Here is a 72,089-nt window from a genome sequence, read left to right on the forward strand (position 1 = left end):
TTTGTTTTCCATTGTATTCCTCAATGTTCTGATCATCTGCAGTTTCATTTTGTACCACTGTCAGCATTTTCCACAACACTGCACATGTTTGTTCTCTACCTAATAATCCTTGACTTCATTGTAATTCATGAATCTACATGTTGGAGCCTCAAAAATCTTCAATTTCTCTGCCTGCAATGTTTTCTAGGGAAGAGACTTCCAAAGATATTCAACATTCTGAGAAAAGAAAATAACCCTCATCTTTGTAATAAAGAGAAGATTTTTTAGAAAGTAAAAAAGGTCATAAAATCTGATTTCCAATCATATTTGTAGGAAGGGTGTGTGGCTGCAGTGGTACCCAGTCTGACTGGGAACACATCCGGAGAAATGTGTGTAAAGTTGTTGTTCTTGATATTTGTGGTATTCGCGTAGATACATCTTTTTAACTTAATAAAGATCCATTAATCCTGACTGCCTTTTGCATGTTACTGTGTCATCCAATGGTCGTAGGAGTTTTGTGATCAGTGCAGACGTGTTCCTGATGTAAGGTAGCGTGATGAGTGTGTCGGGGAGTGCAGGACCTTCCTGGTATTTTCTGACCCGGTTTTTCAGGTATCCGATGTCCTTGAAAACGTGGTGGGTGTCAGGGTGGTGGATTTCCCGTGTATCTTTGTTAGTAATTTCCCATTGGTCTTGTGTTCCACCATGTCATCAAAGTAGTGAGTGGGTAATGGATACTCACTACGTATTTTACCGTTAAGGGCCAAATAACCGAACAGATCAATGGAATACCCATGGGATCACATATCTATGGACTAATAGATGAAGCAGTGATGCAGAGCCTCGAAAACATGGCCCTCCCACTAATCGAACAGAAAGTATTGATACGTGGATGACATCTCTGTTATTCTCAAATGGACCAATCTAGAGGAGACACAAGAATTAAAAAAAAAGTCCCACCGGGATGATGTTCACGAAAGAAGAGGAAAACAACAGACAGCTCCCATTCCTTGACGTCTTGCTGGAATGCAGGAGCAACCGGGAATTCCTAACACAGTACACAGGGAAGCCACACACACTGACCACGTACTCAATTTCAATGAAAGCCATCTGAACAACCAGAAACAAAGTTGCATGAGAACTCTCTAAATGGGCAACAACACACAACAGCAACACAGAGCTAAGCAAAAGGAAGCACACTTAATCCCAGTACGCATACCTGCAAAACAGGGGCAAAGATGTCTATTGCACAAACAACACAAGGAAGATACTGCTCGCCCTGTCACATACATCATGCTACCTTACATCAGGTACACATCTGAACTGACCCTGAGGCTCCTACAGCCACTGAGTTTCAGAGTAGCACACAAATTCACATCGACCCTACGCCACCTGCTAACCAGAACCAAAGACCTATAACTCACTGCGAACAGGACCAATGTACCATACAAGATCCCCTGCAAAGACTGTGACAGACTTTACTTTGGACAGACAGCAAGAAAACTAGTCAAAGAAGTACATGAACATCAACTAGCAACATAAATACATGACAAATACTAACTCATTTCCATCCACATGGATAAGGAAAACCATCAGTTTTATTGGGACAACACCAGGAACCTGGCATAGGCCAAGCAAAGACACGTATGGGAGTTCCTGGATGCCTGGTTCTCCATGAAGAAGTTCATCAACAAAAAACATCGAACTGGACCCGATACATACTCCACTGCAAAGAAAGATCGGAAGTGATGTAATCCAACTCAACCTCCACCAGGGTTTAAAACACAAGCCCCAGAAAATCTTGAAGAATGTTAAGAGCCATTCCCCTCACATTTAATTTTAACCCCCACAGTTAACCAAAACTAAACAGATTTTTCTCACTAAGTTCTATTTTGTGGTCGAGCACACAAATCTCCCATCCTGTTTAAATCTGTCTAAGAACATTCATATCCATTCAGATCCCATACATGAACTGGCTAGATCCCGGACTTGAGCTCCCAGTCTCTTAGAGAGGGAAGAAAGACATCTCTCTGATATTTAAACCAAAACCGAAGCCCCAGTCTATTACGGAGGGAGTAGAGATCCCCTTCTCATGATTAAACCTGCGTCACCTATAAAGACGCACCTCCCGTGTATGATGTGTTGAAAAGAGAGATTTAATGAAATAAAATGCCTGATATCAACTTTGCAGTCGTAAGTAATAATTTATTTATTTAACCCTAACAGTGAACAAATAAAGTGAATTACTAAAAAAATCAAACAATATCTCCTTCACATCCCATCCCTCCCCTAACTCCCATCCGCCTTCCTCCCCACCCACATTTTTCCCCCACCCAGCATTACCCCTGATATTAAACCCAGAGAAAGGGGCACACGAAGGTGTCTCATATTGCCTCAGAACTGCACCAATGTTTCTGTTTGAAGGGTAGGACAGAAGAGTTATTTACTCCCGGGGCTTGGATTCATCCCTACTTCCAGAGCTTGTGTGTCTCCCTCTCCCTGTGTAAAAGCTTCAATCTCTCAGAGATTCTCCAAGAGCGAAGGAGAGAGATGGAAATTGATTGAATCAAAGTTAAGATGGTTTGAAACAAAAATAAGCAGAAACAAATGAGATCCCATTACTGACTGACTTCGAAAACCTCACCCAATTATTGACTCTTTCCCCTGATTTCAAATCCAGAGAATAGGAGCAGATTTCAACTGGAATTAAAGGACAACTACTTCCTGATTTCCCCCAGGGTTTTGTTTCTGAGAGGCTTGGCAATGAGTTTATGGTGAGGAGTCAGTCTCTAGACCCCGTGTCTCTCCCTCCCTTAGAGGGAGGTGATGTATGGTAATCTACTTGATGCATGTGGAGATTTCAGGATGTAGGAGGGAGAGGTTGAAGATGTTGGTGAATACATCGCACCAGTTGGTCTGCACAGGATCTGAGTGCTCGGCTGGGGACACAGTCAGAGCCCCGTGCTTTCCTTGGGTTCAGTGCCAGGAAGAGAGTTTAGGCATCTATAGTGTGCCAGTGGACACAGGCACATCCATGGCCGTCCGGGCAGGCACCAGCCCCCAATTAGAGACAGGTGCACAGTCATTCATAAGAGGCATCCCTCCCCATCTTCACCTCCCTCAGTCATCATCAACACGTGGCAATACTGGTTGGTGTGAGCACCGCACAGTTTGTGTCGAGACAGAGAGACATCAATAGACCAGGACCATGTTCTATCAAATTGTGCATCACCATAATAGGGGAAATTCACAAAAAAGCATGTACAGGATGTGTTCCTACTGAATGCCATTGGGGCAGAGAGTGACTATTTTGCAGTTGTGATTCCAGTCAAGCCATTGCTTTAACTTGAATGGCATCAAACACCCAGGGTGTTGTGCCTTGTGAATGGTAGACAGTACTTACGGACTTCTGAGCTACCATATACATGAACAATTTGAAAGAAGAACCTGACTATATTTTTGCTAAGTTTGCAGATGCTATAATGGTAGTTGGGTGGGCAGGAGATGTTGAGGAAGTGGAGAGGCTGCAGAAAGTCTTGGACAGGCTCAGACAGTGGGCAAACAAGTAGCAGATGGAACACAATATGGGAACGTGTGAGATTATGCACTTTGGTAAGCAGAATTATGCGCATACACTATATTCTGAAAGGCTTTGTGAAATCAAAGGGATTTTGGAGTCCTCATCCTCTCTTACGTTTAATCTGCAGGTTCAGTTTGCAGTGGGAAGAGTAGATGCAGCATTTGCATTCATTTCAACAAGGCTAGAATGGAAGAGCAGAGATGTACTGCTGAGGCTTTATAAAGGCTTTGGTCAACTGTATTTGGAATATTGTGAGCTGTTTTGGGCACTGCATCTATGGAAGGATTTGCTGATATTGGATGATGTCCAGAATGACCTGGGAATTACAGCATGTCATATGAGCACCAGTTGAGGACTCTGTGTTTGTACCCAGTGGAAATTAGATAGATAAGGGGAGGGATCTGATTGAAACTGGCAGAATACTGAAAAGCTGGGATACAGTGATCATGTAGAAGATATTTCCACTAGCCAGATAGACTGTGGTGCAAGGGCACAACCTCGGAGTGAAGGGATGACCCTTTAGAACTGAGATGGGAAGGAATTTCTTCAATTAGACAGTGATGAATCTGTGGAATATTTTGCCACAGAAGGTTGTGCAGGCCACATTATTTAAGACAGAGATAATTAGGTTCTTGAGTAAAAACAGATCATGTTTTTCAGGATCAAGCAGGATAATGGGGAATAGAAACATATCAGCAATGATTGAATGTTGGAGGTGATTGAATGGGCTCGATGTCCGAAATATATTGCTTTCTCTCATGTCTTAATGAGCATTTGGTCTATTATTCACTGCAGATTTGCTAGCTTCTGACCTGCTCTTGTATCCTTGTATATTCATTTCAATTCGACTTCATATTCTGGTCGATGGTAAGCCCTATGATACAGATAGTGGGAAGATTCGGTGTTGGCCAGCAGTCCAATTATGTGTTGAATGCATGGTGCCGTCAGTGCATCTCATCTGCCGAGAGCACATTGTCTCTACAAAGATTGTTATTTTCAGTCTCATTTTCAAAGGATCAATCCTGTGATGCCAGTGCCGTTGAATTCAACTCTGTTGTAGAAATTTATCACAGCCTTCAGCAAGAATAAATTATGCAATATTTGAAACCTATCTAATTATAGGAAAGCCGAAACTGAAGATGTTGAATCTTTCCTTGCATTGTGTCCGGAATCAGAATCACTGCTTTTCTGTTTATGTTCAAATCAGGCAACTTCTCACATCAAGGTGTTGAACTTGTAATGACTTGCAATGATAAGTTCTATTCTGTTCTCATTTCTTGTACTGCTCTGTTCTTGTTTTATTATTTATATTATTCTGTAATCTCAGTCTTCATTAAGACCCGATTGAAATGTTCTCTGGTGAACATCCTCCACCCGACTTAAATTACATTTAATCTATTTGAACAGACATTTTGAGGCAGCTGCACATCAGAGAAGAACGGGAAGAGATAATGGATGATTGGACACTGTGTTCATCATTCGGCCAACTTTTCTCTCCAGCCATCTAAAGTGTTTATTGTAGGTCAGAGAACCTCAGAATTATTACAGCACAGTTAGAGGCCATTCAGCCCATTGCGGTCCATGAGCTATACAAATGCACAATTTGGAGACAGAGAGAGTGTGTGGAGATGGGCTGAAAGAGAGATAAACTGAGAGAAAGAAAGTTAAGGGTGATAAACTGAGCGAGAAGAGAAATGGGAGCAACAGACAGAGTGAGAGTGAAATGGGTGCTAGAAGAGGTGGAAGTAAAATAAATCAGACGACAGAATGAGGGGAGAGAGACAGGGACAGAAAAGGGATCGAAATTTTATTTAGAAATTCCCATGATCTGCAAATACTGTGTCTGATGCTATATCCTGTGAGTAATAGGCAAATATTGGTTGTCATCCCAGATCATTGATCTCAAGTAATACTACAGAGCTGAGTGGCTAACAGCTAAGTAGATTCCAGCCAGCCAAGTAGTTTTATTCCAGGGAGAATGTTGATTTATTTAAATAGACTGGGCCAACAGCTGCAAGAACTGATAACATAACTGTGTGAGAGACTGGGGCAGAGAATCTCAATGAGATTGATTACTGGCAAAGGGAAATCAGTACCAGATTGATAAATTTTGCAAACCACTTGCAAGATATTGTAATCCACATTTCAATTCATATCGCTCTATATCATGAGTGCATGATAATAATCATACCTCTTTGTACATTCCATATTTTGGTATGTATGGAAAGTCATTTTGTCCTGTATTTTGTTTTGAATAAATATATTTCATTAATATTGTTTCGCCACATTTCTCATTGCACATGTATCATTGAGTCAGCTCTTCATATGAGTTATAAAGAGTAATATTGCAAGACTGATGACTGGGAAATATCATTGTCCTCTCTTCCAATCTCAACAGCTGTGTCGTCCGATTCTCTGTACTGTGTGTCTTCTCCAAATTCACACTCATTTTGGTCAACCCACAGCAGGAGAAACACAACGTTTCAAGAAGGCAACTCACCACCACCTTCTCAAGGGCATCTAGGGATGGGTAAGAAATGCTGGCTATCCAGCGAGGCTCACATCCCACAAATAAATAGAAAAAAAAAATCACATTTTGATGTAGTATCATTTATTGGAATTCACATGCAGTCGATTGACATCGATAACATCAATGGCACTGCCCACATCTGCCCTCTCTGATCCTGGAATAACAATCTGAACTGTGTTTGTCAGGTTAAATCCTCTGTTAACATATCCATACTATTTGTCTGTTGTTTTATGCACATTTTCCCTATCAGATTATGGACTATAAATATTTCTTTCCATGTTTTACAAATAGTGTCACACAAGATCAGTAGTTACAGGATGGATGTATCCATTTATGAACAGATAAGCACGTTTATGTTCTTACATTCCTTTGGCATTACTCTCATATCCAAAGCAGATTGAATGATTGCACACAATTGGTTGGCCATCTCTTACATTCCGTCCCCCAGTAATTCTCACATGTCCCATCCAAAATGTACAAAAATTAAATGTTATTTTGAGTTTTAATAAATTATTATTGAATTGAAATGGGTTAATTGAAGCTGTTTGTTCAGTGTTTGCGATTAATGTCAGTCTCTGTGGATCCTAAATATGTCACTGGAGGGTTTGCCTGTTCTATGAATAAGGGACTCCTTTCAGTGTGTTCTTCCATAGTATGCATGGGGACATCATCTACAGCACTGACAGGGATCAGCAGCTGCAGAGAGAGGGGGAGGAGAGACCAGAATCTGAGAACAATAGACTGGAATGTTACAACAATGGACAGGAGTTTATCCGATGGTCTTTACTGGCTTTCTCAGCCTTGGATATCATTAGCATCGCGAATTCATGATGTACTGATGGTTATTCAAGGTGGTTACTATCCCATCCTTGCTATAGTTGGTGTTCCCGGTAAGTCTCTGTGTCTGTTAAACCGGGTTGAACCAATTTGCTGCGCATTATGTGTAAATTTTGGAAAGGTGGAATTCAACATTTTCAGTTCCAAACAAAAGTTCCACTCTTTACAAATTACAACCAGCAGGTTACTATTTAAAGGTTACTCACCAACATGCGAGAAGGAAGCAGGCTGTTCTCAAGTCCCATGACCATGTTATTGTCCTGCAAAGATTTACGTCTTCATATCCTCCCCACTCACCAATCTTTTCCATTACCGCCATCATGATACCCCATTCACTGCCTCAGCCTCGGTGCAACTTCTGAAAAAGCCATCATTTGTGCCTTTGTTAAAACGGATACAGCTTTCAAGTCCCTTCTAACTACACTTCTGTTACAAAATAATTACACCTGAGATGTTTAACTTGTTCTCTCCGCAGAATGTCAGACGGGAAGACAGTGCCTTGTGCTCAAGTCATTGACTCAATCTAGAGGCACAGAATAATAGTCTGTTGGAACCTCATAAAAGAAATTGGCAACATTTAAATGAAACCATCATCTTTGTTATTTAAAAAAAAAGCCCAAACAAATGTCCTTTGGAGACAGTAATGCGTCATCCTTCCCTGGTCATGTGACTTCCATGTGACTGCACACCCATAGCAAACTGTTTTATCCTTTCTTGTTATGTGGAACAGCTGAACCAGCCACTCAGTTCAGGATAGGTATAACATGCTGGCATGACCAGGGCTGCAAACATCACATGACAGTAGAACAAAAGTAAAGATAGCTCCCTTCCTCTGCCTATTTACCATATTCCTTCAACTCAGTTCCATTCAGGTATGTGGCAACTCCCTATTTCAGGTGCATTCTCTCTCCCTGAGTCTCTCCCTGAGAGTGATGCTCATCTCCATAGGCACCTCTGGTGCTGGCTTTCTTGATGCTGACCTACATACACAAGGAGCTTTTACATTCTGTGTCAGTCGTAATGCATAGAGAAGGAACGGCCTTAACCACCACAGGAAATAAACAGAGAGGCCTAAGTTTTGGCAAAGATCCGTAGCTTGGGTTGTGGATGAGGTTGTTGACTTGCTCGCCAAGCTGGCTTGTATTTGTTCGGGTGTTTTGTCACTGTGCTAGGTAACATCGCCAGTGGAGCCTCCAGTGAAACAATGTTATTCTACTCTGCTTGGAATTTATACTGTCTGGTCCGTTATGGTGAGAGCTGTCATTTCCGGTTTTGATTTGCATGCGGTGATTGTATATGGATGTCCAACTCTTTTTGTTTGTTGATTGAAGTATGGGTGGAAAAGCCATACCTCCAGAAACTCCCGGGCGTGTCTGTGCTCAGCTTGCGCTCCTATGGTGACCTTGCCCAAGTTAAATCGATAGCCTTCATTGTCTGAATGTACAGTTATTAAGGACAGGTCATCGTGCCGTTTTGCTGCCAGCTGATGTTCATATATTGTGATGGTTAGTTTCTTTCCTGTCTGTCTGATGCAATATTTGTGACATTTATTGCCTGGTATTGTCTAAACCACATTGGTTCTACATGTTGTGGGAATAGGGTCTTTAATATTTGTAAGCGTTTCTCGTAGATTGGCTTTGGGTTTGTGGGCTATCATGATTCGTCATGGTCTTCAGAGTGATATTGTCAATTCTGATATGCTCTTGATATAGGGCAGTGTGGACAGAATGTAAGGTCACATTGTTGCCTCCTGTTCTTGTGTGCTTAGTAGATGGATAAGTAGGAAAACAAACCATTGTGATCAACCTGAGAGTGTTACGGAGGCAGTAGTTTGGTAATTTCGGACAGATTTGCTCTCTTTTATCAGGAATTATATCCTTGCTGCAGAGAGAATGCAAAGGATCTTCACCAGGCTAATCTCTGGGGTGATGGTACCATGAGAAGTGAGTGAAGATTAGAGAAAATAAAAGGTGATAGCATTGAAACTTGAGGGTTGTGGGCTATCATTATGTCAGAGAGAGAGACCGCACGAGAGAGACAGCACGTGAGAGAGAGAGCGCGCGAGAAAAGCCAAGGCTTTGAATTGAGTCTCACCACATTAATGTGCAGCTGGTGTGTGATCCTGCAGTGAAAGCTACGGTATCTGCAATCCCAGCAGTAGCCACAATACGTTCGTTCGACATCAGTTAACAATTCACACCAGCTTCTGACCTCCATGGAGAATACGGATTATATGTAATGATTCTGATCAGCAGGATGGAGTGGTCCTGTACTCTGTAACAGCCGTGAGGGGTGATTTGAGAGAACAGTGCATCAGTTAGGGGCAGCAGTTGGTTGCTATTGGCTGATCAGATTGTGTCTGACCATTTGAATGTGTCTGACCATCCTTTCCTACCTTTTTCCTCAATGAACATCGACTGTCCAGTCGAGTAAAGAACAGCCGAGATCAGCCATGAATATAAGACCATAAGACATAGGAGTGGAAGTAAGGCCATTCAGCCCATCAAGTCCACTCTGCCTTTTAAATCATGGCTGATGGGCATTTCAACTCCACTTCCCTGCACTCTCCCAGTAGCCCTTGATTCCTTGTGAGATCAAGAATTTGTCGATCTCTGCCTTGAAGGCATTCAACGTCCTGGCCTCCACTGCACTCCGTGGCAATGAATTCCACAAGCCCACCACTCTCTGGCTGAATTTTAAGGTTGTGCCCACGGGTCCTACTGTCCCCGCCTAATGGAAACAACTTCCCAGCGTCCACCCCTTCTAAGCCATACATTATCTTGTAAGTTTCTAATAGATCTCCTCTCAACCTTCTAAACTCTAATGAGTGCAATCCCAGGATCCTTAGCCATTCATCATATGTTAAACCGACCATTCCAGGGATCATCCAAGTGAATCTCCGCTGGACACGCTCCAGGACTCTTATGTCCTTCCTGAGGGGCCCAAAACAGGACACAGTATTCTAAACAGGGCCTAACTAGAGCTTTATAAAGTCTCAGAAGCTCATCGCTGCTTTAATATTCCAACTCTCTTGATATAAACGACAACATTACATTCGCTCTCTTAATCACAGACTCTACCTGCAAGTTAACCTTTAGAGAATCCTGGACCAACACTCCCAGATCCCTTTGTACTTATGCTTTACGAATTTTCTCACCTTTTAGAAAATAGTCCATGCCTGTGTTCTTTTTTCCAAAGTGCAAAACCTCACATTGAATTTCATCAGAAATTTCCTGGCCCACTCTCCTAAACTGTCTGAAACTTTCTTCAGCTTCCCCACCTCCTCAGTACTACCTGCCTGTCCAACTATCTTCGTATCATTGGCAAACTTCGCTATAATGCCCACAGTCCCTTCATCCAGATCATAATATCTTCAATAACCGAGCCTACCCTGCTTCCTGTGGATGAGGGTACCACAGATAACACAACAAAAAAGAGGAAAGGACATCCTTATTTCAGTGGGGGCCTGTTACGGTAAAAATGTATTCGCCTAACATCAAATTGCCAACTCTTTTGAAACATAAGGACACAATAATTAGAATAACCATAAACCATTCAGATCTCAAATACTGCACAAAGACTGAAAAATACATATATTTCCCTAAGGTACAAACAGCAAAGAAAGAGAAGACAACTCAACGTTTGTCAACATTAAAAAAAAAACTAAAGATTGTATTAAATTAACGGCAGTGGTTTCAGAGGAATTCCAGATATTGGGGAAACCTGAGAAACCTTTGGAAATTGATGACCCAGAAAAGAATGGCCCCGAAGGTGATAAGGAAATCAAAAACAGAACTGGAATGCAAAAGAATAGGAACCACAAAGTCTGCCTAAATTTAATATCTATTCTTTAAAAAAAAGCAAGGCTAAACAAGGAAGATTAGCAACGGGGACAGGAGAATTTATTGTGGAGAACAGGGAAATAGCAGATAAACTAACCAGTTACTTTGCATCTGTCTTCATGAAAGAAGATCCAGAAAATCTCCCAGAAACACAAAGTGCTATGATGGCACTTTTGTAACTAATGACAAAGTCAATTCATGTCAATGACAAGATAGTATTGTCAGGTTCGTTTTCGGAGACCCTCACGGACTTGCTGCAATAACAAGACACTGACCTGTTTAGAAAAACACAAATCCTTTTATTACCAGAGATAATGGGAACTGCATTTGCTGGAGAATCCAAGACAACAAAATGTGAGGCTGGATGAACACAGCAGCCAAGCAGCATCTCAGGAGCACAAAAGCTGACGTTTCGGGCCTCTGATGAAGGGTCTAGGCCCGAAACGTCAGCTTTTGTGCTCCTGAGATGCTGCTTGGCCTGCTGTGTTCATCCAGCCTCACATTTTGTGGTCCTTTTATTACGAAGCAAGTACTAGCTGTGGAGAATCCGTGTACTCAAGCCGGCACAGAGTGCAGAGTCTCGCAAGTAATTCACCCCGAGCAGCGGACAGTCCCCGCTTTTTTATACTTTACAGAAGACATGATACATAAAACAATTTCACAATTTACAAAAGGCATGATTCATGAAACAGCTACTGCAGCAGACAAAGACAGGATACCAAACAAGTATTGCATCAAGAACATAAAAGACCAGGATATAGTATCGATTGCTCGTGAAGTGGCTGCTAATGGCAGGAGGCGACTTCGAGTTGTTGTCCGGGACAGATTGTGATTTCAAGTTGCCAGTGTGTCTGGCTGGAACAAAGTCAGTGCCCTGGCCCCTTTGTCAGTGACAGAAGTTACATGCTTTAGAGGTTTCACACCTTTACAAATATTCCCCACCTACGCCTATTTGAAACAGTTTGATTCGGATTTTAATTCAGTCAGGAAGCTTAAGACAGTGTCTGCATATCAATGTGTGAGAAGGTAAGGAGTTACGAAAGCTTTTCCCTGAATTCCGAGCTGGGCAGTAACCTTCAGGGCAGTGTAGGTAGATAAGAGTTTACTTCTATAAATTAAAGTCTCTGCATAGGAAAAAAATGCAGATGAGAGGGGAGCTGCCAGCCTGTCAAACACAAATCTGCAGCAAGGGCTCAGGCATGCCATAAATGTACAGCAGGTATCTATGAAAACCACTAGAACAACTAACCCATGCAGCAAATATGATCCCCAAGAACCGCCCATAAGCCATCCCAAAAAACCCTGTCCAGGCCGGGGTCCCTCACTGTGCTGTTCCAACTGCCCCTGTATGGCTTGGATAGCCTGGGAAATGTTATAGGTCTCGGTGACGTGGGTAATGCACTTGTCCCCGACAATAGTGCATACTCCTCCTTGCTGAGCCAGCTGATAGTTCACTGCATACTGGGTTTGCTGAGCATAGAGCCGAAGTTCAGCCTGTTCCTGGTTGACTGCCTCCAATGCCGTCATTCTGCTGTTCCCCAGGGCGGTGAGTCCACATACAAGGTAGTTTCGCATTTTCTTTTGTGGCCACCAACCCAGGGGAGCCTCCCAAGCCGACAGTTCCCAGGAAGCCGTGTCCTAAGGAAGAGCCCAGGGCAACTGGGTTCTGCCAGGCAGCGCAAAACTCCCGGGTCAGGAAGTGTGTGACAATTCGCCGTTGAATTTGTGCTTGTTGGGGACAAGGGGCCGTGAGGGGCTCAATGGTCCCAACAGCAAACAGCACCGGCAGGGTTGGAGTGGCAGCAGTGAAGGTCTCGTTAAGAACGCAAACAGACTCACATATTTCTTGACAGCTATGCCAGGAGGACTGACCCCGATGTGGATGGAAATTTGCGGAGTTAAATGGAAATGAGCCATAGTCTGTTTTTACATGAGTGCCATTGCAATCCCCACAAGTCCACTGTATGCCCGGGGTCACAGTTATGGGCTTAGATTTCAAGCAGGGGCAGTTCAACAATCCTCCTATAGTGGTGCAATTTCTCCTTACTCACCGCTGGGGCCAGGAAACATTATGGGGGTGATTAGTAACCACAACAGGCACACAACAAGTCCGGGTTCCATTAAAGCAAAACAGATAGCTGTTGGGACCTGTATAGCTAGCCCCTTCCTTCCCATGCCCAGGTCGAGTGTCCCCACAACCAGACAGGTGACTAACTACCAGCTTAACACATGTACCCTGCACACCCCTGTACAAGTTCCCCTCTCCCCTCGGCAAGGCTTACCGGAATACTCTATTTCATAAAGCTGACTAGGGTTCCAGGCAGGTGTTGCCACAAATAATGCTTCTACAGACCATGCTAGTGGGTAACATGCTGTCCGATTCCCGTGCAGCCAGATGTGTGTTCTTTAAAACAGATTGTCCTGCTGGCCATGCGTGGGCAGAATAACACTCAGTCCAATGGTTAACTGCACGTCGATGAGGAAATCCATCATTTACAGCCACTTAAGTGGATCCAGCGATTCTGTCCTTTAACGTTAAGAGCTGTCGGAGTCTGAAGAAACACTTGGTATGGTCCTGTCCACCTTGGTCCAAGCTTGGGGCGATCCCAGTCCCGGACAAGTACAAAATCTCCAATCTGCGGCCAAGTAGATTGATCCTGAATCTCGAGGTCTTGTTCCGGTGTCTGCGGAGGTGGTCCATTAGCGCACTTCACCTGCGAATGGAGAAATTTTCAAGACGATGTTAGTTGTCGATAGTACCTTAGCATTTCTTCTCCCATCACATTTAGGTCAGTTTTGGTGGGTGGGCTGGTACTGGCATCCCATGGTGTTCTGCTGGGTCGGCATAGACTATTTCCGCTGCTGAGAGCCCAGCAGTAGAGTGGGGTATTATTCGCATGTGATACAAGGCTGGTGGCAAAACCTTTAACCAATTAAGGCCAGTTTCTGATGTCAACTTGGTCAGTTTAGTTTTAAGTGTTCCATTCGCTCTCTCTGCTATCCCTGCTGCCCGAGGGTGGTAGGCACAGTGGAATTGTTGTTGGATGTGTAATGTACCACACAGTTCCTTGTTAATTTTCCCTACAAAGTGAGGGCCGTTGTCCAAACTAATTTGTCGCGGTACTGCAAACCTTGGTATTATTTTGGTTAGTAACAGTTTTACTACTGTTGAGGCTTTGTTGTTTGTCGTTGGGAAAGCCTCTATCCACCTACTGAATACATCTACAATGACAAGTCAATATTTGTAACAGTTTGTGCGTGACAGTTCAACAAAATCTAGCTGAATGCATTCAAACGGTCCAGCTGGCAAGGGTGATTTTCCTGGTGAGCATCTCACCCACTGAACAACATTGTTTTGCTGGCATGTGGGACAAGATGCTACACGAGACTGGACTGCCTCAGTCAGTCTAGGTTGCCACCAGGTACGAAGCATAATACCACTCATTCCCTCCTTGCCAAGGTCGGTGTCAGAATGCAGACTGTCAACAAGCATAGGTAATAAAGTATCAGATACACACACTTGGCCGACTGGGGTAAACCAAAGGCCTGAGGATGCAGAATGTAAACATCCATGCGCTTTCCAAATATTCTTTTCAGAAGCAGGGGCGTCCCCCTGTAAGTGCCGAACAGTGACCATATCTGGCATGCCCGCCGTGTCTGAAGGCATGCGATTTACCGCCTGCTTGTTCATAGATGACATAATTAATATTTGGTCTGCAGCAGCCTGGTTAGCAGCCAGATCAGCCCGAGCGTTGCCCCGAGTAACTATAGTATCAACAGAGGCATGGGCAGCGCATTTGATAATAGTCAATTGTTTCATTTTAAGTGCGAAACTGTTTAGGGAGGAGGATTGCCTGGAGATTTTCAACAGACAGGGAATCCTGGATGGGTGTACCTGAGCACATTAAAAATCCATACTAGGTCTGGAGAAGGGAGTGGGGCAGCAGTAAGGGCCGGGCGTGGAGAGGTTAGAAATTTGTTCCTCAATAGGCAGTCATGTGGGGGTTCTAAGAGGTCATCAGGGGGATCGCTCAAAAATGAGGCTGGGTTAATAGTGGAGCAGAAAGAGAATGTCAGGAGGGAATTGTTAAGGTGTGAGACCTCATAGCAACTCCATCGCGGCTGGGTAAGGTGTTGGGTCTGGTGAGAGGTGAGAAGGGCCGCGATGGCATGTGAGGTACAGACGGTAAGAGGCTGGTAGAGTGTAACATTTGAGCCTGCAGTGACTAAGGAGTAAATCGCGGGGAGAATCTGGGAACAAGGGGGTGACCCCTGAGCAACAGTATCCAGGCGGATAGAGTAGTAGGCAACTGATCGTTATACTTCAAGTTAAAAGGGCCTATTGTAAACCTGTCAGTTTCAGTATGATGTCTGTGCATGTGTAAGTGATGTAGTACCACACGGGGTAGGGCAGTTTCAATCCCCACTCCGCATGATGATTGCTATCAGTCAGGAAGAAGGGCAACAGGGTGAGTGCACAGGAGGAATCTCTGCCCCGTGTCATGTCTCATTTGCACAGTTTCACCATATCCCATTTACCAAACTGAACCAGGGAGGCAGTATGGGCACTAACATTGCAATGGTGTCCTGAAATTCGAGTGTGGCAGGAGGGGGAGAAAACTCCAGTTCGTTTAAAAAATTACCAAGCAAGAGTTGGATTTATATATGCTAAAAAAATTAACCAAATTTACCATACACAAAAATCAGAAATTCTTGGAAAAAAAAATTAATGTTGCAGGTGGGCCCTAGGGCCCACCGGGGCCACAGCTGTGGGAGAAACCGCAACCGGCAGTTTCAAGAGGTATCCATGACCTGGAGAAGTGGTTGTAAATTTCAAAACAACGGCATGTGCCATTGATGAAAAGGCGCTCTCCTGCCTTAAAGCGGGGAGGGGGGTGGGGGTGGAATTTCACAGTGCTGGATATTTCGAATGGTTTCTGGTCTATCCCGGTTCGGCAGGACCTGTACAAATTTGCATTTACTTTTACAGGACAACAGTACACGTGGAGCTGTCTGCCACAGGGTTTCCACTGTAGCCCCAGCATTCTCCACCAGTGTATGGCAGACTGTTTAAAAGATTTCAGTGAGCCACACAGGCTTGTACAGTACGTGGATGACATCCTGTTGTTCACAGACAATAGTGAGGAATATGGCCCCCTCCTGAGTGAGTTGTTACAACGCCTGTGCAAGAGCGAGTTGAAGGTAAACCCTAAGGCGGCACAGATAGGGTTGAGGGAGGTCAGGTTCCTGGGACTGACCCCCAGGGCTGGAGAGCGCAGCATGGATGCAGCACAGGCTAAAGAGAGCTTGGGGGTGGGGTGGCTTGGTGCATTTGAATAGTGCCCAGGATGTAATCTATATAAATTCTTATGGGATAGTCTTTCGATCAGGGGTCCTTGACATAATTGAACACATCTTTTGTGGCTTCCAAGGGGCATCTACTTGCATTGCATTTTGACCCCCTTGTTTTGGGTTCGGGTGAGGGACCGTGCGATTAGGGAATTGCCGGTGATTTTTTTCTAACAGGGGTCCTTCTTTGGGGATGGCTATTCAAGGGTCTCTTCCAAACTCTGTCCTCACATTCACTATCCTCTGCATGTGAGTTGGGACTATCATATTCTTCACTACTTGTGGAGTCGCCAGGAAACAGTAAACATGTGTTAAAGGGTCAAGTAGGCTGCACCCGGGAATTTTGTTTTCCGGGGCATCTCTTTTGCGTTAAAAGAATCCTGTCATCCCTCCTTTTGTTCACTGGCCCTCTGGTCTGCGCCCTGTTTCCTGTTTCCCTGTTTTGTTTTAGATCTAGTATGACAGGAGGTAGGGCCTGTACAAGCCGTGGGCTTGCCAGGGGATCCATGTGGGCTGCCTACTGAAGGGCTTGGAGATTCTATGGGAGGTTTAGTTTGGGCATCGTACGGTGGCGGTTGCTGGGACTGATGGCAGTGTTGGGGTGTCTGCAGATGTAGATTGGCCAAGGACGGGAGGCGTTCTGGAGGGGGTAGCAGTCCAGATGAGGCAGGGGGATGCCTTCCCCAGTCCTCCTCGGTCTTGCTCATCCATGTCATTAATTTGGAACAACATCGGCACGCCAGATATATCAGGAGGTACCTCCGATTTTTTGTTTTCTGTCAATGCGGCCTGCCGCTCTAGCCCCCGTTCTTTGTCTCGCTGTTCTCTCTCCTGTCTTTCTTGGTTAACTCTTTCCCTTTCATTCGTCTCATGATCCTCACACTGCAGTTTTAAAACTTCCCAAGTTTTTGGTTTCCCCTCGTTATCACAGGCACTGATCCCTCTCCTACGTGCATTAACCACCCAACTGGCCAGTTTTGATTTTTCAGGCAGCTCCTCAGCTCTCTTTCTCCAGAATGACATTAACCCTTTCCAGTGCCTCTTCTGCTTTAGTGCATAGATCTATATCCCGTGTTCTCCCCAATGGCCAGTTCACATTTCCCAATCTTTTGTTTAAGCATGCTGACAGACGTCTGTACTGTACTTCATTTTCGGGATTATCCCGGCATAATCGATGTAAAGAAGTGCCGACACCTGATTTATCCAGTGTTTTTCCCATTTTTTCCCTTTGTTTTTTTTTATTAGCGCTTTCACTTTTTACTATCCCTATATACTACTGCAGTGTCTTGGTCTCAACACCCACTTCAGGGTCCTGACCTTCGCGTGGGGGATTTCCCCTCTTAACAACCGGTCTAAGGCAGTGTGGTTGAAACAGACAGACACTAACTACACGGTACCTAGGTCTTACACTAAACGCCCTACCTTTTCCCTATTGCCTGACACAGGATTTCACCCCCGGTCACCGGGTGAAATCTATCCTCCCGGATTTTAAATATTACCAGTTAACTGACCTGGGGACTCCAATCCCGGCCACCAGGGGACTCGAACCTCCCGGATTTCTTTACTCACCTGGGGACTCGAACATCCAGGCGTTAGGATTTAGCAGTGTTCAACACCGTGAGTTGTCTCGGGTTCCGTCAGTGCAGAGACGCGCAGGGACGAGGGGTCGCACGGATGGCAGGTTAGTGAGAGAGACCAAGCTGAATCGTACCTTGCAGGCCCGTCCGTCTCACTCCACTGACACTCGAGCAATCACTTATTCAGCCCTCCACGTGAGACTGCTGTACGTGTTGGAACCCTGCTCTTGCGCCAAATGTCAAGTTCGTTTTTGGAGACACTCACGGACTTGCTGCAATAACAAGACACTGACCTGTTTAGAAAAACACAATTCCTTTTATTACCAATTACAAGCTGTGGAGAATCACTGTACTCAAGCCGGCACAGAGTGCAGAGTCTCGCAAGTAATTCTCCCTGAGCAGCGGACAGTCCCTGCTTTTTATACTTACAAAAGACAAGATACATAAAACAATTTCACAATTTACAATGGCATGATACATAAAACAATGACTACAACAGACAAAAACAGGATATCAAACAATTATTACATCAACAACATAAAAGACCAGGAAATAGTATAGATTGCTAGTGAAGTAGCTGCTAATGTCATGAGGCGATTTTGAGTTGTTGTCTGGGACAGATTCTGATTTCAAGTTGCCAGTGTGTCTGGCTAGAACAAAGTCAGTGCCCTGGCCCCTTTGTCAGCAACAGAAGTTACATGCTTCAGAGGTTTCACACCTTTACAAATTTTCCCCACCTACCCCTATTTGAAACGGTTTGATTCGGATTTTAATTCAGTCAGGAAGCTTAAGACAGTGTCTGTATACCGATGTGTGAGAAGAAAAGGAGTTACAAAAGATTTACACTAAATTCCTAGCTGGGCAGGAAGCTTCAGGGTAGTGTCTGCATACCGATGTGTCGGTAGATAAGAGTTTACTTCTATTAATTAAAGTCTCTGCATAGGAATGAAATGCAGATAAAAGACTTTAATTTATGGAAGCATAGAAATCAATGGGATGTTATCACATTAACATCTCAGTATTTTGAAATGCAGCTGGATTGAGCATTGTTAAGTCTGATGGACCAGATGTACTTCACTCCAAAATGTCAGGAAAAGAAAGCAACAATAGTTATTAATTGCAATGTTGACAACTGTGTTTTATTTTGCTGTACATTCTGCAAAGGGTGGAAGCCATTGTAGATAGCTGGAAGTTTGTAAACATTATCATTCAATTTACAAAGGGAAGAAGGGATAGTGTGGAGAACTGCAATCCAATTATCTTGATATTGGTAAGGAAACTGGTGGAATCTGTGATACAGGATGTGATATTGAATATTTAGCAATTATAAACAAAAATGGAGAGAATCAGTATGCATTTCTGAAAGAGAAGTCATGCTTGACAAACATGATAATTTTTGAAGTGGTTACTTGCAGCATTGACAATAGAGAACCAATACCAGTGGATGTCGTATATTTGGACTTGCAGAAGGCTTTCTGCAAGAGCTAACATTGTGAGTTCGAAAATAAAATTAATTCAAAAGGATATTTGGAGGAATATTTGTAAAAAGCTAGGTTGGCGATCATTTAAGTGATTTCGAATGTTGAAGTAAAGCCATCCTGCAGCAGTTGCAGAGAGTGCTAGTGAAACTGTACATTGAGTGTTATGTACAGTTTTGGTGTTTCAATCTAAGAAAGAATATAGTTACCCCAGAAGAAGTGTATTAAACATTCTCCACCTTTATCCCTCAGATGGCAAGTTTGTCTGATGAGGCCTGTGTTCTCTACAGTTTCAAAGAATAAGAGGTGATTGCAGTGAAATGTAGAAAATTAACAAAACATATGACACGTTGGCAATAAATACAATATTTCCCTGCTTGTCTACTCCACATTGAAGGGAAATAATGGCTGGATAAGGGGCAGGTCATTTAAGACTGCAACAAGGAGCAAATTCTTCACTCAGAGTGGGTAGACTAGCACAGGAGCATGGGAAAATGCTGGAAGACAAATTGAGGGAGAATCCTTGGATATTCTACAAGTATGTCAAGCAGAGCCGAATAATCAGGGACCCCCATACTGACTTGCAAAGTTTGAACCAAAACCAACTTACTGTCAGGAGACAGAGGATGGTAGTAGATGGCTGATTGTGTGACTGGAGACCAGTGTCCAATGGTGTAGTATCTCATTGTAGTAATCCTGACTGATTGAATTGGTCTTACCTTACCCCTGTAACATCATCAAGGGATGGAGCGAGAGAACAACACATCAGCTAGGCACTGGAGGTGGCCCTTTGGACCTTCAAGTCTGCTGCTCAAAATGGAAAGATCACGGATGATCTGTTTATGGTTGAACACGCCTTTCCTGTTTCATCCGAATAAATATTGACTCTCCTGTCCATCAAAGGTCAGTTGAGTTCAGTTTAGAATATCTTCAATAACCGAGTCTTCATTGTTCCCTGTGGATAAGAACACTGCAGACAGGACAATATTACAGGGAAAGCAATATCCTCATCTCAGTCTTAGTTAGGAGACGCCTTAAAGTGCGTTAAACTCACAGCAAGTCACCTCCTCTTTAAAGAGCACAACAAATAGGAGCAGATGTTACCATTCAGTCCCCTCAAACATACCCGACGTTCCTGTTGAGTCTGTTCAGTAAAATATTTATCAATCTCAGCCTCAACTGGTCTCATGGGAAAGTATTCCTGATAGCTTCAGACCATATAGCATCAGACGCTGGAGTAGTCTGTTCTGCTGTTCGATCATGCTCAATATGTTTCTCAACGCAATTCTACTGCCTTCTCAACATAACCCTTGATCACCTTATTAATCAAAACTTATATCTCTGTCTTAAAGACACAAAGGTGTCTGTGTCTCTGTATGCCTGTGTGTTTCTGTGTATTTCTGTTTAATTGTAGAAGACAGGGTGGTTGTGGAGGGTTGTTTCTCAAACTGGAAGCTTGTGACCAGCGGTGATCCACAGAGATCGGTGCTGGGTATAGATTTGTTTGTCATTTATGAAAATGATTTCGGTGTGAAATTTTGAAGGCATCATCAGCAAGTTTGCGGATGACATCAAGATTGGTTTTATAGTGGACAAGGAAGAATGTTATCTAAAATTACAAAGAGATCTGGATCAATTGTATGAATGAATCATAAAGATGTACAGCATGGGAACAAACGTTTCAGGCTAACTTGTCCACGTTGACCAGATATCCTAAGTTATTCTAGTCTTATTTGCCAGCATTTGGCCCAGATCCCTCGAAACCCTTCGTATTCATCTACCCTTCCAGATGCCTTTTGAATGTTACAGAGATAATAGCATTTCTGAGGAAGGGTCTCAACCCCTCCTGCTCCTCTGATGCTGCTTGGCCTGTTGTGTTCATCCAGTTCTCTGCTTTTTAATTGTTATTTTTACCACCCTCCACAACTTCCTCTGACAATTTGTTCCATACACGCATCACCTTCTGCATGAAAAGGTTGCTTGTTAGGTACTTTTTAAGTTTTTCCCCTGTTAACTTCAAGTTATGCCTTCTAACTTTGGACTCCCTTAATCTGGGGAAAAAAAAATCTTGATGATTCAACCTGTCCATGCCTTCAATCATGACAAAGGGCTATGCTTTCTACCATCTCGTGCTTAAATCCTGAAATTCAAAACTGATACCTATTCCTTCTCGATCAAGTCACAATTCTAAAATAATTTCAATCAACTTGTTCAGATATATTGTGAAATACCTGTGTGGGTTTTGAATTTAGATCTTTGGGCCCAAAGGTGGAGACACTCCCACCACACTGCAATCGCCCCTGAATCTGCAACATTATTCTCATGTGTGTTTGTTCAACAACCTGTTCTGATATGCTGTGACATACCTCTGAAGCAGGCAGGACTTGAATCCAGAACTTCTGTTCCAGAGGTGGGGACATTAATAGAGGTTCAGGGGTGGGAATCCAATCCAAAGCTCTGCCTCAGTGGCACGGGCACTACCCACTGCACAAGATCTAAACTATGCCCAGATTTTGGGCCACTTTTTAAGTGCGAGCATTCAGCTAAGTTTGGATTCCTTAAATTATGGTTAATTTTACTGATTTACACAGGGAACATTTTTTATTGTTAAACAAATACAAGACATTTGCATCAACTACAGGATGTTGAGTGCGTCTGCTTTGCCGTCGAGATAAACTATTGACATCTTCAATTGCTTGGCTATAATTTCTAGTTTAATGGCTATCATCTGCAGACTGCGATGTTCGGAAAAGAAATCCTTCAGACACACAATGTGCTATGAAGGATGTCGTATAGATGTTATTACTGAACACCAGACACAACAAAAAAGTATAATTTCTGGCCCCAAAAGACCGTATTGCATATCACTACTTCTTGCCTCTATGCGTGACTGCACTCTTCCTCAAGCCTTGAATGTTCCAAGGCAACAAATTACATTCCAGCATCTCCTCCCCATTGGCTGGTCTGTAATCCTCCCTTCTCCTTCAGCCTGCACGAGGCAAACCAAGCTCAGGGTCTTTGAGAAAATAAAGGTTGGAGTTTGTAGGTCTTCTGGAGAGAGGCGGGTCATTCAAAACATGAAGGCATAGTGTGGTGCGTGGGAATATCACTCACTGGGCTGTGGTGTGGCAGATGGTGTTTAATTTGGATAAACGCAAGGATTTGCTTTTTGGTAAAACAAACAAGGGCAGGACTTACAGAATTAAAAGTAGTTCCTTTGGTAGTGTTATAGAACAGAGATACATGCAGACAGGTTGGTTAAGAAGGCCCTTTGTATGTAGCTTTCATTGCTCAGACTGTGGAGTTCATGAACCAGACGTCATATTGACATTGCACAGGACATTGGGGAAGCCTCTTTTGGAGCACTGTAACCAGCTCTGGTGGCACTAATATAGGAAGGATAATATTAAGCAGGAGAAGCTTCAGAAGACGTTTCTGAAGCTGTTGCTGGGAGTGAATAGTTTGAGTTATAAGGTGAGGCTGGATAGGCTGGTACTTTTTCACTGGAGCGTTGGAGATTGAGGGGTAACTTTCTAGAGGCTTATTAAATCATGAGGGGTCAGACAAGTTGAATCGCAGATGTATTGACCTAGTGTGAAGGATTTCAAGACAAGGAGAGTATTTGACATTGAAAGGAGTAAAGATTGTAAAAATATATGAGGGGTAATTATTTTCCAGAGACAGTCGTTTATGGGTGGAATGACTTTCCAGAGAAAGTGGTGGGAGTGGATGCAGTTACAATTTTTGAAAGATATTCAGGTAAACCTATAAATAAGAAATTAGTATGGATGGTGTTGAGAATTCCCACCCTCCCAGTCCTTACAGTTCTCATCCTCTACCACTGCCTGTGCAGTGGCGTGTGCAGACCAGCGGAGGGTGGCATTGCATCACTTCAAACACCAAAGAAACAGACAAAAATGCACACACAAATACACAAACACTTACACAGATAAAGGGAGCCGAACAGGATTTGTCTTGTTCTGTGGTTTGTCAATATTTCATTTTCTCCCTCTGGTGTGTGTCTGCATTTCTGTTGTTCTGTTGACAACATTTCATTATTTGACTCACTCTGTAAGAGTACATCAGTATTTGCTCTCTCCAGTGAGTGTGACAGTATTTCAGTTGTTCCATGGGGACTGTGACTCTGTGAGATTTTCAATGCTTGATTATTGAAGATGTAAGGACAAGTTGGGAGACTAGTAAATATTACAGGTTAATTTCAGTATCTGAGCTGTTTGAAGGAGGAGGTGCAGGAGGGAGACTCCGTGCTCCCTTCCTGGGAGCTGGTGTGGACGATGTGTTGTGACCCCACCCTCCTGCCCACCGAGACCGTGGGGATTCCATTTGTACCGGCTCGATATAAAAGGGAGATGGCATCGGGGCATGGTTTCTAAGCTATGTCAGGTGGGAATGGAACTCGCAGTTGGTTTAAAGTGAGAATCACCCTTCACTGAATATTGCTCCTTACTCGGTTGGAGAGACGGGAATGTTTCAAAATCTCCACACGGGTCATACATCAGCTCTGTCTGGCTCGTACCAGGCTCCTCTCTGCATGACAGGGGCCGGCGTCGGAACAGATGTTGGGCACTCTAAAACCTGGCTTCTGTCCTATTCCATGCTGTTTTCCCTGGAATGAGAGAATGGGAGGGAGGGAGTGAGGGTGAAATTGGGTGGCCCTGATGTTAGTGATGGTACAGGTTGGGGGCAAATGGTGAGGTGGCTGGAGTGAGCCAGTGAATAGTCTTGAATCCAAGCAGTGTTTTCAGTGTAGGGGAGTAGCGGTAGCACAAGAGAAAGGGAGACAGATAGACGGAGCAGCGAGAATACGGTGACACTTACCCTGACAGAGCGGGGAAGGTTATTGTTGCTTGTCCTGTGTTGCTGGACATTTCTTCAGACCACACATACTGCACTGAGCTGGAGGGTGAACTCAAACGATGCTTGGTGGGTCTGGTGGTATGGACTCGTCTGGGAAGAGAATTGATCTTCTCTGTACTAGCCCATCGAGCAACACTTCCGTGCCCCTTTTGAAAAATCTTGCAGCAATGGCTCCTTATCTGCCAGGCTCGGGGGTAAACTGTGCAAGGTGGCTCAAAACTATGAGCCCATTGGCCTTTTAAAGATGGCACCTGAGTCAGGGGTCATGGAATACCCAGGCTATCCATGCGATAGGAACGATTACCAACCAGGAGGGGTGGGAGAATCAGGCTGGCATTGAATAAGAGGAATGGCATGTGCTGGGGTCGGTAGATAATGAGGGGAGTTTAATAAAATAGCGTCAGAAAACTAGCTCGGCCTCCTGCAGACTATCCCTCTGTCACGCTCAATTAAAATGTCACTGAGACAAATTATTATTGGGTTCAGCCCAATGAGCCAAAGACTGTGCTCAACAGACTCAGTCACAAATGCAAAAAAAAACTCATTCAAAACGCTCTGTAATCCGAACACACAGCAATATCCAATTCACCCACCATTCCTGCAAAACTGACCCATGTTGCAAGATGCTATCAAAATGTTTACATTTCAGCTTTGTAAAACTTGTGAACACATCCTTCCATGACACTGTCCCTAAAACCTCACCCTCTGTGTATATGGCCCACACCACCCCCAGCATTTGTTTGTACTTACAATGATTCCTCACCATGGCACCCCTTGTCATGGTGCATTGAAGATATGGAGCTGTAAATGAATGGGACTCCCACATCCTGTCACTTCCAGGATGGGCTGCAATTTTCCCCAGGCTGGGCAGGGATTTAACACAGCGTTACCGAGCACTGCACTGGGATGATCTGTACAGATCTACACGCTGGGAGAGTAACTGCTCCGAGTTTACAGATCACGTCTACACAGCTCCCCGTGCTGGACTGATATCTATTTGACTGGTGAGGCCTGCACAGAGTCCCAATGGACAGATTGCTGGGTTGTATTGAGCAGGACACTAGCCTGGCCTGCACACTGCTCCATGCTGAACAGATATTTCATCTGGGTCTGTGGTGTCTGGGCTGGTTCTGTGAGATGGATTGAGAATGTGAGATAACTGACCACGTCAGCTGATCTGGCAATGCCTTTAATTTGTGTTTGGCAGTTGTGTTGAGTTTGAGGAGAGATTTTCACCACGAGGCTGAGTGGGTCTCACCAAAACTGATGGACAGAAGGGCCTTTGTGATGTGGGTCTTTGTGACGCCATCATATTCTGTAACCAACATTCCCCAGAACATTCTGGAACTGGCATTCCCCTGCTCAGTTTCTGTCTTTTTATCCAACCCATTCCATCTGGAACTGATAAGGCAATAATACCATAAGACCATAAGATATAGGAGTGGACCTCAGGCCATTCAGCCCATCAAGTCCACTCTGCCTTTTAAATCATGGCTGATGGGCATTTCAACTCCACTTCCCTGCACTCTCCCAGTAGCCCTTGATTCCTTCTGAGATCAAGAATTTGTCGATCTCTGCCTTGAAGGCATCCAAATGTACCGGCCTCCACTGCACTCCATGACAATGAATTCCACAAACACACCACTCTCTGGCTGAAGAATTGTCATTTCATTTCTGTTTTAAATTTACCCCCTCTAATTTTAAGGCTGTGCCCACGGGTCCTAGTCTCCCTGCCTAACGGAAACAACTTTCCAGCGTCCACTCCTTCTAAGCCATCTATTATCTTGTAAGTTTCTATTAGATCTCCCCTCAACCTTCTAAACTCTAATGAGTACAATCCCAGGATCCTCAGCCATTCATCATACATTAAACCTACCATTCCAGGGATCATCCAAGTGAATCTCTGCTGGACTCGCTCCAGGGCTAGTATGTCCTTCCTGAGGTGTGGAGCCCAAAATTGGACACAGTATTCTAAATGGAGCCTAACTAGAGCTTTATGAAGCCTCAGAAGCACGTCACTGCTTTTATATTCCAACCCTCTTGAGATAAACGACAACATTACATTTGCTTTCTTAATCACGGACTCTACCTGCAAGTTAACCTTTAGAGAATCCTGAACCAACACTCCCAGATCCCTTTGTACTTCTGCTTTACGACCTTTCTCACCGTTTAGAAAACAGTCCATGCCTGTATTCTTTTTTCCAAAGTGCAAAACCTCACATTTATTCACATTGAATTTCATCAGCCATTTCCTGGACCACTCTCCTAAACTTTCTAAGTCTTTCTGCAGCCTCCCCACCTCCTCAGTACTACCTGCCTGTCCACCTAGCTTCGTATCATCAGCAAATTTCACCAGAATACCACCAGGCCTTTCATTCAGATCATTAATATACAAGGTGAACAGCTGCAGTCGCAACACTGAACCCTGCGGGACACCACTCGTCAACGATTGCCATTCCAAACAAGAGTCTTTTATCCCAACTCTCTGCCATCTGTCAGACAGCCAATCCTCATTCCAAGCCAATAGCTCACCTCGAACACCATGGGCCCTCACCTTGCTCAGCAGCCTCCCATGAGGCACTATATCAAAGGCCTTTTGGAAGTCTAGATAGATAACATCTACTGGGTTTCCCTGGTCTAACATACTTGTTACCTCTTTAATGAATTCTAACAGGTTTGCCAAGCACGATCGCCCCTTACTAAAACCATGCTGACTTATTTTAATCTGACCCTGCACTTCCAGGAATTTAGAAATCTCATCCTTGACAATGGATTCTAGAATTTTACCAACTACCGAGGTACGGCTAATCAGCCTATAATTTTCCATCGTTTGCCTTGATCCTTTCTTAAACAAGGGAGTTACAACAGCAATTTTTCCAATCATTTGGGACATTCCCTGACTCCAGTGACTTTTGAAAGATCACGACCAAAGCCTCCAGCATTTCCTCAGCCACCTCCCTCAGAACTCTGGGACGTAGTCCATCGGGGTCAGGAGATTTATCAAATTTTAGACCTTTTAGCTTTTCTAGCACTTTCTCTTTTGTAATGCCTACCGTACTCAACTCTGCCCCCTGACTCCCCTAATTGTTGGCATCCTACTCATGTCTTCCACTGTGAAGACTGACGCAAAGTACTTATTAAGTTCTTCAGCTATTTCCTTATCTCGCATCACTAGCCTTCCAGCATCAGTTTGGAATGGCCCAATATCTACTTTTGCCTCTTGTTTGTTTCTTATGTATTGAAAGAAGCTTTTACTATCATTTCTAATATTACTAGCTAGCCTGCCTTCATATTTGATCCTCACCTTCCTTATTGCTCTCTTTGTTATCCTCTGTCTGTTTTTGTAGCCTTCCCAATCTTCTGAGTTCCCAGTGTTCTTGGCCACTTTATAGGCTGTCTCTTTTTCTTTGATATATTTCCTGACTTCCTTTGTCAGCCATGGCTGTCTAATCCCACCCCGGATAATCTTTCTTTTCTTTGGGATGAGCCTCTGTACTGTGTTCTCAATTACACCCAGAAACTCTTGTCTTTGTTGCTCTACTGTCTTCCCCACTAGGCTCTGCTTCCAGTCGATGTTCGTCAATTCCTCTCTCCTGCCCCTGTAATTACCTTTATTTAACTGTAACACCATTACATCCGATTTTGCCTTCTCTCTTTCAAACTGCAGACTGAACTCGACCATATTATGATCGCTGCCTCCTAAGTGTTGCCTTACTTTAAGATCTTTTGTAAAGTCTGGCTCATCACATAGCATTAAGTCCAGAATAGCCTGCTCCCTTGTGGGGTCCATCACAAGCTGTTCCAAAAAGCTATCCTGCAAATATTCCATGAATTCCCTTTCTCTGGATCCACCGGCAACGTTATTCACCCAGTGCACCAGCATATTGAATTCCCCCATGATCACCGTGACCTAGCCTTTCTGACATGCCCTATCTATTTCTCGGTGCATCTTGCGCCCCTGGTCTCGATCACTGTTAGGAGTTCTGTACTTAACTCCCATTGTAGTTTTTTTTTTGCCTTTGTGGTTCCTCATCTCCACCCACACAGACTCCACATCCTCTGACGCTATGCCATTCAGTGCCGTAGATTTAATTTCATTCTTAACTAACAAGGCCACCCCACCCCCTCTGCCCACCTCCCTGTCTTGTCGATATGTTGTGACTCCCTGGATGTTTAACTGCTAGTCCTGAACTCCCTGCAACCATGTCTCTGTGATGCCTACCACATCATAATCTTTCAAGAGGATTTATGCTGTTAATTCATCTATTTTGTTGCGAATACTTCAAGCATTTAGATAAAGTGTCTTAATGCTAACTTTCTTAACATTATTAGAGAGATTGAAAAACCTATGATGTCGTCAGCTATCCTTCCTTTTTGCTGTATTCCTAGTCTGCCTCGAGCTTAAATCCACGTTACACATACTATCCTGTGGCTTATCTTTCCATTTAACTCCATACTCCCTGTCTCTTTAGCTTTCCCTTCCCCCAAAATCAGAAGTTTAAAGTCCTACTGACCACCCTATTTATCCTTTTCGCTAGAACACTGGCTCCAGATCGGTTCAGATGGAGACCGTCCCAATGGTACAGATCCCCCCCCAGTTCCAAAACTGATGCCATTGCCCCATGAAATGCAATCCCTCTTTCCCACACCAATCCCTTAGCCATGTGTTTACTTCCCTAACTTTCTTTTCCCTATGCAAATTGTCACGTGGCTCAGGCAGTAATCTGAAGATTATGACCCTTGAGGAACTGTACTTCAATTTCTTTCCTTGTGCTTCATAATCCCGAACAGGGCCTCTACCCTAGCTTTGCTGATGTTGTTAGTCCCAACGTGGACCACAACTGGATCCTTACCCTCCCGCTCCAATATCCTTTCACCCCAGTCAGAGATGTCCTGCACCCTGGCACTAGGCAGGCAACACACCATGTGGGACCCCCGATCCGGCTTGCACAGGATACGATCTGTCCGTCTAATTATAGAATCCCCTATAACAACTGCTTTTTGTTCCCTCTCTTGAATGACATTCTGCGCCATGGTGCCGTGGTCAGCTGGCTCATCCTGTCCACAGTCCTTTTCCTCAAACATACAGGGCGCAAGGATCTCATACCTGTTGCTCAAGGTCAAGGGCTGAGGCTCCTGCACTCCTGAACTCGGAATCCCCCTACCTGCCTCACTTACAGTCACACCTTGTCCCTGAACACTTTCTGAATTTGAGTTATTTAATCTACCGGGTGTGACTGCCTCCTGAAACAAAGTGTCCAGGTAACTCTCCCCCTCCCGGATGTGCCGCAAATATTGAATTAAATTTTTAATCAATTACACAATACACAAGGATGTAAATTGAAAAGCCTTACCTTAACAACGCACGAGAGTCCTTCTCGGTTCGAGCTCCCACTCTTTCTGCTGCTGGGACAGGAATGGAGGGCTCCGCCGGTCGAGGTAGGTATTTGCTAATCTTTAAAGCAGAGACTAACCCACCTATAGGCCACTGATCGACGCTCCCTCTGTTCCTGCTGCGAGTCTGTTGACTTTTGAATTAGGTTAGAGGAGGAGGGAGGCCCTCTTGTGTCGGACCTGGGGCTGCGAGGTAAGTGCTTAAATAACACTTACCTTCCCAACTGCCTCTCTGCTCCGACTTCACTTCCACCCAGCTCCCGCTGCCCTCTGCTGGAGAGAAGCATAATAGTTGTGAACGGCTGGGTGTCAGTTAATTGAATAAAAGATCAGACCCCAAGGGAAAAGATCCCTTTCCAGGAGGAAGGTGACACTGTTTCTAAATCCCCTCAGGCAGTTAAAGAGGTGAATACATTTTCCCTGTGTTCATGTTTCTTCACAACTGAAAATTGACCACAATTTAGACGAAAAGACAAATTTCCAAACTCTGTTTTTCTTCAAGGAACAGGAGAGAATCCTTCAGGACAGCAACATCTTCAGGCTCTATGTCATGAACTGTAAAGAAGTGACCTGTGCCTGCTCTCAAATGATCAAGTGTGTGGGAATATTCTATAAACCATCTGTTCTTATGGATGTGCCTTTGTGTCTTTAGGGAGGGGGAGATTCTTATATTTTATGTTTTTTATAAAAGAAACGGTGAGACATTACTCTTTATTTCAACTTCATTTTTTTCAATGAATCAGTGATGCATTGGAAAAGGCCACTGGGTCCTCAAACACACTTGTACCTTTGCCTCCAGGCTGAAGCATAATTTATTTGTTTTCCTTCCTCACAGTTAACGTAGTGACGATCTATGTCCTGCTTTATAAAGATTGTGGATTGTCTCCATGTGTCAGACGTTATCTGGGGGCCATGGCAGTGGCGGATCTACTGGTCATTATCCTCGACCTGATATTGAGACATATTCCCATTGTTTATCCCGAACAGTTTTATTTCCTGTGGTCCATCCCCATCCCCGTGTGTAATATCCACGCCATCCTGCTTTATGCAGCCACTGACTGTTCTGTCTGGTTCACCGTCACTTTCACCTTTGATCGATTTGTGGCCATTTGTTGCCAGAAGCTGAAAAGTAAATATTGCAGTGAGAAAACAGCTGCTTTGGTTCTGGGAACAGTGACTGTGCTGAGCTGTTTAAAGAACATTTTCTGGTATTTTACGCTCACAGGTCGCTATCGGCTGCTTAACGTCCCCTGGTTTTGTTTTGTAACAGATGGTACTCAATTCTCCCATGTCTGGGCCACAATTGAGTTCCTTCATCACATTCTAACCCCGGCTCTCCCATTTCTCCTGATTCTGCTGCTCAATGTTTTCACCGTCAGACACATTTTAGTGACCAGCAGAGCCCGCAGGAGACTCCGGGCTCACACCAATGGGGACGGTCAGAGTGACACAGAAATGAGAAATCGAAAAAAATCCATCATTTTACTGTTTGTGATCTCAGCCAATTTCATCCTGTTATGGTCAACATTAATGATGTTTTCTATATGGTATCGGATGTGGTATTTGGGGTATTACTCTGTGTATCTAGATTGGTTTGTGCAGGAATTGGGCTTCATGCTGCAGCTCCTCAGTTGCTGCACAAACACCGCGATTTATGCCGTGACCCAGACTAAGTTCAGGCAGCAGCTGAAGAATGTGCTGAAATATCCCTTTACCCAAATTCATCCATCAATCAAATTCACTCATTAATCAATCCATCCAGGATTTTCTCATTTCAGTTCAATGTTTCAGCAATGAAGCAGCCTGTCGCTATGGTAACAGACTGAGGGTAGTGCTGGTTTATCCAACCTTATCCCACAGAGGGTTACAGGGAAACATGTCAATGTTTCTCTCAACTCACAGGCCAAAGAGAAAAGGCACCATTCCACTGACTGCATCCATAACTTCAATATGTAATTAACGTTCATTAAAAAGTGCCAAGCAGCACAGCAAACTATATTGTTGTTTGTCTCTGTGTTGAGAGAAACAGGCTCCCACCCTGTCCGTCCAACCCTGACTACCTCCCTGACCCTCACTGTCCCTCCCACCCCGCTCTCTGCTCCCTTCCTGTCCCTCCACCTCCTTGTCTGTCCCTGTCCCGTGCTCCTTACCTCTCTCTCCATGTCCCTTGTTCCCTCCCTCCCCAGCCCACCACACTCAAACTGCCGCTCTGGAATACTCTGCACTTGCCTGCGTCAATGTACCTCCAACAATACTCAAGAAGCTTAATACCATTCAGCACAAAGCAGCCTCATGTTTGCTTTGGTATTTACTCACGTCACTCTTAACACCATGACAGCTTTGTCCACAAGCTACAAGGTTTTCATCAGCAGCATTCACAAGCCCACAAACAACCTGATTGGAAATTATCAGCACGTGTCTGAGATAACAAGATGTAGAGCTGGATGATCATAGCAGGCCTAGCAGCATCATTGGAGCAAGAAAGCTGGCCCAAAATGTCAGCATTCCTGCTCCGCTGACGTTGCTTAGCCTGCTGTGTTCATCCAGCCCTACATCTTGTTGTCTCAGATTCTCCAGTATTGGCAGTTCCTATTATCTCAGCACATGTATGACACCAGGAGAATTTCAAAAGTCCCTTCAAGCCGCACTCCTTCCTAACAGCGATGTGGCTATCCCTGCATGCAAAGGATTGCAGTGGGTCAAGCAAGGGAGCTCACAAATAAAAACAAAAACAGAAGTTGCTGCAAAGCCTCAACATCTGTGTAGAGAAATCAAAGTTACCATTGTTCAGAACCACCACCTCCTTGTCCAGCCAGTTAGAGATTGGAAGTAAATGATGGCCAAGCCAGTGATGGCCACATCCCAGGCATGAATTTACGATGAAACTCAGAGACAATTTATGTCCTCCTTCATCTTTCTGGCATCCTCTGTCCAGCTCACAATCCCATCTATGGTTATGCTATCAACATACACTGAAACACTAGATTTGATCTGTACATCTAAATTCATCAACCGAGATTGAGAATAGCTGGAACCCAAACATGAATTCTTCCTCTAACTCACAAGGAACAGCCTGCAAACGATCAAATCAACAATTTATCAGCATGTGCTTTTCTACCTGTTAAACAATTGTCGATGCAAGCCAAAACATTACCTCCAAGTCCTTGTGGTCCAAATTTGTTTATTCACTTCTTTAGTGCGAACCTGTTAAAATGCATCTGAAAATCCAAATAAAGTTTCCTCCTACCACCATTGTTTTGGGGATAGACAGAAAGCAATAAGGGTAGTGTGGAAATTAAGTATCTAAACTGAGGGAAAACCATTATTATTAGGTTCCCTCTATCGCTGGGCATTATCACCATCAGAAGCCAGGAGCTGGAAAATATAGACTGCGGGGTAGAATTACTTGTAGTTGAGACTATATTCGGAAAATTGTACGTTTTATAAAGTGATTCAATGAGAATTCAGGGCCATTGTGCTACATGAAGAGTGAATGACCATGGCAGCAAGTCCAGTGAATATTGATGAAGCAATATCATGAGTTTGATGAAGAAAATACAGTGCAATGTAAAAGGGTAACTCTCATCACAATCATAGAGTTTGCAAAAGGAGGTCCTTAAAATGAAGAGCAAACAATGGCCAAGAAATATATTTGGCAAGTCTGTTAAGGAAAAAGCCACAAAGTATTTTATAAGTACAGTTGGATTAAGAGGGTTAGGCAAGGAGAGTGGAGTCTGTTAGAAACCAAAGGGGCAAATTGTGCAGAGAGCTAGAGGAAGCAAGTGAGGTCTTAAATGAACACTTCTCATCTGTGCTCACAAATTAGAAAGATATTGTAGCCGTGGATTTCAGTTAGGATGCTGAGGATCTCGAACATGTTCAGATGAAAGCTGAGGGTGTTGTCCATAGTGAGGTGGATGGTCGCTGACTACAGTCTGATATTGATCAGCTGATAAACTGAGCAGAGTAATGGCAGATGGACTTTACTTCTCAGAAGTGTGAGCTAATACACTGTGGCAGGTATGGCAAGTGAAGGGCATACATGATGAATGATAGGTACAGGCAGAGCACTGATAAACGAGGGGACCTTGGTACAAAAGTCCATAGATCACTAAAGGTGTCAACACAGGTGGACAGGGGGGTGAAAACACCTGTATTAGGGACGAGGCTAAGCACGTCCTGGCAAGGTGAATTTTTAGAAGTACCCGAAAGGATTTAAACCAGTCAAGCAGGGCTGTGGGGCTCAAAACAGCAATGAGGCAAGAAAGACGCTAGCACAGAATTACAAGACAGCAATTTAAATAGACAAAGGTAGGCAAGAACATGCCAAAATATGAGGAAAAATTGGTTCATTAAACAGCATTTATTTCAACGCAATGGACCTGGCAGGTAAGGCAGATAAACTCAGGGCATGGATGGAGACATGGGACTGGGCTATCAGAAGTATTACAGAAGCACAGCTGAGAGAAAGAAAGGATTAGCAACTCAATGTTACAGGGGGAAGATGCCACAGAAAGGATAGGAGGGGAGGCAAGACAGGAGGAGAGAGGTAATTTTGAATTGGGAAAATATCACGGCATTGTTTAGAGACAATATTCCTGGTGTTTGCCCAGTGAAGCTGCATTAGCGGAACGGAGGAATAAAAATGGGTGATCGCTTTGATGCAATTGTCTTACAAGCTCCCAAAAGCCAGTGAGAAACTGAAGAGCAAATATGTTGAGAGATCTCAGATATCTGTAAGAATAATAAGGGTGTAATGGTATGGGAATATAATTTTCCAATCCTAGTTTTGTGCTGCCAGAGTGTTAAGCGCTTTGATGGAAGGAATTTGTTCAGTGCGTTCAAGAAAACTCTCTCAAACAATATGTAGATGGCCCGACTGGAGAAGGGACAACATATGGCCTCCACGTACAAAGCAATGTCAGGCAAGGGACTGAGGTGTTATTGGGGGAGCACTTTGGCAAGTGACCACAATTTTATAAGCTTGAAAATAGCTATGGAAAAAGATTGGCCTGGTCCACAAGCTAAAGTAATAAACTTGCGCAAGACCAATTTTCATGGTATTCAAAAGTTGATTGGGGAGGCTATTTGCAGGTAAACGTGCATCTGGCAAGTTGGAAGTTTTCAAATGCAAGCTAAAATGACAGGTCAGGTCGAGCATGTTCTTTTTAGTGTGATGGACAATGCTGACAGAAATAGGAAATACTGGATGACTGGCGATAGCGAGGCTCTGGTCAAGAAAAAGGGGACACAGCTGGTTCAATGCATCTCTTGACGAGTATCGGAGTGTAGGAACACACCTTATGAAGGAAAACCGGAGGGCAAAATTAGGACATGAGATAACGTTGGCAGATTAGGTTGAGGATTATCCAAAGAGATTCTACAAGGATATTATGGGCAAAATAGTGACTAGGAAGAAAATAGGGATGCATAGAGACCAATGAGAGCAGCGATATTGAACATAGAACAGCACAGTACAGGCCCTTCGGCCCACCATTTTGTGCCGACCTATTAGCCTGCTAAGATCAATCCACCCTGCATCCCTGCATTTTACTATCCTACACATGTCTCTCCAAGGGTCGCCTATAAGTCTCTAAAATATATGACTCCACTACCACTGCGGGGAGCACATTCCACACGCCCACTACTCTCTGTATGAAGAACCTACCTTTGACATCTCCCCTTATGCCTTGCTCCAATCAGCTTAAAAAATATGTCCCTTGTAATAGTCATTTCTGCCTTGGGAAAAAGTTTCTGACTATCCATTCTATCTATGCCTCTCATTATCTTGCACCACTCTATCAAGGCGCCTCTCATCCTTCTTTGCTCCAATGAAAAAAAGCCCTAGCTCCCTCAATCTTTCCTCATATGACTTGCCCTCCCGTGCAGGCAACATCTTGCTAAATCTCCTCTGCACCCTCTCTAAAGCTTCCACATATTTTCTCGAACGAAGTGGCCAGAACTGAACACCATGTTCCTAGTGTGGTCTAACCAGAGTTTGATCGACCTGCAGCGTAACATCATGACCCTTAAACTCAATTCCCCTGCCAACGAAAGCCGACACACCAAAAACCAACTTTACAACCTTATCCACTTGGGTGCCCACTTAGCGGGATCTATGGATTTGGACCCCAAGATCCCTCTGTTCCTCCACAAACATAGGAGGCTGTGGAGTGACCTTTTAGAGGTTTATGAATGCCTGAGCAGCATATAAAAGTTGAATTAGACATGGTCTTTGCTCCCAGGAGGCTTGTGGTGAGAGAAGAAAGTTTGAAAGCAGGCCCGAGAGGTAACTTTTTCCACACAGAGAATGGTGCAAATATGGAATGAGGTGCCAGAGGAAGTGGTAGAGATAAGTACAATTACAACAGTGAAAAGACATTGGGGCAGGTACACAGACAGGAAAGGTTTGTAAGGATGCAGGCCAAACGCAGGCAAATGTGACTTGTTCAGTTCGGGAAACCCGGTCAGCATGAACGAGTTGGGCCAAAGGGTCTCTTTCCGTGCTTCACAATTCTATGACTTCAGTTACTGGAGGAACAGAGTACCGATATAAGACATGTTGCAGAGGCTGAAACAATTTACAGAGATCAGGATGGTGGTCAGGATTGGAGTAAGTTTCAAATTTATGGAGGGATTGTAGAGAGGAGAGGTGGTGACAGAAGTAGGAGTTAGAATGATTGAAGACACTGGTCGACAAGACGTGACACAGACACAGTCATGGAGGGAAAGCACAGAACAGGAAGATCAGAGACAGCATTACCGTCCTATCGTGGGAGATTTGCTTTCACTTCTGTTGTGCTAATCCTCACAAAGACAGCACAGGCCTGGATTGATAACTGTGAACTTCCTCTGTCGTCTTCGGAAGGTACAGTATCTCAAAGCTGAAAGTAGGCCTCCCATGATGACGAGTGATTGAGTCTGACTGTAACTAGGGGAGAAAATCTGCCACCTTCACTTGGTCAGGCCTACATGTGACTTCAGACCCGCAGCAACGTGGTTGATTCACAACTACCCACTGAAATGGCACAGCAAGCCATTCAGTTCAAGGGTAGCTCGGGGTGGGTCATAAATGCTGGCCAGCCAGAGACACCCACATCTCATGAGTGAATAAATAACTGGAACTATGCTGGGGCCAGTGTCCTGGCCAATCATGTCAGTAGGTTTATGGACAGGGCTTTAAACTAATAGACAGGATGTCGGGACAGGGTTCAAGGGAAAGGAGATTTCCAAATCCAAACAGAAAATGTGATTGGAACAGCATGGTGATGTGGCTGAAGACAAGCAGAAAGGGACATGAAGCACAGAGTTTCACGAAAACCGTACATCAGTTTGTGACAGGAAATTGTCAAATAAAGTACATGATAATGTAACTTTCTGGAATGGACAAAGTATGTGCAATAAAATAGTGGCATTCGAAGAGGAGCTCGGAGAACTTTTTTGTCAGTATTTCTTTGAATAACATGTTGTGCAACTGGCTAGGGATGTAACTATCCCAGATCGACTGTTATGTTATGAAGCTGAGTGAATGAGTCATGTTACACAGAGATCTGAAGGGAATTTATGAAAAAGTGGTATTCAAAGGGATAATGAAGTTTTACTGTGACCAGACAAAGAACAAGCAACAATTAGAAACAGAAACAAAGCCAATTGTATGACATTGAGAGGGGAAGTGACCAGTGTAGACAGAGTAAACTAACTGAAATGCAAATGAACAGTGGAAAACATTTGAAAGAACATTGTAAAATATCCAACAAAAAGGGCATTCCATTGACAAAAGCTCAGCAAGAAATTCCTAGCTGTGTCTCACTCAGGGTGTAAAGGAATATATTCAATTGAAAGAGCCTTAGAAGACGACAAAAAAAAACAGAACAAAATCAGAAGAAGAGACTGTTCAGCAAAAGAGGGTTACCACAGTATGGACGAAGGTATTAAAGGGATTGCAAGGGATTTCCTAGCAGAGGAATGCAGTTGCAACAGGAAACATTGTTGGGATTTATTGAGATGATAGGAACAGGAAAAGTTGAAGGTGCTGGAGGTGATGAGTGTGTTACAGAAAGTGGCAAGGGCCTGAATGATGTTACAAATCCAGGAGGAATTGCTAAGCTGGAGGTGTCTGTAGAGATAGGGAGGGAAATATGTACTTTTATTTATACCTTCATGGCATGAGGATGTCATCAGCTGGTCGAGCAATCGTTGCCAAACACTAATTGCCAGAGTGAAGCTCAGAGTCAGCCATATTGCTGTGGGTCTGAAATCACATGTCGGCTCGAGCAGCTAAGAATGTCAGATGTCCTTCCCTAAAGGACACAGTAAACTAGTTAAGTTTTTTCCTGATAATTAAGAACGTTTTTATGGTGGCCTCAATGCTCTGTACAGCCACAGCATGACGACCCAATCTCTTAATCCCAATGCTCTAACCAATGAAAGCATGCCAAATGTCACCTTCATCACCCCATCTATCTGTGACACCGCTTTCAGGGAACTATGTATCTGCGCCCCTAAGTATCTCTGTTTGACAACACCATCTGGGACCTGAACATTCGCTGTTTGTGTTCTCCCCTGGTTTGTCTTTCAAAGAGTCAATGCTTCACATTTATCCACCTTAAACTCCCTCTGCTGTTTCTCATCCCATCAACCTGATAGATCAAGATCTCGTTGAATTCATAGATAACCTCCTTCACTGTCCATGATACCACCAATTTTACTGTCACCCACAAACTTACTAACCATGACTCCTATATTCTCATTCAAATAAATATAAATGACACATAACAGAACCGAACCTGGCAGCACACGCATTGGCCTCCAGTAAGCACAATAAACCTCTGCCAGCACCCACTGACAAGCCAATCTTGGACACAACTGGCAAACTTTTGTAGGCCACCATGTGATCTAAACTTGCTGAGAGCCACCTACCACTCTGCATTCTTCTATCTCCTCAAAGCAAAATCAACTTTCTGAGCCATGATTTTCCACACACAAAGCTGTGCTGACTAGCCCTAATCAATCCTTGCCTTTTCAAATGCATGAAGAGCCAGTCTCTCAGGATCTCCTCCAACAACTAACCCACCACTGATGTCAGTGTCACTGGTTTGTAGTTTCCAGGCTTTGCCTTTCAGCCCCTTGAGTGATGCAACAACATTACCCATCCTCCAGTCTTCTGACATCTCACTGTGGCTGTTGATGATATAAATATCTTGCCGGAGCAGCTCACAATTTCTTACCTAGCCTTCCACAAATGTCCTGGGATAAACCTGATCAAGGCCTGAGGATTTATCTGCCTTTGTGCATTTTAAGACTCCCAGCACCTCATGCTCTCAATTGTGGACTCTTTTCTAGTCATCACTATTTATTTCACCAAGTTCCTGAGGTGCTATGTTTTTCTCCACAGTAATTACTGAAGTGGAATACTTGTTTAGTATTGCATCCATCTCTAGTTGTCCCACATATAATGGCTTTGTTGATCTTTAAGAGGCCCTATTCACTCCCTACATACTCTCCAGCCCCTGTTCAAACTCGGCAAAATGATTTTGAAAATTCAAATTAACCATATCCCCTGAACGCCAATCCCCTCCCTCACCTTATTTATTCTGCAATTGATAGCCACACCAAAAAAAAAACGAAATTGAACAGGATCATCAAAAAAATTCCCTTTCATAAACGCATGTATCTTCTGTTGTTTCAAAGGGTGCAATTATTGTTTATTGTCATATCCTTTATAATGCAGTACAGCACATTTCTAAATTACTGTCAGGTTGACACTGTTTGGTTTCACATTGACTGCACAAAGGGTGTCGGGAATCCTTGAGTATCAATCTGAAAAAGGGAGCTTATGGGTTCAGCAGGTAGTAGAACAGGCAAATCAAATTCTGACAATTATTGAAAAGGGAATGAAGTTTAATAATAGGGAGTCCTTGCTAATATAAATAAGTTGTCAGATGATACCAAAAATATTATGAACAATATGACTGCCCTTCGGAAAGATATCCTTGAATGAGCGACAGGCCAGAGAAGGTTCACTGGGCTGATCTTGGGAACGGAGAGATGTTCTAATGAGGAGAGGTTAAGTAGTCTGAGCTTGTCTCATTGTCGTTTAGAAGAATGAGGGAGAAATAATGAAATATATAAGATTCTTAGTGCTTTTTTTGACAGGGTTAAAAAATAAAACGGTACAGCTCAGCACCAGGCCCTTCGGACTACCATGGATGTGCCGAACACGATGTTATTCGAAACTCATACCATCTGTCAGCACATAGTTCATATCCCTCGATCCTCTGCCCTTTTATTGTATTTGTCTCAATCCTGCACAAAAATTTCACTCATGTGCCTCACACATCTCATTTGAAATTTCCTCCATCCTGGGCACCCAAGTATTTGACATTTTTTTCACTGGAGAAAGAGATTCTGACTATCCACATTATCTGCTAGGGGGATTCTTTTCTTTCCTCCTTCCTCCGCCTTTAACCAGAATCCAGGCTGATTGAGTTCCTTTCGCTGTCCAATGTGAATCTTATCCATTTCCAAAGAGTGTTGTCAGTCCCTCTCCTTGCCTCACAGACGAGGGTAACCCCAAATTCCAGCCTGTCTGCCAATTCCAACAGCTTTGCCGTGGTCACTTTTTGCAAAGACGCCGAAGTCACTGCTTCCACCCCCAGAAATCTGAGTGATGACTGAAAGAGCCATTCCTACACAAGGCACACCCTGTTTAAACCAAGGGAATGCAACACCCGAATCAAAAGACACTGACAACAACCACTCACCACCCTGGAGTCAATTAACCCGAAACCCAAAGTGGAATTGTAGAATTATTGCAACAAAAGCCCCAAATGTGTTATGGGCCAGGCGAGAATTTCCTCACAAGATTTTAAGAAAGTAGCCTGGGCACTAATTTTGAGATAGTCAGAAGGGTCCCGACCTGAAATGTCAACTTTACTGCTCCTCTCATGTTGCCTGGCCTGCTGTGTTCTTCCAGCTCCACACTGTTATCATTAGACCCTAACTTTCTTATTTTATACGCAGATGTCAATTGGGTGTTCCACGAATGATGCACTTGGTTTGAAGCAAGGCAATTTATTTAAACACGACAGTTAAAACATGAACAGCAGAAAGTGGAATTTTAAAAAACAATTATTGGAAAATCTAACCCACCCAATACAGTCACTATTATGAATTAACTGTTCCAATATACTCACATCCCATAAACACATCCCTTGGTAAAAACACAATTTCAAACACAGATTCTCAAAGGCAGGAGGGAAAAACATCCAGAGATAGATTTCAGAGAAAGCCAGTTAGAAATTATTTATTGAAGCTTGCAACTCCTCTAGATGCACAAATCTTGTGACTGCTACAGCTGAGATACAACCAGAAATCCTGAACTGGACACTCCTCTTCCATTGTTAAGTTGGTTTTAACCAAAAAAACACAAAGGCCTCCTAAAACCCCTGGACACTTCACCACCTCTGCCTTGACAAGCGATCTTCAAAATAAAAACACGAAAGAATAACCTTTTTAAAGTGACAGTTTCATCACAAACTACACCCACCTACCACGAGCTGAGACCCTTGTAAAAGCGGAAACAGCTTCAGTTCATCTAGTCTGGTGCTACACTCTGTACATACCCATTAAAGAATGATGCATCCCCTGGGGCCCACAGTAAAGACTGTTACAATCCCCAGAACACCATGGGACCCACCGTAAACACTAACACATTCCCCATGGTCCCTTTTACATACTGACCGGCTCACTCGGGCCCCTAAACATACGTAAGAACATGAATATGAGTGAGGAGCAAAAGTAGAAAAACGTCTGACAACTCAAGCTTGTGCTACCAATAGCTATGACCATGGCTGGTCATCAGACCGAGTCCTCTGATCTCACTGACTCCCTATATCATGAGCTCTCTTTAATCCACAAAAAACTCGATTAAACTTCTTCTTGGAAACATTCAATTGTTTGTCCTCAACCACGTCCTATGGCAGTGAATTCCACAGACTCAAGGGTGATGGCCCAGTGGCATTGTCAAAGGGCTATTGACTTACAGACCCAAATAATATTCTGGGGACCTGGTTCAAAACCCACCGTAGCACATGGCAGAATTTGAATTCAATAAATACCTGGAATTTAGGGTTTAATGACGACCATGAATCCAGAGTTGATTGTTGAAAAAACCCATCGGGTGCACTCATGTCCTTTAGTGAGGAAACTGCCATTCTTACTTGTACTGGCCAACATGTGATTCCACAGCCACAACAATGTGGTTGACTCTTAACTGCCCCCTGAGCAATTAGGGATGAGCAATAAATGCTGCCTAGCCAGAGACGTCCTCATCCCAGGAATGAATGAAAAAAAAATCTGGCAAAGGCATTTTTCTTCGTCACAGTCCTAAATGGCCTATCCTATATCCTTAGACTGTAAGCACTGGATGTGAGTTTGCTCGCTGAGCTGGAAGGTTAGTTTTCAGAAATTTCATCCCTTTTTTATTTGAAAAAATATACTTTATTCATAAGATGTACAAAATAAAACATATTTATACACCTACCCAGTCATGCAAACTGCTCTGGGTTACCCAGGGGGTACGTACACCAACTAATGGAAAAAAACAAACAAAGAAAAAAAAACAAAGAAAATACCCCGGCAGTCGTCTCCCCGCACAGTCGCCGTTGGGCCCCTGACCAGTTGGGGAAGGTGCCAGCTGGGCCCAGTTACCAGATAGGGCCCTTTTTTCTATTCTGGACGAGAGGTTTCATACCGTGGTCTTTCCCCACCGCGCGTTGGTGGCGGCTTCGCCAAGCTTTAGCACGTCCCTCAGCACGTAGTCCTGATCCTTGGAGTGCGCCAGTCTGCAACACTCGGTCGGGGTCAGTTCTTTCAGCTGGCAGACCAGCAAGTTGCGGGCAGACCAAAGAGCGTCTTTCACTGCATTGATGGTCCTCCAGGCGCAGTTGATGTCGGTCTCAGTGTGCGTCCCAGGAAACAGCCCGTAGAGCACAGAGTCCCGTTTCATAGAGCTGCTTGGGACGAACCTCGACAAATACCACTGCATCCCCCTCCAGGCCTCCTGCGCATCAGCACACTCCAGAAGGAGATGATCGACAGTCTCGCACCCCCTGCAGCCGCCTCGAGGGCAGCGTGGAGTTGTGCAAGAGATTCTGGGCATGCATAAAGGATCTCACTGGCAGAGCCCCTCTCACCGCCAGCCAAGCAATGTCCTTGTGCTTGTTTGAAAGTTCTGGCGATGAGGCATTCTGCCAAACGAATTTGGCAGTCTGCGTGGGGAACCACCCGACGGGACCCACCCTCTCCTTTTCCCGAAGGGTCCCGAGGATACTACGTGCTGACCACTGCCTGACGGCCTTGTGGTCAAAGGTGTTTCTCTTGAATTTTTTTTCCATGAAGGACAGGTGGTACGGGACGGTCCAACTACTCAGAGCGTTCCGCGGCAGCGAGGCCAGGCCCATCCTTCGCAACACCAGGGACAGGTAGAACCTCAGTAAGTAGTGACACTTGGTGTTTGCGTACTGAGGATCTACGCACAGCTTGATGCAGCCGCACACAAAGGTAGCCGTCAGGGCGAGGGTGACATTCGGTACGCCCTTTCCCCCTTTTTCCAGATCTTTGTACATTGTGTCCCTGCAGACCTGGTCCATCCTCGACCCCCAAATGAAGTGGAAGATGGCCCGGGTGATCGCAGCGGCGCAGGTCCAGGGAATAGGCCAGGCCTGTGCCACATACAACAGTACCAAGAGCCCCTCGCACCTGACAACCAGGTTCTTACCCGTGATGGAGGGGGACCGGAGCGTCCACCTGCCCAGATTCTGCTTCAGTTTGGCGATACGCTTCTCCCAAGTCTTAGTGCACGCCCCAGCTCCACCGAACCAAACACCCAGCACCTTCAAGTAGTCTGTCCTGACGGTGAAGGGGATGAAGGAGCGGTCGTCCCAGTTCCCGAAGAACATGACCTCACTCTTACCCCTAATGACTTTAGCACCCGAGGCCAGTTCAAACTGGCCACAGATGTCCAACAGCCTACTCACCAACCGACAATCGGTGCAGAAGACGGCGACATCGTCAATGTACAGGGAGATCTTGACCTGAAGTCTTCCGCTGCCTGGGATAGTCACGTCCTTCAGGCTCACGTCCTTCCTGATGGATGTAGTGAAGGGCTCCTGCACACAAACAAGGCAGTAGAGAACAGGCAGCCCTGCCTGACTCCAGATCTGACGGGAAATCTGTCCGATTCCCACCCGTTCATCGAGACTGCGCTAACGATGTTGGTGTAGAGCAGCCGGATCCCGTTGTGGATGCCCTCCCTGAACCCAAATGTGGAGAGGACGTCCCTCTTGTAAGCATGAGAGACCCCGTCAAAGGCCTTCTACTGGTCCAGGTTGACGAGGCAGGTGTCCACCCGCCTGTCCTGCACGTAGGTGATCGTATCCCTGATGAGCGCGAGGCTCGCAGCGAGCGTCCTGCCCGGCACAGCACAGGTTGGTCAGTGTGAATCACCGACTCCAGGACAGACCTGGCCCGTTGGCTATGACCTTGACCAGGATATTGTCGTCCACGTTCAATAGTGAAACGGGACGCCAATTCTTAATTTCTTCCCTCTTCCCCTTCCTCTTGTAAATGAGGATGATGATGCCCTTCCTCATGGACTTGCACATTTCCCCTGCACGAAGCACACTATCGTACACCTCCAGTAGGTCCTGGCCGATCAGGTCCCACAGAGTGGAATACAGCTCGACCGGTAAGCCATCGCTCCCGGGAGTCTTATTCCTCTCCAAGGACTTGAGGGCTCTGGTCAGCTCACCCAGGGATGTCAGCCGGTCCAGCCATTCCCTCGTGCCGTCGTCTAAGACCTCCGTGACAGATGACAGGAATGACTCAGAGGCCGTGCTGTCCATGAGCTTCGCGTCGTACAGTCCCGCATAGAAGGCTCTGCTGATCCACAAAATGTCGGGCCGAGACGACTTCACCAAGCTGTTTTCCTTCTTCAGCCGACTACGCACAGAGCACTCTTTGTGCACCTTCTAAAAGAAGAAACGCGAGCACATCTTGTCCTGCTCCACGGAGCAGACCCTGGACCGGAAGATTATTCTGGAGGCCTCTGTGGTGAAGTGCGAGGCTTGCTGGACTCTCACCTCGCGGATGTCCTCCGTGACATTGACCCCCATCAACTGCAGAAGGAGTAGGTTCTGCACCCTTTTCTGGAGTTGCGACAGCTTTCCCCGCTTCTCTCTCACCCTCCGAACACCCTTGAGGACAAAGAACCTCTTGATGTTCTCCTTCACCATCTCCCACCAGTCGCCCGGAGACTCATAGAGGGGTTTCACGTTTCTCCAACCAGTGCAGTCCCTCTTAAGCTCCTCAACGTTCTCTGGGGTCAACAGATCGTGTTGAGCTTCCACGTCCCCTTGCCGGCCGGCTGGTTGTTCTGTAAGTGACAGTCAGCCAGCAGGAGGCAGTGGTCAGAGAAGAACACCGGCTCGATGCTGGGAGACCTGACCGAGAACGCCCGTGACGCAAACAGCAAGTCTGTCCTTGAGCGGATAGACCCGTCTGGCCGTGACCAGGTGTATCTCTGCTGCCCTCCATCTGCATGGGTGCTGAAGACGTCGAGCAGCTTGGCATCCTGCACCATGCCCATCAGGAATCTGGACGTGACGTCCAGTTTACTCTCCCCACGCGCTGTCCCCACGCCGGATCTTCCAAATGCATCGATGATGCAGTTAAAGTCTCCGCCCAGGATGACCGGCCTGTACGTAGCCAGCAGGGGTGGAAGCCGCTGCAGGACGGCCAACTGCTCATACTGGACCACTGCAGCGTACACGTTGATCAGCCTCAGGGGACCGTTCCTGTAGGTGACATCAGACACTAGGAGGCGCACCCCCACCACCTCCTGATCTTGACAGATGGTGAAGTTGCGCCCCCGCAGCAGAATAGCCAGGCCTGAGGAGCGTCAGTCGTTTCCCCCGACCAAATCGAAGGCCCACAGGTCCAGGCACCGGACCATTTCCCGTACCTGCTGAGTTGCAGTATCCCACACTCCTGCAGAAAGAGGAGGTCTGCCTTGACGGTGGTCAGGTAGGCCAACGTGGACACACATCTTGTGGTGGACTTGGCGCTGCGCACATTAATGCTCGCAACCCATACCCCCATCGTGGGCAGTGACCGCAGTACCCTCCCTAAGTCCCAGGTCCAGCCCCTCCATCTGTCCCTTCATGCTCATTGACAAGGCTAACTGCTGGACGCTCTCCAGGCTGAGGAAACCATCCCTGCTGCCTTCCGGGTGTCATCCCCCCGTCGGGGGTATGGAGGCAGGAGAGTCCGGCTCTGGGTCAGGCTGGGGACATGCTGTTTCCTCCTTCCCGCCTGAAAGTTCTGGGGGGCGCCCCGCGGCACGTGGCTGGGTGTTGGAGGGAGCCTCAGGACGCCTCCCGTCACCTGGAAGCAGGGTGCGGCTTTCCTTCTCCCTTGAGATCTTCAGTTTCTGCTTTGGGCAGACCTCCTCCAAATCTCCCTCGTCAGAGGAGCACGTATCGCCCCCCCCCCCCCCCCCACCCGCCCATAGCTGTCTCTTCCCGCCTGATGGTTGCGGTGCCTTGGCCCGCTGGCATGCCTTCCTCCTCGCTTTCCGGACCGTCGTCCACTCCCCTGGGTCACCTGTCACCTCCTCCATCGACTCGGGGTTGTCGGAGGGGAGCGGACCCTGCAGAGGCACTTTGCTGGCCTCGGGTCCGTCCTGCGGGGCTGGGCCCTCCTGCACGACCTGGCCCTCCTGCGCATTAGGGGAGTCCTTGCAGGACCCTGGTGCCTTCCTCTCATCCGGGGGGGGCTTGTCCCGCATTGCCCCTGCCGGTGACCTGGGCGTAGATGGTCCCCCGCCGCGGGCATGCCCTATAGAGGTGGCCCGCTTCCGCACAAAGGTCGCAGCTTTTTCTTGTGGGCAATCCTTTCCAAGGTCTCCCTCCTCCCTGCAGATGGTGGCTTTGCAGTCGGCCGCCACGTGACCTGACCTACCACAGGCCTGGCACACTTTAGGTTGCCCTGCGTAGGTCAGGTAGCTCTTGCTCCCGCTGATTGCAAAGCTGGACGGTGGGTGTACAATGTTCCCGTCCGCGCCCATTCTCAGCGTCACCTTGACCTGCCTCTTACTGGTCCAGATCCCGAAGGGGTCCATGATGTCAGTTAGGAATCCCCTTCCACCTTCACGTACCTTCCGAGGAAGGTCAGGACATCAACTGCTGGCACATGCGGATTGTACTTATGTACAGTCACCATACGGCTCCTCTGCGCTGGCATCACAAACAGCGGGACAGCGGTCAATACAGAGAGAGGGCCCTCACCTCCCTTCTCCTTGAAAACCTCCAGGAAGCGCTCACAAAGCTTGGCACTCCTGAAGGTTACATCATAAAAACCTCCTCCAGGGAAATCCTGCAGGCAGTAAATGTCCGCAGCAGCGAACCCACAACAGTCCAACAGGACCCTCTTCACGAAGAAGGTGCCGACCACAGGTGCACCTTCATCCACCTTCTTCACGAAAATGCAGATGATGTTCCGGACGCCCTGACCTGGGGCACAAGCAATCGCCGCAGCCATCGTTGCAGGTTGGCTGCTCCCCTGAACCAGCGTTAGGCCGAAGCCAGCATTAAGATCCACCGGTTGCAAGGGTGCACTGCCAACCCGACATCTTCCTTCCACCTCCAACACAGCGCTCTCCTCCTCCCGGTCCACAGAAGAGTGGGTCTTTATTTTGTTCCAGATGAAAGCTGGTTCACTGAGCTGGAAGGTTTGTTCCCAGACGTTTCGTCACCATTCTAGGTATCATCATAAATGAGCCTCCGATTATGTCCCGCTTTCTATTTATCTGTTTCGGTTTCCTTGAGTTGGTAATGTCATTTCCTGCATTTGTGATGTCATTTCCTGTTCTTTTTCTCTGAGGATGGTAGATTGGCTCCAAATCAATGTGTTTGTTGATGGGGTTCCGGTTGGAATGCCATGCTTCTAGGAATTCTCGTGCGTGCCTCTGTTTGACTTGTCCTCGGATGGATGTGTTGTCCCAATCAAAGTGGTGTCCTTCCTTATCTGTATGTAAGGATACGAGTGATAGTGGGTCATGTCTTTTTGTGGCTAGTTGATGTTCATGTATCCAGGTGGCTAGCTTCCTGCCAGTTTGTCCAAAGTAGTGTTTGTCACAGTTCTTGCAAGGTATTTTGTAGATGATGTTCGTTTTGCTTGTTGTCTGTATAGGGTCTTTTAAGTTCATTAGCTGCTGTGTTAAAACTGGCCAACATACCATCTGCCTTCTTCAACCCCTGCTGCACCTGCACCCACTGGGTAAACACTAACACACTCATTGGGGAATCTCTATAAATACTGACTCATTACCACACAAATCCCGTATAATTATGAACACATTCCCAAAGGGCACAAAATCCTGACACTGTCCTTGGGCACACCTGAGAATTATGGTCAGTCACTGGAGACTCACTGTGGTCTCTCTGTGGAAGTCTGTTACACGGACACAGTGTCCCCAGACCCATGTAAACGTAGACAACATCTTAGGTAAATGATGACACACTGTCAGCAGCATTCTGTTAAATACTCCCTGTGAGAGTCCTGGCAAATACTCACAATTTCCTTGGGAGAAGCCTCTAAAAACTGACACACTTCTTGGAGATACCTTGTAAACTCGACCACATTACATTGGAACACGTCTTTTTAATACTGACACGTGCACAATGATCCCCTGTAAATACTGACAGTCCCACTGAACTCAAGTCAACATCAGAGTCACCCTGAACCGGCTGTAAATGCTGACAGATTTCCCCAGAGACCCACTGTAGATACTGTTGTATTCCCTCTGGAACACCCAGTAATTATTGACACATTCCCCTTGGGTTCTCTACAGATACTGATGTACTGCCCACAGACCTCTGAATATTCTAACACATCGTGCATGAATTCCCTGTCAACATTACTCACTCCCCAGACACTCCCGTAATTACTGAACCGTTCCCAGGAATTGTTAACGCACTCCCGATGGATTTGTTATAAATATTGATGCACTCCCCTGCGATTTCCTGCAAAAGTCTGTCACACATCTCAGGAATGCCCTTTAAATATTGATGCCCTCCCCAGAAACACCCCGTATTTGCTGAAAATCCTCCCCAGGACATGCTGTAAATACAGATGCATCCCCTCTGGAACCCCTGTAAATATTAACACTCTCACCCTGGATTCCCTGCGGATACTGCTTTTAGAGATACAGAGCCACATCGCCTAGAATCAGATCCTTCAGTCCAACCAGTCCATGCCGACCATAAACCCAAACTGAAGTGGGGCCAAGCACAGGAAGGTGGGACATGCCCCCCTCAATATTTCTTATTCATGTACTTACCCAACTGCCTTTTAAATGCTGTAACTGTACCCGCACCCAGTACTTCCTCCGGAAGGCCATCCCATACATGAACCCTGTGTAAACAAAAATAAAATTCCATGCATTTATTAAAATCTTTCTCCTCTCCCCTGGTAAGTATGACCCAGCCTTGAAATCCCCACCCTCTTGAATTGCAATCTGCCATTCACCTTATCGATACCGCTCAGGGCTTTTAAACCTCTGTTGGGTTACCCGTCAATCTGCTCTGCACGGGATCCATCAAAATGCTGTAACGATTCCCTGTAAATATTGACGCACTCCCCAGGGATACTGTATTAGTATTGGCATTCTCCTCGAACACCCCCCTGTAAATAGTGATACACGACCAGGGACCCCCAAGTAAATAATGGCAAAGTCCCCAGGACCCACTGTAAATACTGAATGATTACCCCAGACAGACTGCCAATACTGTCACACTCTCCAAGGATACCTTAAATACTTTTCACTCACTGCAGTGAGGACAAACTCCCCAGCAACTCCCTGAGGTACTGAGATAGTTCCGAGTGATCATTCTGTAAATAGCACTCCACACAATCCCTGGGAAAAAAAAATCTATAGATACTGATTCCTTAATCACAGGCTCACTGTGAATACTGACACACTCACTGGGAAACCTGCACAAGTACTGATTCATGCAGGACTCCGTTAAAAAAAAGAAAATAAAAGAAAAAAAAGAAAAATATATCCTATTGTAAACCATTTTGATGATCCTTGCGTTGTAGTCGAGGATTCTGCCCATCCAAAACTACTCAAAGAGACAGTTGGACTGAGTCTGTGAGAAATACACAACACAATAAACATGCTTTGGAACGGAGGTTGCTGTGTGGGATTACTGAGATAACAAGGCGTAGAGCTGGATGAACGCAGCAGGCCAAGCATCATCAGAAGAGCAGGAAAGTTGATATTTCATGGTTTGACCTTTGTTCAGAAAATTAGTTTTTGTCCCAGAGTCCCATTTTGCAACTCTTCTCTCAAAGGACAATGGACTGAAACCAACAGACTCTGATCCATGAGATAGTAGGAACTGATCCAGGACAGCTTTTATACCTTGGGCTATGTAGCACAGACTGTATGGAGCCGATAGAGATACTCGACATTCAAATCCATTCATACAAGCTCGAACCATTGGGAAGCTAATTAACCCCAGGGGAGAACATCAAGGACACAATGAAAACTACACATCTGGTGTGAAGACAATGGGACTCACAGTCAGTGTAACTGCCAGTCCCCATCGTACGGGAGGTGGAAACTGAACAAAGTGCTTCCGAACACGGGTCTTTCTGAACCGAAAACACCAACAGCAAGAACCTGATCCAGACCATCTGAACCAGACAGCAACAACGTGATCAATCACTGACTTCACCGTAGCCATGAGTCCTCAGTCACAAAGTGAGGTGAAAACCACCTCACAAACCCAAAGGTAAAGAGAATCGAGAACTCACCAAAACACACTTGAGTGCATCAGCTCACTCAACCCAAACTTAGAAACCCACACAGTCCCAAATCTTCATCCAGGTTCCAGGTATGGTGATCCAGAACGACCACTGGGACTTGAAAACCACATTCTGGGATGGGAGCATAAACCCCGAGATCCCAAATAATGATAGCTGTGCATTGGGCCACAATTGGGAGGAATTCAGGCAGACAGTGTAAATGTTTGTTTTCTGCGCGCCAGTAAATAATGTCGAATAGTGGTAATCTCTTTTCGTAGTGTATTGTATCAACTTCATAGAATTTACTGAGGTACCCATTTCTTACATTATAATTACCTCTATGCACCTAAATAAAGAGAGATTCCTTTGCCCTTAAATACCTGTCTAAAGTCTCCTCATTCACATCACCATAAGTAGGTCCACTGTTCACAACCCAAGATCTGGGAGGTGCTTAAAGATCAGAAAAGTAACTGTAAACCAGAATCCTATACTAATTCCCCAAAGGCACTCTGTAAATACTCTCACACTCACTGGGGACCCTTAATAAACACTGACACCTTCCGCTAGGCGACGCCCCCACCTCCCGTGAACACTGACACCTTCCTCCAGGCACATTCCGACCCTCGCCGTAAACACTGACACGTTACCCCTCCCCCCCAACCTGAGAGCCCCCAGTAAACATTGACACATTTCCAAGGAGCTCCCTGTAAACAAGGACATGTTTCCTCAGAAACATCTCTCACGGCTGACACATTCCAGCTCACACTTGAAATGCAAACTACAGGCACATCTATACATGATTAAAATGAACAATCCAAATAACACAGTTCAATTCTGTATGTGAGAACTGTAACTACACTTCAAGCAGTCTCGACTTCCAGTGATTTTACCTGATCCAGCGATTCACTAACTAAATGTTGTGCTGGGACTGTGTTCTGAGGGAAAATGTGGATTGTCTCATATATAGGAAATGTTTCTACATCGAGATCCTCTGACTCAGAATCATGAAGCTGGGGTGTGAGGAAGTCAGGACTGTGTGAGTACAATATGCCACATCTGACTGTGTTAGTCACAAAAATAAACCTCTTGGTTTGAGTCCTGTCATGGTCAGTGAGGATCAGTGATTGCGATCTGATTCCCAGCAGAGCAGAAAGTCTTCCTGTTCTTCAAAAAACAGCATTTTATGTTGACTATTGCAGTCTATCAGAACTCCCCCCAGTCTCAGTGATGAACAACAGACAACAATTTATCAACGATTTCCAGAAAGTGCCCTTTCTGTTTCAACGGCACAATCTCGGTGCCACTATCAAACAAATGGAGAGATCATTTATCTGCAAAAGAATTTCAGAGACTGGGTCAGGTTTACATCATTTAGCACCTAGAGCCTGACTTGCACTTTAACAACATTGTTTGTTCTGAAGAAGTCACATCAGACGTGAAACTTGAACCCTGTTTCTCTCTCCACATGTGCTGCCAGATCGGCTAGGTTTCTACAGCATTTTCTGTTTTGTTTCAATTTTCCAGCATCCACACTTCATTTCAGTGACATCATTGTTGACTTCTTAGCACTCACGCAGTTTTTGCAACATTTTTGATCCCCTTAGCATAGCAAGCATTGCAAAGAATTTTCTGGAATATAGTCAGTGATTCAGTCCTTGAGGTGGAAATGATCACAGATTCACGGTTATTTGAGTGAAGATATTTCCGCTTATCTCAGTCACTCCGGCATTCTACTACTCTGAGACTGATCCATTATTCTAGATTCCTATCAGCAAAGATAGCTGCCAACATTTATCCTGTCACTGTCTTTGGTAATGACATTCAGTTAAAAGAGAACGCCTCTTTATTCCCTCACAATATCGGATATTGAAATCTAGCCAACTTGTCGCACCTCAGTATAATCCCCAGTTCCCAGAATTAATCTGCTGCCCGGTGTTACAAACACTCGTATGTTAATGTGTGCTTCCTTAAGTGAGGAAAACAAATCTGCACACGTACGTGTACCTCTGGCTTCAGGGGGTTTTACAAAGTGCGTTGATGGAAGTCACACTGCAATGAACACACCCTTTTTCCAGGTGTTCAAGTAACTTCATGCGTAATTTGTAGAGAAAAGAAATCTGTATTCTAGGGAACACAATTCCATTAATGACAGGCTGTTGCACACAGCAACATGACCCTCTCACAAATTCAAGCCATCGTTTTATGTTTTAAAATCAAAATATTAAGCAGAAAAAAATGTCATGTTAAAAAAAACTCACTCCGGGTCCCTTTATTAAAAGAATTTGCTGATAGGATAATGCTAAAAAAAATGTATAATACGGTGAGACTGGGGTACGGTACTGTGGCTAACTGGTGAAACTGGCTCATAACGACTCTTAGACTGCACACAGTGAAGATTTGTCAAATCATTGAGAAAAATAGCTCAGAAACAAAGCGTTGAATTGTCATAAAACCGACAAACAAGATATACCATCAGATTGACAGATAGAGATTGGAATTGGTCAGAAAATAACTTACCAGGTACACTGATTGATGGCGCATGCTAGAAACCATTCTGAGTGAAATAACTTCAGTATCTACCAATTATTCACTAAGAAATGAATCTCTGCTTCACCTTTGAAAAGCAGGTGTGGGGTTTACTGGCCACCTGATTTGCAGACAAAGGAAACTTGATCCCAGGTCACTCAGGGACTGTTAGCGATAGTCCATCACACACAAGAAGAGTCTCTTACATCGAGAATAGAACAGATTATAGTTAAACAGACAAGAATCCTAACATGAAAATCTGCCACTAATTCTGAGGTCATCTGCAAACCTACCTCCGATATGCACATCCAAATCATTTATGTAAATGACAAAAAGCAGCGTCCTTTCGTCCCCGACTGTCCGTCCAGGGTTTAACTTTGATCCACATGTTGCCTGTTTGAACAACATGAACATGTGGCCAAACTACTCAGAATTTTAAACTGTCAGGTATAACTATGGAATCTTTCTTAATTCATTGATCATTTGGCTTCTATGTATATTTCAAGCTGCTTTGATCTGCGTATGCATAATTAGTTCCTGGGGAAAAATATCTCTTGTGTATTCTGTTGAATAACACATATACAACCTGTATGTTCCTTGGTCCAATTATCTGAGCAAAATGTAAATATTTTAGACAATTACAGTAATTGTCTTTTAAGTAGCTGATTCGTAATCACATTTTTTTAATTACTACTAGTACAGAACACCTTGTAAACTAAATTGTTTTTCTCATCATAGCCAATATTAAATATCTAACAGTTTACAGTGCAGTCATCCAACCGTATGTCCAATTATTGTACTGGTCGATTATAACAGTAAAACTAAAATTAAAATCTATTTTTACTGACGTCATTTCAATGCTGTATTCTTGAATTATAATGAATAGCGTAATATTTTACAAGCATTAAACAAGATTGACATTTCAATACAAGAATCAATGCAAATAATCACATTGCTTATCTCATGAATTGCAGTTTGTACCTAATGATTCTTTTGCTGTGATCACATTAATAACATTTCAATAAACAGTCTACTTTTCAGCTTTACAGAGAAATTCAGAGTTATTATTAAGTGAAGTTTAAAAAGTCACACTTTGTTCTTCTGTGTTATAATAATCACAGAATATGTTTCATTATTATCAAATCCATGAATCAGAGTAACTATATCTCACTGTACAGTTTAATAGGCACCATGAATATCCATTCATTGTCTCAAGACCCCTCTTTTATATTTCTCCTCCAACAATATTAAACCAGTCAGTGATCAGCTGTGTGGCTCCTAATCACACAAGTATGTTTAATATTTAGTACATTTTAGGGAGACAGTAAACTCCAGAATAGCTCTTGGCAGGATAAAAATTAACAAGAGGGAGAAGGGAATTGTGCTGAATTCAGTTGGCAATTGATAGACCTAGTCCGCACCTGGGAGGGGTTGAGCCACAAAACAGGACATCATGGTGGAAAAGTGGGGCACGAGGGGAGGCATAATCCCAAGGCGGCAAAACGGATTCTGAATGGTTCGTATCTAGGGATGATTTCAAGAAAAAAAATTGGCCCAGAGGGGTGGTTGTTGGAAATTGTAATGGATTTCAGAAAGAACCTGATCACAAAGATGATTAGGAAGGGTTATGACCTGGATGCCACAAACCCAAAGCAGAGACCCTGGTGGAATGGACAAAAAGAAAAATTGCAAATATGAGAAGGCGGCTGTAACTCTGACAGGCTCCATCAGAAATATGGCCAATGAGAAATGGGAACAAGCAAAGGTGTCAGCTCTCACACGTGGGCTTAAAGCGAAAGGGCATGATGATAGTTACAGTAGGGGAGGCACCTAGTGCCCTCGTCTTCTTAGAAGGCCGTGAGGACGATGACACTGACTCAAACGGGTTGGATGACAAAACACCCACTTATGGGCAGACGGACAGCAATGGTGGGATGACCTGGAAGTATGAGAATGCAATGCCTATGGCACCGTTGTAGATCAAAGTTAAACCTTGGACAGACAATAGGGGACAAAAGGACGTTGTTTTTTGTCATTTACATAAATGATGTGCACGTGAATAGAGGAGGTATGTTTGCAGATGACATCAAAAGTAGTGGTGCAGTGGAAAGTGAAGAAGGTTATCTCGAGAGCACAAGAAGACCCTCATCACATGGGCCAATGAGCTGAGGAGTGGCAGATGAAGGTTAATTTAGATTAATGTGAAATATTTCGTTTTAGGAAGACCAATCAATGCAGAAGTTATGGACTCAATGGTAAGGCCCTGGGAGTGCTGCTGCACAAACAGATCTTGGAGTGCAAGTTCATAGCTTCTTGAAAGTGGAGTTGCAGGTAGACAATGTAGTTAGGAAGGTATTTGGAATGTTTGCCTTTATAGGTCAGTGTCTTGAATATAGGAGTTAGTGGGTCATGTTGCAGACATATTGGGAATTGCTTAGGCCACTTTTAGAATACTGCATTCAATTCTGATCTCCCCGTTACAGGAAGGATGTTGTGAAATTTGAAAGGTTCAGAAAATATTTACAAGGACGTTGCCATGATTGGCAGGTTTGATCTGAAGGAAGAAGCTGAATAGGTTGGGGCTACTTTCCCTGGAATGTTGTACGCTGGGGGTTGGGGGTGGTGCTTACGGAGGCTTATACTGTCATGACGAACATGCATTGGGTGAATAGTCAAGATCTTGTTCCCAGGGTTCGGTGTCCAAAACTGGAGGGAATAGGTTTAAGGTTAGGGGGAAAGATTTAAAAGGGATCTAAGGGGCAACATTTTCACGCAGAGGGTGGTGCATGTATGTAATGAGCTGCCAGAGGAAGTGGTAGATGCTAGCTCAATTACAACATCTAGAAGTCATCTGAATGGGTATATGAATAGGAGGGGTTTAAGGCGACATGGGCCAAATGCTGGCACATGGGATGAGATGAATTTAGGATGTTTGCTTGGCATGAACGACTTGGACTGAAGGGTCTATTTCCATGCGACACATCTCTATGATTCTGTGACAATTGACAGAAACAAACACCAATATAACCATATAGATGTGACCCTTACCACCCCAACCACTGAAATGAAAGGAGCTGCAGGAGGAACTGAGGAAGCGAGATGAAGTGAACCGTTGCAGATGCACATTTAGAATGTGACATGTGTGAAAATGAGATAAGGATAATTCTGGGAGGTGATCTTTGAAAACAACGAGGAACATCGTACGCTGTAGAAACCCGAATTATGACGGCCAGGACAGGGGCAGGAGGAAAAAGACAGGCTGCATCTCCAGAGTACCTACACTGTCGGGAGACTGGGACAGTCAGGCAATCTGGGGAGTTACGTCTGGGACCCACTCTCAAACAGGAATATGGGTTATTATCTGTAAACCCTGTAAAAGATCAAGGGCCCTCTCATTCCACCACAAAACAGTACCCCATCAAAGCTGGGGCTGAGGAGGCAGTAATTGTGATCATGAACAACTGGATGAAGGAGGTCATAGTCAGACTGACAGCATCTCAAACTAACTCACTGAAGCCTGATGACTCAAACTGCCTCCCTATTGACTATACCTCCCTGAACACATCTGCCACTGTGGAGTATCCAACAGGAGCGAAATCCACACTATACTAAATGGATTGAAATCACCACAGGATACTGTCTCAGTCCAGGTCCGTACCTGTGGACCTGGAATCCCAGAACAGCTGTTGTTTATTCTGAGGAATTCAGTATACATGGTCACAGTTGTTTCAGCAATTCCACAATAGACCTGTCATATTCCACCAACATATGGCTCATGGAATTAGCCAAATTGATCTTACCAAGACCTCATCACCTCAGTCGGTCAGAAAGAACATATCCGGATCTTCAACAGAGAATTGAGTCACATCAGCCAGGCAGGGCTTAAAATTAAACCACAGAAAGTGCAGTTGGGCCAACAGGGAGGAGGGTATCTGGGATATCGTCAGGTCGGGATTTAGGATAGTCCCAGGGGGATGAAAGAAAGCAATTTTAAACTACCCAGTCACTGACCGTGAAAGGAGTAAGACAAACTTGAGGATTGTTTAATTATTGTGGGAGTTATGCCGAAAATTTTTAGAACTAGCAGAACCATTAAAAACCCTGACGTCAGCCAGGAACCAGTGAGTCAACATATACACTGACATGCCTTATGCCTTTGGTACAGTTCATGGCCATATATTGGCCTGGCCTCAGCAAGGGTACGTCAATTTGTCTGGGGGGGCACATACAGCACGAAGACCAGATTAAAGAGTTGATGGAAGCAGCTAATTTTGTGACTGAAGCAGCAGTCATGAAGATTTAGAGCTCACAGGAAAGGAGAAACCCCACAACAACAGGGCAATGAGTATGCGGGTCAGGCAGCTAAAATACTTACTGAGACAGTGCAGATATTTGAGGAAGTGGCAGTGGCAGCAGTTACTGGAGGAAGAGAAGAAAATTTAACGACATTTCAAGAAACAGCCCCACAACACGAGAAATGTGAATGGGAAAAGGGTGGGGCAATGAGAGAGCAAGATGGAGTCAGGAAGATGTAGGATCAGATCGTGCCACCACATATCCTCGGGTGGCCCATTCTGGGTGGGATAAAATGCAATATCAGATGACTCGTTGTTGTTGGTGGCCTGGAGTAGGGAACGATACAATAAAGTGTGATCAAAGACATGGAGTCTGTGCACACAGAGTCAGGGAAAACAATCAAGATTAAATGCAGACAGCAGCCATAACCCAGGGGGCTCATGGGAACAATTGCGGATGGATTCTATGGGCCCCTTACCGCCCAAAAAATGCTGAATGGGCTAAACATATAGAAACAAAAAAGTAGGAGGCGGCTATTTGGCCCTTTGAGCCTGCACAACCATACAATATGATCATGACTGATTGTGTAACCTCAGTAACCCATTCCTGCCATCGCTCCATACTCCTCCTTCCCTTTAGCCACAACGGAAACGACCAGCTCCCTCTCGAATAAATCTAATTAATTGGCCCCAACATCTTCTGTGGGAGAGAATTCCACAGGATCACAGTCGGTGAAGAAATTCTTCCTCATCTCAGTCCTGAATGTTTTTTTCTTGGATTGTGACCTGCCCAGTTTTCTAGATTTCCTGATCATCCGGAACATTCTTTCTGCATCTGTCCCATCCAGGGTCATTAGAATTTTATGTTTCTATGCCATCCTCCCCCCGCCAACCAACCCATTCTACTAAATTCCAATGAGTACACACCCAGTCGATCCAGTCTCTAACTCTGCTGATCCAGTCTTTCCTCAGATCATAGATTTATAGAACACCTACATTCAGGATGGGTCATTCAGCCCATCAAGGCCACACTGACGCTTTGAAGAGGGACCCAGTCCACCCTATGCCTGTAAGCCCACGATTACCACATCAACTGATTGAGCCGGCACATCCCTTTCAGTAATTTAGCATGGTCGCTTCACCTGAGACTTACTGGGTGGGTGGAAGCACTTCCCTGCAGATTCTGAAAAAGGGACTCATTTTACAGGGAAAGTAATTAAACAGGTACGTGTGCTGTTTGGTACTGAACACAAAATCCATTTCCCATACCAGCCCAAAAGTTCAAGGAGAACAAATTAACCGAACACTGAAAACTGGTCGAAGGCCCTGAAAGAGACAAGATTGGTTTAGTGTACACCCCACCATTCTCATCAAACTGAGGTTAACCCCAGCAAAGCGAACGAGGCTGAACCCCTTGTGAATGTGTGACTGGACAGGCTATGCAGCTGTGAGAGGACATGGTAGGAGAACAGACAGACATGTGCAATGGAAATGATAGGGTGAAACGATCTGTGAAAGAACTGGCAAAACAGCTACATGAGCTGAGAGGGGAAGTTGCAGACGGACAGGGAATCAGCGGTTGGGAAAAGGAGCATAGAAACATTTGAGCTGGCATTCTTAATCCAGGAGATCAGGTCCTGGTGAAAATATTATCCGATCGTCTGGCACTGCACCATGATGGGTCAGACCCTACTCGGTTATAATTACAGGTGAAATGTGCACTCTTGTTGATATTAAAGCGGGGTCCAAAATCGAAGCAATGGTCCCAACTGAAGTGATGCAAAGTCCAAACATGATCATTAACCATTACGGCAAGTTGTGTTGGGTTCCTGTCCTTTACAGGCTGGTGGTCACCTCCATCACCCACTTTGGAAATTATTCCTGGATTCTGAAAGCAACTGAACCAGAGGGAGAGAAGTTTGATTGTATATGTGGCTATGTAATGGGAATGTTAAATTGTGAATCCTGTGCAGGGCATGACCCTGGGAGCGATAGTGATGGAAATGTGTTTTGTGGCAGTATGGAAAGGGAAGGGGTGAAGCTGGCTGTGGCAGGCACGCAGTGAACTGAAATAAGAATGAAAGCAAATCGATTAATATGGACCCCAATAAGTATTCCATATAATCAATCCTGAATTATGGGATTAGGACAAAGACCAGTCAGGTTTGTGTGCGGACAAAGTGGAATGGCAATATGCTTTATGTGTCCAGAGTACTTTATGTTACCTGCAAACTGTATGCTCATGTATCGCAATGGATTTAGTGTAGGTATGAGCCTGAAAGGGGAAGAATTGAATTTGTTAGTAATTGGTTTAAACAGGCTGCGTGGTGGCATACTTTACACAGGGTCTAAGGATTCTCACCAAGTGTTACCAATGTCACCATTACAAGGCAAAATGTGACCATGACTCCAAGCCCGGAGACTGTAACTTTCACCTCTGAACCAAAACATTGCGAAGGCCAGCAGGATCTCTGGTCTGGGGCAGGAATGGAACATACAGGACAAAGTGTGACTGTTGTGCAAGGATATAAGCTTGTGCATGTCGGTTTTGACCTGACAGGAAGTACAAGTGCTCGAGTGGTGTTCTACTACCACAGAACAATTGTCTTCCAAGCTCTTACGATTACAGCCGGGTAGGAGACGGTTTAAATCTGAGAAAGGTCTGCAGGCTTTAAAAGAAAGGATAATTGGAAATAGCAAGAGCAGGTGATAGTGACAGTAAACACATTAGATCGAGAGCTACAATAGATGAGCAGTTTCAGAGTCTGCAGAAAATGCACAGAATTGTAGACAGAGGCTATAAAGATCAGCTAAAACAGGTCATCTCGACAGAAAGACTTCCCACATTATATTAGATGCCTTTGAAATTTTGAAGCCTCTGTAAAATATGACCAATTCAATCAATGACCGACTGGCTAACACATCTCAGGAAGAACATATCATGCAGACATGCACAACCTACGGCAGCTGGCTGTTGACAATGATCAGTACAAATCTGATGAAATTGGACATGCACCAAATCGCCAACTGGGTGACCAATGAGCAACTGTGAGAATGGGTCGGACAGAACATATTCCTGGCACACCTTTGGTGTTTCACCCTTGCCAGCAGATTATTGGGCACGGAGACCATTGATGAGGAGGAATATTGTATCAGGGTAATGTTACACATCCCCAAACATGGGTCAATCATAAAGTCACCCTAAAGAATGTCCACAATATTAGGAGATACCATGAAGGGACTTGGATATCACGAAAAGACACTCCCACTCACATGGTTATCATAAAAAAATGAAAAAGGGAATTGACTAAACGAGGCGTCAACAAGGAGGGGATCACTGGTCATGTCGGGATGAAATGACCAAAGATTTACAGCTTGTGGTTTTGTAAGTTATGGCAACTGTCCACAATCTATTATTTGCTCGTGATCAACTGGTCCTTCTTGTAGTACACCCTGGTCAGATCGATGTATTATCTAGTGATGGCAGCCAGCTATTAAAGGAAGGATCAAAGCCATGCAAGGTCAATGTTGCTGTCAACACCCAACACAGAACATTACCATCAGTGGATAGACCGGGCCTAAGCCGGTGAGACAGGCAGTGATTCATCTTACCAACCAGCAACATGAAGTGGATTGAGATTCATTACAGTCCATGGTGATGGATTTACCACTGATTCCAATTGTGACTGCAGATTGGTTAAAGGCTGTGGAAGGAGCTGAAGAAGTTATTCAATGATCTGAACATACAAAAGATTTAAACTCCTGCAGCTCAAGCAGACAGGGAATTAAAACAACAGAACTGGGTAAATCAGATGAAGGACAGGGGACTGATTACCCAAATACACACCCATGATCCAGATCATATCCCATGTACTAGAAGGAATACAATTCAATGTTTTGATTATGTTCATAACACTGGTGTGTAAGAATAATGATGTACCAAAGGGCCACAGCACAGGAAAACATGGGAGCTGAAGGATTTCTAAATCAGGTAAAACACCAGGGAGAGTGAATATATCCCATAAGTTATATAGGCCTGCTTAGAATTTAAGTCAAGTGCTCAGAGGAGCGAGTTGCTGGTGCAGCCAATGATTAAAGTTGACTAAAAATGGCTGTTCGGGGATTTTAGCTGTCATAAAATGGTCAAAAGGGATTTCCAGATGTGCATCACAGATTTTCTCAGCTAGACCTGTACTCTCCATACAGAGATACCGCATAAGATTCTCTGTAATTTCTGTCAACAGGTAGTTCTAAACTTGCAAGCATTTTAATTGGGGACATTTTTGAAAAGCTAAGCTAAGCCACAGTCCCAAATTTGTTATTTAGTAAAATTGAAAGAGAAAAGTCTGATCCTACAGTATTCTGAACTTTTTAGTTAGTTGTAAATCAGAAAGGCAAACAAAATACCAGTGTCAAAGAGTTAGCTAAGCTTCTTGAGTAAATGTTTGTAGGCACGGAAATGAGGCCGATTTCATTGCAGGAAATATAAAGTATTAAATGGTGTAAACAGAACATCGAAAAAGCAACATAGCCAGGAGTGGGGACAAATGACGGCTGTAAAAATGCAGTAATTAGGACTGCAGAGAGGAAACCATCCAGTGATCAGTGGAAAAGTGACAGAGACAAATTACAAAATAGAGTGAAAATGCAGTTATGTCACCTAGAAATTTGAAAAATATAAACAAGTTTCTTTTAATGACTCGGTAAATTTGTGAAGAGATTAAATTTCACTTATCTGTGTAATTCGAATAGAGGCTTTCTCACTAAGTAACGAAAATTAGTGATGCAGTGTGTTTAGAGAAGAGACAGTAAAGATTTATCCATGAGTTACATACTGATTCAAAACTCACTGGCCAATCTGTCAGCTCTCACAGAATTGTAGTAACCTTAAATTAGAGTTTATTTTAAAGAACTTAGAATAAGTAGTAGAAATTAATGTCATTTCTAATCTCTTGAATTCCGGTCAACAGTGAAAATAAAGCCCAACACAAAATTTGGAAGAGTCCTCAGTGATAAGGGAGTATTGAGGTTATTGGTAATTAATGTGGTGCAGCTGGTAAATGTTTGGGAAGGAGTATAAAACTGTCAGGATTGAAATGTGATTTAACAACAGGTATTCTAAAGGCAAATAATAAAGGAATCAGGTAAACATCAACAGACTGTGGGAGCACAGCAGGCCAAGCAGCATCTCAGGAGCACAAAAGCTGACGTTTCGGGCCTAGACCCTTCATCAGAGAGGCGGATTGGGAGAGGGAGCTGGAATAAATAGGGAGAGAGGGGGAGGCGGACCGAAGATGGAGAGTAGAGAAGATAGGTGGAGAGAGTATAGGTGGGGAGGTAGGGAGGGGATAGGTCAGTCCAGGGAAGACGGACAGGTCAAGGAGGTGGGATGAGGTTAGTAGGTAGCTGGGGGCGCGGCTTGGTGTGGGAGGAAGGGATGGGTGAGAGGAAGAACCGGTTAGGGAGGCAGAGACAGGTTGGACTGGTTTTGGGATGCAGTGGGTGGGGGGGAAGAGCTGGGCTGGTTGTGTGGTGCAGTGGGGGGCGGGGACGAGCTAGGCTGGTTTAGGGATGCAGTAGGGGAAGGGGAGATTTTGAAACTGGTGAAGTCCACATTGATATCATATGGCTGCAGGGTTCCCAGGCGGAATTTGAGTTGCTGTTCCTGCAACCTTCGGGTGGCATCATTGTGGCACTGCAGGAGGCCCATGATGGACATGTCATCTAGAGAATGGGAGGGGGAGTGGAAATGGTTTGCGACTGGGAGGTGCAGTTGTTTGTTGTGAACTGAGCGGAGGTGTTCTGCAAAGCGGTCCCCAAGCCTCCGCTTGGTTTCCCCAATGTAGAGCAAGCCGCACCGGGTACAGTGGATGCAGTATACCACATTGGCAGATGTGCAGGTGAACCTCTGCTTAATGTGGAATGTCATCTTGGGGCCTGTGATAGGGGTGAGGGAGGAGGTGTGGGGACAAGTGTAGCATTTCCTGCGGTTGCAGGGGAAGGTGCCGGGTGTGGTGGGGTTGGAGGGCAGTGTCGAGCGAACAAGGGAGTCACAGAGAGAATGGTCTCTCCGGAAAGCAGACAGGGGAGGGGATGGAAAAATGTCTTGGGTGGTGGGGTCGGATTGTAAATGGCGGAAGTGTCGGAGGATGATGCGTTGTATCCGTAGGTTGGTAGGGTGGTGTGTGAGAATGAGGGGGATCCTCTTCGGGCGGTTGTGGCGGGGGCGGGGTGTGAGGGATGTGTTGCGGGAAATACGGGAGACGCGGTCAAGGGCGTTCTCGATCACTGTGGCGGGAAAGTTGCGGAACTTAAAGAACTTGGACATCTGGGATGTGCGGGAGTGGAATGTCTTATCGTGGGAGCAGATGCGGCGGAGGCGGAGGAATTGGGAATAGGGGATGGAATTTTTGCAGGAGGGTGGTTGGGAGGATTTGGGTGGGTCTAGTCCCGAAACGTCAGCTTTTGTGCTCCTGAGATGCTGCTTGGCCTGCTGTGTTCATCCAGCCTCACATTTTATTATCTTGGAATTCTCCAGCATCTGCAGTTCCCATTATCTCTGAGACTGTGGGAGCACCAAGTTCTGTAGAGCCATTAGCCATGTGTTTACTGGACTGGATGCATCGATTCGGCAAATGTGGCTAACAATTACACTACACGTTACAGTAATGACATACAATGTCAATGTAAACGAATGCTGCACTTGGTTTGAGGATGGGGGGGTGACAGTGCACCAGAAACTCTCCCACAATGCATTGCAAAGTAGCTGCGCATAAAGGTTGCTTGTGCTGCTGAACACAAAACACAAGGCTCCTGTTTGATATTTCACCCGTCAACAGTTGTGGAGTGTATTTTTATGACTGGAGATCACGGGCTAGTGCTGTCCCACAAGGATCAGAGCTGAGACCATACATACAGGCGCACGTAACTATGAGGTGATGCATCCTGGAAGGTCAATTGCAAGGGGAGTGTAGACAAAAAATGGAAGAACCCTGAGTAACACTGATATACAGACGTATCTTCAGGTCGAAGTCCATAGCTCTCTGATAGTGGCAGCGCATGTGCATAAAGTGGTAATGGAGGATGACAGCATGCTTGCTTTCTTCTGTCAGAGGGCTGAACATAAAGTTGTAATTCAGCCACCTTTGGAGTGACGTGTGCAGTTTCGATCACTGCATTACAGGAAGGGTGCGGAGGCTCTGGAGAGGTTGCAGAAGAGGTTTACCAGGATTTTGCCCAGCTTGGACAAACTTGGATCGTTATCACTGCACAGAGTCAATGGCTGATGGGCGACCTGAGAGGGAGAGAGTGGACAGTCTGAGCCTTTTGACAAAGGTGAAAAATGACAAATTCTGAGGGCAATACGATGAAGGTGAGAGGGGGGAAAGTTTAAAGATGGTGTGTGTGGCACGTTTCTTATACAGAAGGTGATAGGTGGCCACAATGTACTCTCTTGGGAGGTGATAGAAGCAGAAACGATCAATCACAACATTTAAGAGGCATTTAGGCAGACATATGAACAGGCAGGGAATAGAGGGATATAAATCACGTACAGGCAATTTGCCATTCTGAAGTAAGAAATCAGTATTAGAATAGACGTGGTGGGCCAAAGGGCTTCTTCCGGTGATGTACTGTCCTGTTGACTACATGGCAGGAATAGTCGAGCTGCAGTTAATATTTTGAGTAGAAAACATCTCTTCTTTAGAACACACTGAGTTTATGCATTTTGAGGGAACAACGTGGAAGGGGAATGTATATTTGAATGGCACAAATGCAAAGAACAGGGAGCGGGAACTTACTATGTGCAAATCTTTAATTGGAGAGAGAATATAATCAAAATGCATTGAGAAAACTGTATGGGATCTTGGGCTTCATTAATGGTACCAGCAGCTTCATCAGAGTCCGTCATGTGTTCAGCTCTACAACCCAACAGGATCAGTCAGATAGTTGAGTGACTGTTAGGATAAGTAAGAATGTCTCCAGAATTTTTGTTGTAGGGGGCTGTCCTGCCAGAGGTTTAAACAGGAGATTCTGTGGCAGTGAGTGTAAGTTTAGGATGGTTTGTTAATTGCCTGGTGCTAGGATTAAGGATGTCTCTAAACATTTCAAGTCTCTTGTGGAAGGTGAGATTGAGAGGCCAGAAATTATTGTACATATTGATAGCAATGACATTTTTCAGGGAAAAGATTAAAAGCAGTGAATTTGACACGTTAGGTGAAATATTTTTTGAAAAAACTTGACAATTAGTACTTTCTTGTTTACTCCCAGTGCCAAACGAGGTAGGGAGAACAAGGTTAAAGGAGACAACGTCATGGTGAGGAGCTGGTGTATTGTCCAGGGAATCAGCTTTTTGGATAATTCGAATGGCTTTTGGGATAGAAAAGACATGTTCCAAAAGAATGGGTCTGACATAAACTGGAAAGGGATCAATATCTTAGCAAGGAGTTATGCTCATTCAGTTGAAGGACACTTTATACTGACAGAGAGGGGGAGTGGGGGAATTATACGTAGCAGCGTAAACAGGTGATTGATGAGGAAGGTTCTGAATGCAAGGAGAGCACATCAATTACAAAAGAAAGAGGAGAGATTCAGAGTATGCAGTAACTCTGAAGAACTTTTCTTTTCAATGCAAGAAGTCTTAAAGATAAAGCTGATGAACTCATGGCTATGACAGAAACTTGTCTGTGAGATGGACAAAACAAGCACCGATGTATGGCTCATGGAATTAGCCAAATTGATCTTACCAAGACCTCATCACCTCAGTTGGTCAGAAAGAGCACATCTGGATCTTCAATAAAGTATTGAGTCACATCAGCCAGGCAGGGCTTAAAATTAAACCACAGAAAGCATGTTGGGATGACAGGGAGTGACGTGTCTGGGATATCAGTCAGGTAGGGGCAGAGGATAGTCCCGAAAAAACAAAAGAATGTGATTTTAAACTACCGAGACACACACTGGGAAAGGAGTAAGGCAAGCTTTAGGATTGTTTAATTATTGTAGGAATTATGTGTAAAATTTTCAGAACTGGCACAACTATTAAAAGCCCTGACATCAGCCAGGAGCCAGAGAGTCAACATATACACAGAGAGTCCTGATGTCTTTGGTATAGTTCATGGTCATATATTGGCCTGGCCTCAGCGAGGTTACGTCACCTTGTCTGGGGGCCACATACAGCACGAAGACCGGATTAAACAGTTGATGGAAGCAGCTAATTTTGTGACAGAAGCAGCAGTAATGAAGATTCGAGCTCACAGGAAAACAGAAACCCCACAACAACAGGGCAATGAGTATGCGGGTCAGGCAGCTAAATAATAACTACCTATGCACTAAAAATGTTATTGCTATCAATATGTCCATTAATTTCTGGCCTCTCAATCTCACCTTTCACAACAGACTTGAAATGTTTAGAAACATCCTTAATCCTAGCACCAGGCAATTAACAAACCATCCTGAACTTACACTCACTGCCACAAAATCTCCTGTTTAAGCCTCTGACAGGACAGTCCCCTACAACAATAATTCCATTAAATCTTGTGAAATGCTGCGTAACACAAGAATCATTCCAAATGTCCAAAAAGCGAATGGTCTTTCCATTTCCTCAGAGAGACTCTGTCCTTCAACAGCCCCAAAAGCTGAATATCTGGCAGAGAGATAGCCGCTGGAGACAGTCACACGTCTATCCTAACTGTGCTGGGTCATAGAGCTGAACACGTCTGGCTCTGATGAAACTGCTGGTTCCATTAATGAAACCCAAGGTCCCATACTATCTCCTCCATGCATTCCGGTTATGTTCTCTCTCCAATAAAGATTTGTACATAGTAACTCCCCGCTCCCTGCTCTTTGCATCTGTGCCATTCAAATATATATTTCCCAACCACGTTGTTTCCCTCAAAATGCATAAACTCACTGTGTGCTCTAAAGAAGAGATGTTTTCTACTCAAAATATTAATTATAACCCCACAATTCCTGCCACGTAGAAAACAGTGCAGCACAGCAGCAGCAGAAGCCCTTTGGCCCACCACGTCTATTATCATATTGATGCCATTCTGAAGTAATACAATCTGCCTGGACATGATCTATATCCCTCTATTCCCTGCCTGTTTATATGTCTGGCCAAGTGCCTCTTAAATGTTGTGTTTGATTGTTTTATGCTTCCACCACTTCCCAAGAGAGTACATTCTGGCCGCCTATCACTTTCTGTATGAGAAACGTATCTCACACACCTTCTTTAAACTTTCCCCCTCTCACCTTAATCCTATTGCCCTAGAATTTTTCATTTTCACCCAAGAAAAAAGGCTCAGACTGTCCACTCTCTCCCTCTCAGGTCGCCCTTCAGCCATTGACTCTGTGTCGTGATAATAACTCAAGTTTGTCCAAGCTGGGCAAAATCCTGGTAAACCTCTTCTGCAACCTCTCCAAAGCCTCCACACCCTTCCTGTAATGTCGTGATCGAAACTGCACACGTCACTCCAAAGGTGGCCGAACTACAACTTTATGTTCAGCCCTCTGACAGAAGAAAGCAAGCATGCCATAGTCCTCCTCTACCACTTTATGCGCATGCGCTGCCACTATCAGCGAGCTCTCGACTTGCACTTGAAGATCCGTCTGTCTGTCAGTGCTATCTTCCATTTATTGTTTGCATTCCCCTTGCAATTGGCCTCCCAGAATGCATGACCTCATAGGTACGTGTGCGTGTGTGTATGGTCTCAGCTCTGATCATTGTGGGACAGCACTAGCCCCAAACTCCAGTCAGAAAAATACACTCCACAATTGTGGACGGGTGAAATATCAAACAGGAGTCTTGTGTTCTGTGTTCAGCAGCACGGGCAACCTTTATCCGGAGCTCCTTTGCAATGCATTGTGGGAGATTTTCTGGTGCTGTCTCACTCCACCAGCCCCCCGACCCAGTGCAGCATTTTTATACATTTCATATGACAATAGTGACATACAATGTCAATGTAATTGTTAGCCATATTTGCCTAATCGATGAATCCAGTCTAGTAAACACATGGCTAATGGCTCTGCAGAACTTGGTGCTCCCACAGTCTGTTGATGTTTACCTGATTCCTTTATTATTTGCCTTTAGAATACCTGTTGTTATATCACATTTCAATCCTGACAGTTTTATTCTCCTTCCCAAACATTTACCAGCTGCACCACATTAATGACCAATAACCTCAATACTCCCTTATCACTGAGAACTCTTCCAAATTTTGTGTTGGGCTTTATTTTCGCTGTTAACCAGAATTCATGAGATTAGAAATGATATTAATTTCTACTACTTATTGTAAGTTCTTTAAAATAAACTCTGATTTAAGGTTACTACAGTTCTGTGACAGCTGATAGATTGGGAACGGCCCCTCTCTCACTTGGCCTGAGAAATCAAACAAAGTCTCTCTGACTTGCAGTTCTAGTTTAAAGTCCTCGCAATCAGATGCGGCCAATGAGTTTGGAACCAGTATTTAATTCATGGATAAATCTTTAATATCTCTTCTCTAAACACTCTACGTCTCTAATTTTCTTCACTGAGTGAGACAGCATCTATTCGAATTACATAGATGAGAGTGAAATTCAATCTCTTTACAAATTTACTGGGTCATTAAAATAAACTTGTTTATATTCTTCAAATTTCGAGGTGAGATAACCACAACTTCGCTCTATTTTGTAATCTGTCTGTCACTTTTCCGTCGATCACTGGATGGTTATCTCTCTACAGTCATATTTACTGTGTTTTTACAGCCGTCTTTTGTCCCCACTCCCAGCTATGGTGCTTTTTGGATGTTCTGTTGACTCCATTTAATATGTTAGCAAGTCGGTCAATGAGGGAATTGGTCATGTTTTACAGAGGCTTCAAAATTTCAATAGCATCAAATATAATGCAGGAAATTTTTCTGTCTGGCTGACCTGTTTTAGCCTGAGCTTGATAACTTCTGTCCACAATTCTGTGCATTTTCTGCAGACTCTGAAACTGCTCATCGATTGTAGTTCTCTATCTAATGTGTTTCCCGTCACTATCACCTGCTCTTGCTATTTCCAGTGATCCTTTCTTTGAAGGCCTGCAGACCTTTCTCAGAGTTAAACTCCCTCCTACCCAGCTGTAATCGTAAGAGCTTGAAAGACAATTGTTTCGTGGTAGTGGAACACCAATCGAGCACTTGTACTTCCTGTCAGGCCAAAATCTACATGCACAAGCTTATATCCTGGCACAACAGTCACACTTTTTCCTGGATATTCCACTACTGACCCAGCCCAGAGATCCTGCTGGGCTTCACAATGTTTCGGTTCAGAGGTGAAAAGTTACAGTCTCCGGGCTTGGGGTCATGGTCACATTTGCCTTGTAATGGTGACATTGGTAACACATGTTGAGAATCCTAAGACCCTATGTAAAGTGCGCCACCACGCAGCCTGTTTAAATCAATTACTAGCAATTTCAATTCTTCCCCTTTCAGGCTCATACCTACACTAAATCCATAGCGATACATGAGCATACAGTTTGCAGGTAACATAGATACTGTGGTCACATAAATCATATTGCCATTCCACTTTGCCCACACAGAAACCTCACTGGTCTTTGTTCTAATCCCATAATTCAGACGTGATTATATGTAATACTTATTGAGGTCCATATTAATCAATTCGCTTTCATTCTTATTTCAGTTCGTGGCGTGCCTGCCACAGCCAGCTTCACCCCTTCCCTTTCCATACTGCCATAAAACACATTTCCATCACTATCACTCCCAGGGTTATGTCCTGCAGCTGATTCACAATTTAACCTTCCCATTACAATGTCATATATGCAGTCAAACGTCCCTTCCTCTGGTTCAGTTGCTTTTAGAATGCATGACTAACTCCCAAAGTGGGCGATGACGGTTTTCCACCAGCCTGTAAAGAACAGGAACCCAACACAACTTGCCGAAAGTGTTAATGATCATGTTTGGCCTTAGTATGCTTTCAAATGGGACCATTGCTTCCACTTTGGCCCCCACTTTAATATCGACAAAAGTGCATATTTCATCTGTAATAATCACCTACTCGGGTCTGACCCATCATGGTCACAGTGCCACACGATCAAGTAATATTTTCACCAGGACCTGATTTCCTGGATTAGGAATGCCAGCTTGGATGTTTCTATGCTCCCTTTCCCAATCTCTGATTCCCTGTCCATCTGCAACTTTCCCTCTCAGCTCATGCAGATGCTTTGCCAGTTCCCTCTCAAATTGTTTCACCCTATCTGTTCCATTGCACATTTCCGGCCGTTCTCCTACCGCGTCCTCCTGCAGCTGCATAGCCTGCCTCGTCACAATTCAAAAGGCGTTCACTTTGCTGGGGATAATCACAGTTTCATTAGAATGGTGGGGTGTACTCTAAACCAATCTTGCCTTGTCTCTGTCAGGGCCTTTGACCAGTTTTCAGTGTTCGGTTAAATTGTCCTACCTGAACTTTGGGGCTGGTATGGGAGATGGAATCTCTGTTCAGTTCCTAACAGTATGCATACCTGTTTAATTTCTGTCCCTGTACAATATGTCCTTTTCCAGAATCGGCAGGGGAATGCTTCCACCCACCCATTAAATCTCAAGTGAAGCGATCATGCTAAATTAGTGACAGTGCGCAGGGATGTGCAGGCTCAATCAGTTAACTGGGTAATTGTGGGGTGACAGGGATAGGGTGGACAGGGTCCCTCCTCAAAGGGTCAATGCGGACTTGATGGACTGAATGACCCATCCTGAATGTAGGGAATCTATAATCTGTGATCTAAAGAAAGACTGGATGAGCTGGGTCAGAGACTGTTTCAACTGGGCGTGTACTCTCTCGAATTTAGGAGAATGAGTGGGGGATGGCAGAGAAACATAAAATTCTGATGAGCCTGGATGGGCTATATGGAGGAAGAGTAATCCAGATGATGAGGAAATCTCGTCACAGCCTTAGAGTAAACCATTCAGGACTGAGATGACGAAGAAATTCTTCACCCAGAGTGCCAATCTGTAGAATTCTCTCCCAAACAAGGCTGCTGGGGCCAATTAATTTGATATAGTCGAGAGGGAGCTGGTTGTTTCCCTTGCGGCTAAAGGGAGGAAGGAGTATGGAGAGAGGGCAGGACTGGGATAATGAGATTACAAAATGAGTCGTGATCGTATTGAATGGTTGTGCAGGCTCAAAGGGCCAAATAGCCTACTCCTGCATCTCTTTTCCTTTTTTCTACATGTGTAGACCATTCAGCATTTTTTTTTTCTCGGTAAGGAGCCTGTACAATCCATCTGCAATTGTTCCCATGAGCCCCCTGGGTTATGACTGCTGACTGCATTTAATCTTGATTATTTTCCCTGACTCTGTGTGTCCAGACTACATGCCTTTGATAACATTTTATTAAATCGCTCCCTATTCCTCGTCACCACCAGCAGCACACCATCTGATATTGCATTTTTAGGGAAAAGATTAAACCAGTACAAAGTGAATTTGATCGGTTAGGTAAAATGTTTAAAAAGAAACCTGACAAGTTGTACTTTCTTGTTTACTCCCAATGCCAAACGAGGTAGGGAGAACAAGGTTAAAGGAGCCAAATCGATGGTGAAAATCTGGTGTATTGTTCAGGGATTCAGGTTTTTGGATAATTGGAATGCCTTTTTGGGATAGAAAAGACTTGTTCCAAAAGAATGGGTCTAAAGTAAACTGGAAAGGGATCAATATCAGAGCAAGGAGCTTTGTTCATTCCATTAAAGGAGACTTTATACTGACAGAGAGGGGGAGTGGGGGAATTATACGTAGTAGTGTAAACAGAAGGATTTATGGGGAAGGTTCTGAATGTGAGGAGAGCACATCAATTCCAAAAGAAAGATGAGAGAGTCAAAATATGTAGTAACGCTGGAGAATTTTTCAATGCAAGGAGTCTTAAAGGTAAAGCTGATGAACTCATAGCTATGACAGAAACTTGTCTGTGAGATGGACAAAACCG

General features: G+C 44.6%; 2 protein-coding genes across 3 annotated transcripts; one reads left to right on the forward strand and one right to left on the reverse strand.

Annotated features, from left to right (window-relative positions):
- Window positions 1-6,755: 6,755 nt before the first annotated feature.
- LOC132207733 (probable G-protein coupled receptor 139) lies at window positions 6,756-31,198 on the forward strand. The gene is made up of 2 exons (XM_059643623.1): window positions 6,756-6,979; window positions 30,280-31,198. The coding sequence occupies exons 1-2, from the start codon at window positions 6,847-6,849 to the stop codon at window positions 31,191-31,193; spliced, it is 1,047 nt and encodes a 348-aa protein (XP_059499606.1). The 5' UTR covers window positions 6,756-6,846; the 3' UTR covers window positions 31,194-31,198.
- Window positions 17,545-48,921, reverse strand: LOC132207732 (uncharacterized). 2 transcript variants are annotated; one of them, XR_009443760.1, is made up of 5 exons: window positions 48,847-48,921; window positions 29,405-30,566; window positions 24,012-24,140; window positions 19,892-20,142; window positions 17,545-17,987 (listed from the first exon to the last, which is right to left on the reverse strand). XR_009443760.1 is itself a non-coding variant. In XM_059643622.1 (2 exons), exons 1-2 carry the CDS (start codon window positions 26,941-26,943, stop codon window positions 20,092-20,094), a joined length of 1,068 nt encoding a protein of 355 aa, XP_059499605.1. In that variant the 5' UTR covers window positions 26,944-27,542; the 3' UTR covers window positions 18,739-20,091. The 2 variants fall into 2 exon arrangements, 1 of the variants encoding a protein (XP_059499605.1); XM_059643622.1 differs by lacking the exons at window positions 17,545-17,987; window positions 24,012-24,140; window positions 29,405-30,566; window positions 48,847-48,921 and adding an exon at window positions 25,927-27,542 and having other exon boundaries at window positions 18,739-20,142.
- Window positions 48,922-72,089: the final 23,168 nt, after the last annotated feature.

The sequence above is a fragment of the Stegostoma tigrinum genome, unplaced genomic scaffold, assembly GCF_030684315.1.
Source record: "Stegostoma tigrinum isolate sSteTig4 unplaced genomic scaffold, sSteTig4.hap1 scaffold_140, whole genome shotgun sequence".
NCBI classification, from domain to species: Eukaryota; Metazoa; Chordata; class Chondrichthyes; order Orectolobiformes; family Stegostomatidae; genus Stegostoma; species Stegostoma tigrinum.

Bases quoted from the DNA above. Each gene is read 5' to 3' on its own strand.
- LOC132207733 (XM_059643623.1), top strand. From the start codon at position 6,847: ATGGACAGGAGTTTATCCGATGGTCTTTACTGGCTTTCTCAGCCTTGG. The intron at 6,980-30,279 runs GTAAGTCTCTGT...CCTTCCTCACAG, and splicing joins TGCTATAGTTGGTGTTCCCG to TTAACGTAGTGACGATCTAT.
- LOC132207732 (XM_059643622.1), bottom strand. From the start codon at position 26,943: ATGTCCCAAATGATTGGAAAAATTGCTGTTGTAACTCCCTTGTTTAAG. The intron at 20,143-25,926 runs GTAGGTTTAATG...TCCTGTCTGCAG, and splicing joins CTTGGATGATCCCTGGAATG to TGTTCTTATCCACAGGGAAC.